This window comes from Triticum aestivum, chromosome 3A, assembly GCF_018294505.1.
Source record: "Triticum aestivum cultivar Chinese Spring chromosome 3A, IWGSC CS RefSeq v2.1, whole genome shotgun sequence".
Taxonomy (NCBI): Eukaryota; Viridiplantae; Streptophyta; class Magnoliopsida; order Poales; family Poaceae; genus Triticum; species Triticum aestivum.
The window spans coordinates 653,193,942-653,266,030 of NC_057800.1; positions in this window are offsets into that span (position 1 = coordinate 653,193,942).

Below are 72,089 nucleotides of genomic sequence, written 5' to 3' on the forward strand. Positions count from 1 at the left end.
ACGGCGTGTGTGGTCGGGCTCGTCGGATGCGCGCGGGACGGGCGGGACACACTGGTGCCGTCGGGCTCGTCGGGTTCGTTGGGCGCGTCGGTGGTGCGCGGGGCAGACGGGACGTGCGGGACGTAGCAACGTGGCGTATGTGCGTAGTGTGTGTGTGTGCGTGTGTGGCACATGTGTGCAGTAGCCAGCTAGTTAGGTGCTTGCCGAGTCACTTGGGTCAAGGAATGAGTTTAGGCCGTAGCTAGTAGTGCATGCGTGGGTTGTTGCGTGCATGTAGTTGGCTAGCGGGTGCATGCATTGGTAGTTAGCTGGTTAGCCGGCCTGGAGTAGTGGCCGGTAGTGGTGGCCGTGTGGTGCGTGCGTGGGAGTCATGCATGCTTGGCCGCTGTGTCACCTCGAGTATAAAGGCCAGGCGATGAAGTACGAGAGTCTTGGCACTCTGGAATAGAAAAACGGGGCTGTGTGTGCAGCCGGGTGAAACTCCAGTGTATCCGTCTCCTTCTACCTCTAGTCTTGAATGAGAGAGAGGGCTGCGGTTCCAACAATTGGTATACAGAGCCAGATTCGAGGGGCGGCCGTGGCGTCCGCGGTGCCCGCGGTGCGCGGCAGACATGAATGTCTTGGCAACGGCGCGCGGCGAGCGCATTGCGTCGGCAACGAGCGGCGAGTCCACGACGGTGTGGCGTGATGCCGGGCGCGCGGCGAGCGCGTGGCGTCGGCAACGTGCGGCGAGTCCACAGCGGTGTGGCGTGATGCCATGCGCGCGACGAGCAGCGGCGGTCGCGGAGATGAGGAGGTCGCGGAGGACCTGCATGGTGTCGCAGAGGCTGCGGCGGCTCGGCGCGACGACCGTGGAGGCGCGGCGCTGCGGTTGACGGACGACGACGACGACGACGACGGACTCCTCTAGGTCGTGGCTTAGGAGGTGTGTTGGAATAAGCCACGACGTGTGTGGTCGGGCGCGTCGGATGCACGTGGGACGGGCGGGACACACTGATGCCGTCGGGCTCGTCGGGTTCGTCGGGCACGTCGGTGGCGCGCGGGACGAACGGGACGTGCGGGACGCAGCAACGTGGCGTATGTGTGTAGCGTGTGTGCGTGTGTGGCACATGTGTGCAGTAGCCAGCTAGTTAGGTGCTTGCCGAGTCACTTGGGTCAAGGAGTGAGTTTAGGCCATAGCTAGTAGTGCATGCGTGGGTTGTTGCGTGCATGTAGTTGGCTAGCGGGTGCATGCATTGGTAGTTAGCTGGTTAGCCGGCCTGGAGTTAGTGGCCGGTAGTGGTGGCCGTGTGATGTGTGCGTGGGAGTCATGCATGCTTGGCCGCTGTGTCACCTCGAGTATAAAGGCCAGGCGATGAAGTACGAGAGTCTTGGCACTCTGGAATAGAAAAACGGGGCTGTGTGTGCAGCCGGGTGAAACTCCAGTGTATCCGTCTCCTTCTACCTCTAGTCTTGAATGAGATAGAGGGCTGCGGTTCCAACATGGGGCTCTCCGGGGAGATAATACCCCTACTGCTGCTCTGCGGGGTCTTCGCATAATCACTATGGTCAAGTGTTTGCACGATTGCTCCTTGAGCTGTATCTGGTGGCGGGAGAGGGCAAGGCTAGATCTCTCTATCTAGTATGGTATAGAACTACTGGGATCCAACCCTGTGCATGGGTTCCCTGGGAGGTTTATATAGGCCTACCCCCCAGGGGTACAATGGTAATTTGACTGGGCGCGGGCCCAGCCGTCAGTGCCTCCGACCTCCGACTTCTCCGCCGACTGCTGGGGCCCACCGACTGGTGGGCCCCGCCGACTGGTCTGGTACGGAGCAGACAGGCTGCGTCCGCCGCGGGCGGGTCTTGCCGGCTGCTGATTACTGTAGCCGTGCTCCTGATGACGCAAGCTTGGTCATGGGGTCATGGCAACAGCCCCGCCGCCTGGCGGGCGATCACTATGGCCACTCCCCATCTCTTCTTGATTAATGGCGCGTGGGCCCTAGGGGAGGGCTCGACCGACTCCCGACGGGTCTGACTGGCGGTTCTCCCGCCGTCTCCCGAGGTCTCGCTGACTGGTGGGCCCCGCTACCTCCAGGCCGTACAGACAAGCCGTCGTGGGCGCAGGACCCGGTACAGTGGTGCTGATGTCAGGGCCGGCCGGGCAACAGTGCCACGCCGCGGGGAGATCTTCCCAAGTACGGCGTGCTATAGCCATGCCTGCCCTTGGTAAGGGGCGGGGAGTGGGCTTCATTGTAGCCACGCCCCTGCCCCGTCCCCTTCGATGAGGTCACGGTTTGTTGGAGTCGCCGGCCGACTCCCCAAAGCCGGCTTCTCTGGAAGTCGCCCTTGGGACTCGGCCGTGAGCGGGCAGTCGGCCGCCTTGCCGTTGACTCCCCAGGAGGCGGCTCTTCGCCCCGTGGTCTTGAGGGGCGCAGCCTGTCCCGATGTCTTGAAAGGTTATGGGGCTCGGGTTGGCCTACCCGTGGCCCATTACTCCGACACTCGGTGGCACCGGAGTGCCATCGGGAGGGGAATCATCGCCGCGGTGATCGTCTTCATCAACATCACCATCATCATCACCATCCTCATCTCTTTTATGCGGTCCACTCTCCCGCACCCCGCTGTAATCCCTACTTGAACATGGTGCTTTGTGCCACATATTATGATCCAATGATGTGTTGCCATCCTATGATGTTTTGAGTAGATATCCTTTGTCTTTGGGTTGATTGATGATCTAGATTGGTATGAGTTGTATGTTTTACTTTGGTGCTCTCCTATGGTGCCCTCCGTGTCGCGCAAGCGTGAGAGATTACCGCTGTAGGTTGTTGCAATACGTTCATGATTCGCTTATAGTGGGTTGGTGAGTGACTGAAACACAAACTCGAGTGAGGGAGTCCTGGATTAGGGGGTCTCCGGACAGCCGGACTATATCCTTTGGCCGGACTATCGGACTATGAAGATACAAGATTGAAGAATTCATCTCGTGTACGGATGGGACTCTACTTGGCGTGGAAGGCAAGCTAGGCACTACGGATATGTATATCTCCTCCTTTGTAACCGACCTTGTGTAACCCTAGCCCCCTCCGGTGTCTATATAAACCGGAGGGTTTTTAGTCCCTAGGACAACAAACAATCATACCATAGGCTAGATTCTAGGGTTTAGCCTCTTTGACCTCGTGGTAGATCAACTCTTGTAATACTCATATCATCAAGAACAATCAAGCAGGACGTAGGGTATTACCTCCATCAAGAGGTCCCGAACCTGGGTAAACCTCGTGTCCCCTGCCTCCTGTTACCATCCACCTTAGGTGCATAGTTCGGGACCCCCTACCTGAGATCCGCCGGTTTTGACACTGACATTGGTGCTTTCATTGAGAGTTCCACTGTGTCGTCATCATAAGGAGGATGGCTTGCCTCGTTGTCAAGGACAGCATCACCTCTGGGGGAGCCCTGGCTGTAGGCCAAACTCTCCGACTAGGCGGCTTCGTCATGACCGCCCGCTCGGCCACAGCGCCGACGATGACTTCTCGGGTCATCGAAAATAGCCTCCACATCGGCTCGAAATTTGCCGAGCAGATGAATCTGATGGAGCTCTCCTCTTTGAATGAGCTCTTGGATCGCATCGCCGCTCTGGGAGTCACTACGGACTACGATCGGATCGGGCTTAAACCCGGCCAAAGGGAGATTAACTCTCCGCCGCTCACCCATCAGATAGCGGTGGTGGAGGAGCAATGCGGCGATTCTGCCTCTGTCCTGAGGACGAACTATGTCCGGATTCCCAAGCTCTCCGAGCCGGATACTCTCTCACGGGAGGACACCGCCCTAACCCTGAATCCAAAATCAGGCTGCATACCGAACCCACAAAGCAACATCCCGGAGCCCAAATTTCCAAGATCGGAAACTCCCCTGCCCCGGGATCACAGATTGGGTCAAGGTTTGGACTTAAATCCACCCACCCACCCAGATACAAACGATCTTTCCCACATTAGGCAAGCGCCCCAAGAGACAGTACATCACTATTGGGCCAGATTCCTCCTTGTAATGAACAAGGTCAAGGACTGTCGCGAGGAAGACGCAATTTCGTTCTTTTGCAACAATTGCATGGACAAGGGAGTCCTCAATGCCATAAGTCACCGTGACATAACACACTTCGCTGACTTGGCAGCCATAGTACGGAAATACTGTGCGATGGAAAGTGCCTGGAAAACCCAAACGCAATTTTGGGATAATCCGGCTCTGAGAAAACCCCCAGTCCGGACTAAAAGGGTGCACTCTCATAAGTCGCCCGACTCAATTACAAAGAAGCAAAATCCCACTATAGGGTGTGGAACCGTATTGGAGGGATGGCTTAATGGGCCGTGCAAAATCCATAGTACAACGCATATCATATCAACACACAACTTAGAGCATGTTGGGTACTCCAGTAGGTGGCCAAAAGCGGTGAGGATGTCCTCACCCAAAATACCTCAGAGCACCTTCCCACGGATAACTATATAGTATTGACGGTCTTCGAGACCTTCGCCTCAAATAATAGGCGCAAGCGAGCACTCCACAGCCTTGCCGGAGTCTGCCATGTGGCAGCAATAAATCCATGGAGCGACACGGTTATCACCTTCAATGCCAGTGACGAACCTAAATTCCGAACAGCCCGAACACCAGCCGCTTTGGTCCTCAGTCCAATTTTGGACGGCTTTCGGCTCACTGAGGTGCTCATGGACGGCGGCAGCGGATTAAACCTCATTTATGAGGAAACTCTCCAAAAAATGGAAATAGACAGCAACCGTATTGAGAAAAGTAGTACGACCTTCCGAGGAATCATCCCTAGTCGAGAGGCACGTTGCGCTGGGAAAATCACACTTGATGTGGTATTCGGCACTCCGGAGAATTACAGGTCCGAAGAAATTACATTCCAAGTGGCCCCGTTCAGTAGCGGATACCACGCCCTTCTAGGGCAGGAGGCATTCACGATTTTTCAAGCCATACCCCATTACGGGTACATGAAGCTCAAAATGCCCGAACCCAATGGAATCATCACTCTAGTTAGTGATCCGGACATAGCACTCCGTGTCAAAGACAAAACAGCCGCATTAGCCCTCGAGGCATTATCCGAAGCCCTTGTGGCGGAGGAGTTAACCGCGCTGTGCTCCACGGTGGACAGGGACGACGTGATACTAGACAAAAGATCCAAGTCCACCTCCTTTAAAACAGCGGACGAGATAGTTAAATTCCAAGTCCATCCAACTGACCCCACAAAAACAGCATCCATCAGGGCATAGTTAGACCCCGCTGTAGACGCTGCACTACGGGAGTTTCTGCGCGAGAATTGGGATATATTCGCCTGGCATCCTTCAGACATGCCAGGAATCCCATGCAGATTGGCCGAGCATAGCCTTAATATTCTAAAAGGATTCAAGCCGGTCAAGCAGACTCGGCGTTTATCTGAGCCTAAGCGACAAGCCATGGGAGAGGAGCTGGCCAAGCTACTGGAGGCTGGATTTATTAAAGAAATAAAACATCCGGACTGGCTAGCAAACCTGGTGATGGTACCAAAGAAGGACAAATCCTGGCGCCTATGTGTCGACTTCAAAGACCTTAATAAGGCTTGCCCAAAGGATCCCTTCCCACTCCCTCGCATTGATCAAATCATCGATGCTACCACAGGACACAAATCATTGTGCTTCCTCGACGCATACTCCGGTTACCACCAGATTAAGATGGCGGAGTCTGATCAAGCTGCAACGACATTTATCACGCCATACGGCCCCTTCTGTTTTAACACAATGCCCTTCGGGCTCAAAAACACCGGCGCAACATATCAACGCATGATCCAGACATGTGTGGAAAAGCATATCGGTAAGACTGTGGAGGCATATGTAGATGATGTTGTCATTAAAACTAGACACGTCGACTCTTTAATAGATGACTTGAGGCTCACGTTCACCAATCTCCGAACATACGACATTAAGCTCAATCTGGAAAAATGCGTTTTCGGCGTTCCCGTCGGAAAGCTCCTGGGCTTCATCGTCTCCAGTAGAGGAATTGAAGCAAATCCGGCTAAAATCCAAGCCCTGTCGCAATTGGCTATCCCAACTGACCTCAAGCAAATCCAGAAATTAACTGGATGTGTGGCGGCTTTAAGCTGCTTTATCTCCCGATTAGGAGAAAAGGCACTTCCCCTCTATCGCCTTCTTCGGTGTACCGAACACTTCGAGTGGACGGACGCAGCCACGGCCGGACTGGAAGAAATAAAAGGCATACTGGCCACCAACCCAATCTTGGCCGCGCCAACTGTTGGCAAACCAATGCTATTATATATAGCGGCAACTCACCAAGTTGTAAGCGCAGTGCTCGTCGTCGAACGAGAGATGGACGGACGTAAATTCCCACTTCAAAAGCCGGTATATTATGTATCCATCGTCCTCACTCCGTACAAATCACGGTACCCACATTATCAAAAGATAGCATACGCGGTATTCATGGCATCCCGGAAATTACGACACTACTTTCAAGAGTGTTCAATCACGGTGGCCTCCGAAGTACCACTCAATGACATAATAAACAATCATGATGCCACGGACTGGATTGCCAAATGGGCCATCGAGCTCCTCCCGTTCGACATAACATACAAACCACAGTGAGCCATTAAGTCGCAAGTATTGGCCGATTTCGTCGCCGAGTGGATGGAAGCCGAACTCCCTAAAGAGTACGGCGCATACTCCAATTGGATCATGCACTTCAACGGCTCTAAAATGTTGGTTGGTCTGGGGGTTGGCGTCATCCTGACGTCCCCCACCAGAGATACAGTACAATACATACTCCAAATACTATACAGGGACTCCAATGACGCAGCCGAATACGAGGCCCTATTACACGGTCTTCGGATGGCAGTCTCCATGGGCATCCAACGCCTAGAGGTACATGGGGACTCAAACCTCGCAATATCCCAAATAAATGGAGACTTCGATGCCAAGGATCCGAAAAAGGCGGCATATCGCAATGTCGTTCTCAAAATGTCAACTCGGTTCAAGGGGCTTGAATTCCACCATGTGGCTCGGGAAAACAACCAGGCGGCGGACATCGTCGCCCGTATCGGCACTAAACGCGAACCTGTCCCACCGAACATCTTCCTGGAAAGACTGTTTAAACCATCCGTGGTATGGGAAGGGGACACCGGCAAAAATAGTCCGGACCCGGCCACAACCCCATATACGGAACACTCCGACACAATCGGAGGCTCTGCCACCGAAATAACACCTTCAACCCACGTGATAATGGCCGTCATCGCCCCGTGGACAGAACCATTCCTGGCCTACCTAACTAGGGAGGAACTACCCGAGGACCAAAATGAGGCACGTTGCATAGTGCGGCGATCTAAAGCCTACAAGGTCCACGAGGGAGAGCTTTATAAGAAAAGCACAACCGGAGTCCTTCAAAGGTGCATCTCGAGGAAGGGCAGAAACTTTTGGCGGAAATCCATGCCGGACTCGGCGGCCACCACGCCACAGCCCGGGCCCTTGTAAGCAAGGCCTTCCATGCAGGTTTTTATTGGCTGACGGCCCGGGCAGATGCATAGCATCTGGTACAACATTGTGTCGGTTGCTAGCTTTTTGCAAACCAAAGCCACATGCCACCTACCGCCCTCCAAACAATCCCCATAACTTGGCCCTTTGCGGTCTGGGGGCTTGATATGGTCGGACCCCTTAAAGGGGGAACCCATAAGAAAAAATACTTACTGGTCATGGTGGATAAATTCACCAAATGGATAGAAGCCAAACCTCTCAAAACAGCTGAATCCGGACCGGTGATAGACTTCATATACGGGGTTGTACACCGTTATGGCATCCCCCACAGCATCATCACTGACAATGGCACGAACTTTACAGCCGACGAGGTGAAACTTTGGTGCAGCAACATGGGCATCAAGCTCGATTATGCTTCTTTCTATCATCTGCAAACTAACGGTCAAGTCAAACGAGCAAATGGTCTTATCATGAGCGGCATTATACCCAGATTAGTCCGATACTTAAAGGAATCAAACACTCATTGGGTAGAGGAGCTCTCCGTTCTATGGGGGCTGCGGACCACGCTGAATCACACTACCGGATACACACTGTTCTTTATGGTGTACGACGTTGAGGCGGTGCTGCCTTGCGACATAATTCATGACTCACCTCGAGTGCGCATGTACGAAGAAAGAGAGGCCGAGCTCGATCGACAAGATAGTTTGGATGCCCTGGAGGAGGAGCGCGACGTGGCAAAAGCCTGTTCCGCATTCTATGAGCAACAGGCTCGAAGGTATCAAAGTAGAGAAGTGCAGGCCAAAACCTATAATGTTGGCGAATTTGTTCTACGCCTGCCGGAGAAGAAAAAGAACAAGCTCAATCCCAAATGGGAAGGTCCCTTCATTATCGACCAGGTTCTGACCGGTGGAGTGTACCATTTGCGGGATGCATCGGATAATCGACTCGAGCCAAACCCATGGAACGCAGGCAGACTCCGAAGATTCTACGCCTAGTGCCCGACTCTATGTTCGTCTCCTTACCTCCATCAATTTTTCACACATCTGTTTTTTCTCTCTTTCTTTCTCCTTTTTCTCTTCAAGGCCCTAAAGGGCTACACTTGTGTCTTGGTTACATAATCTTGACACGCTAACTGCGCTCAATATACCTGGGGGCTTCTTATACAGAAGCTCAATCTAATTACCCTTCCGAGCTGTATACCCCGCACATGTGTTATTCTTCCGCATGTAGCTTTTTTCACCATTATATGCATCGATATGACTTAAGTTTTGGCCAAGCTGGGTTTCCTGGCTCTTGTATTTATGCCCTATGTTCCCGTTAATTCGGCTAGGGCATAAGGGGAGCACCTCTGCGATTGTTACTACCGGGCCAGCCGGATGTGTACCTCAGACTGGGTGAAGCCGAAAGCTAGCGTTCTTAAGGGAATATTCGGTCGGTGAATAAAAGATGATTTTAATTTAAATTACTACACACCCCCAGATGTTTTTAGCCTTCGTCTCACAATCCGGACATGCACATTCGGGCATGCGTACCCAGGGAAAGGAACCCTTAACGGAACTATTCTCCCTGGAGGATGTTTCTTACTATCCATGTAATATAACATAGCTAGTTGGGTACTTGTCTGTTCAAGCACTTATGACCCCTACGCCTGGTTTCCACGCATACCCTGGTTTTTACATAACCGAGTGGGTATTCGGATACACTCCGGACTATCGGGTCCAGAGGTCGAAGCTAAAAGGTCTGCCATGAAAAATGATTTACAATCCGGCTAGGGACATTACATATGTCACTTGAAGTACACAGTCACTAAGACTGATTAAATTCTTCTTCTATACCGTCCAACAGACTGTCTAGCCTACACTCCTGTTGGGAATACTTTGTGGCTAATTCTACTTGATCATACACTAAACTGACAGGGATCTCTTTCCCATCGGGCCCCACAGGTCCGACTTTGGCCATGTGGTTTGGGTCCGCCTTGGTATATCGTGTCTTCACCATAGCCCACGCTTCCCTTGCACCTTGTCAGCAGGCCGATATCTTCCATAATCAGAAGCGTCGTCGCGCTCCCTTGAGCTTCTCTATAAGCTCCCCCATGCCTCCTGGCGGGGACGCGGATGGCCACAAGGCTTGAGCAATAACCTGCATCACCTGCCGAACTTGTTCGTGCAGTTGTGAGAGCTCTGGTAGAAGATCACCCAAAGACCCACGCATCTCCTCCGCGGGACGAACCGTCAGCATACCTGCAGACATAACGCTGTTAGCAGGCTTCCTCACCGAACTCCTTTATAAAGTTCGTTTAAGCACTTACTAAAAATGCCGCGCTAAAGCCGTTTATTCTCCTTTACGGAGTCCGCAAGTTGGGCTCGGACATCCTTCAGTTCCACGCCCAGCCGGATATTGGCGTCTTGGAGATCATTTTTCTCCTGCCTGACTCGTGTCAGCATGCGCTTGCCAGCATTTCACCGTCGATCATCACGTGTCGTATCCGCCTCCATAGCCTCCGGATTCACTCCGGGGCCACTTACAACATCTATTGTTAGGTGTGCATACATGCCGCATACTATCTGGTACCCATATTCTTTGCAATAGACAAAGGAGTTACTAGGGGGCCCTTCTTGACTCATTCAATGCGGCAACAGCGGCTTCCAGCTGGGTCTTGCACTCATCCAGCTCTTGAGACAATTGGGAATTCTTCTCCGTAAGAACCTGCACAAATAATGATCCTTAAATCAGTTGCGTCAACTGTTTCAAGTCTCAGGGGCTACTGATACATATGATCGTCAGATTTTCTTACCCGTATATCCCTTACATACTGGTCTATGGCTCTGGCTAGACCATTTTGAGCAGCACGGATGTACGCGTCTCCGCAATTTAAGGCATCAAATGCCTCTGGTGAGGAACAAGCGTCACGGAGTACGGCCCGGCGACGCCTGTGATTCATGGCGCTCTCCACTTTTGAATTTGTAGCGGATAGTCTATCTGCATCCTCTGTAGGAGGAGCATCCGGCATCTGCCCCATGTTGGCTTCCACCTCTATGTACGGCCCTGGAGCCCGACTGGTGGAGGCATGATCGGCAACCTCTCCGGATATAGTCCGGTGAGCATTTTTTCTATTAAAGAAACATGGACATTATTGCATTTTGAGAAAGACGACAACCATTGAGCGAGGTTTTGTGTCATACCTCTGCGCCGGCGTCTCCGTCCTGACCGCCTTCCCTTTTGGCCTACCCGGCTTCGGTGCCTCTTGTTGGTGAGTTGTTGTGGGTTCGGCACGGCGTCCCGAATGCCTTCCCTGTGAAACACCATATGTGTACGGTAGGTGAAGTGTCTAAAAGGGGATCCTATTTTTGGAGCTGGGATTTCGGTTTTTCTTACGTGCGAGGCAGGGAGCAGTCCGGGATACTCGGCCGTTATGGCCACCATGGCGTCATCGCAGCTCAATTGATAGAATTGCCTGTCTATCAGCTCCACGAATATGTCTGGATCCTCTTTGAGTCCGGGACCGAGGGCCCGGCCAGGGTCCTCTGGTTATGGAGATGGGATGTTGATCTCCCTTACAGCTTTTCATAGTTCCTGCCGTAAAATGGCAAGGTGAGTACCTACGACGAAGAATGCGGGAAGAATGGGAGTAAAGAGGTACAACTCACCCATCTTGGAGGGTTGTACATGGAGAATCCATCCCGTGGCTTGATACGGATGAACTCCTCTTCCTCTCCCTTGAAAAACTCGGACAGAATTTTTGCTAAAGCAGCAGCAGAGTCCGGTCCCTTACTCCTGCAGCGGGTGGCATCATCTTCCCCGTTAAAACACCACAGGGGGTGCCCTCGATATTGAAGTGGTTGCACTCCCCGCATTATGCATATTGACATAACCTCGACTATTGTCAATCCTGATTGAGCCAGCGCTTTAATCTGGTTCATCAGGTAAAGGACTTCTCCGTTGTCTTCCTCCTGGGGGCTCCATGGGTGCCAGCTTTGGCGTTTCTTCAGAGGAGCATTGTTGAACTCAGGAAGACCCCGCCGAACAGGGTCTGGAAGGGGAACGTCCTCCATATAAAACCACTCCGAAGGCCAGTCTTCGGACGTCTTCTTTGGAGTGCCGGATAGGTATCCGGTCTCAGCGATGCGCCATATTTAGGCTCCGCCCACCTGATAAAGTGACCCCTTCTGTGTGCGGGGCACAAGGCAAAATAACCTCCTCCACAGCTCGAAATGAGCCTCGCAGCCCAGAAACAGCTCACAAAGGGCAACATAACCGGCGATTTGTAGTATGGAAGACGGGGTGAAATTATGCAGTTGGAGGCCGTAGAACTCCAGGAGCCCGCGGAGGAATGGATGGATGGGAAATCCGAGTCCCCTTAGTAAGTAAGGGACGAGGCATACCCACTCCCCCTTAGAGGGGCTGCGGAAGCTCTCTGCTTGCTCCCCACCATTATAAGTGGCGAGACCGGCTCGGATAGGGACCATATACGCTGGAGGGAGAAATCCCTGAGTCTGCAGCTCTACTAATCGAATGTGCAGGATGGAACACCTCTCCCAATCACCGGGCTTAAGGCTACGGGAGCGGGAGGAGGAGCTGCGGTGATCGGCCATGTTGGAATGGATTTTTTCCGAGCATGCTCCGATGGATTCTAGCTGTGGGAGGATGGTATGGATTGGATCTAATAATACCCATCCCTTTAATAGACCATTTATTTACCTGGCTAGGGGGCGAATGTAAAAAATGCCCTGGCTCCTCGCATTCGCTCAACGCGTGGAAGATGGCCCTTATTGGGCACAAAGCCAAGAAGTCCAACATTTATGGGAGTCGGACACTACTTTACAGATATTCAAGATTTGGAGAAGAACCCGCCTTGCAATGCCGAAGACAATACTGCGCGCTGGACTCATCGTCATTGAAGCCTGGTTCAGGGGCTACTGAGGGAGTCTTGGATTAGGGGGTCTCCGGACAGCCGGGCAATATCCTTTGGCCGGACTGTCGGACTATGAAGATACAAGATTGAAGACTTCGTCTCGTGTCCGGATGGGACTCTACTTGGCGTGCAAGGCAAGCTAGGCAATACGGATATGTATATCTCCTCCTTTGTAACCGACCTTGTGTAACCCTAGCCCCCTCCGGTGTCTATATAAACCGGAGGGTTTTAGTCCGTAGGACAATAGACAATCATACCATAGGCTAGCTTCTAGGCTTTAGCCTCTTTGATCTCGTGGTATATCAACTCTTGTAATACTCATATCATCAAGAACAATCAAGCAGGATGTAGGGTATTACCTCCATCAAGAGGGCCCGAACCTGGGTAAACATCGTGTCCCCTGCCTCCTGTTACCATCCGCCTTAGATGCACAGTTCAGGACCCCCTACCCGAGATCCGCCGGTTTTGACACCGACACCGAGTAAGGGGGTTGTTGCGTATAGGAATAAAGAGGACTTGATGCGTTAATGCTATGGTTGGGTTTTACCTTAATGATCTTTAGTAGTTGCGGATGCTTGCTAGAGTTCCAATCATAAGTGCATATGATCCAAGTAGAGAAAGTATGTTAGCTTATGCCTCTCCCTCATATGAAACTGTAATAGTGATTACCGGTCTGGTTAACGATTGCCTAGGACAATTCCGCACACCGATCCACCATTATTCCACACTCGCTATTTATAATATTTAGTAATATATTCTAACTTTATGATAACAGCACCTACTTTTATATTTTAGCTCTTTGATATCATAGAAAGTTATCCTCTTCATACCCACAACATAGTTTTATTTCTCGTTGCTAGTTGGAAGCAAACGTTCGGTATACGTAGAGTCGTATCAGTGGCAGATAGGGCTTGAGAGAATATTGGTCTTACCTTTAGCTCCTTGTGGGTTCGACACTCCATACTTATCACTTCCACCTTTGGAAATTGCTACGATGATTCTTGCACTTGGGGATTATCAAGCTCTTTTCTGGCGCCGTTGCCGGCGAGCAATAGAGTGGGGTTGATATTCTCGTGTATGCTTGTTTGCTTTCTTCACTAAGTAGATTTTATTTTTTATTTTTTGTTTCTGTTTAGTTGTGGGTGAAACATAAAAAAATTAAAAGAATGAAAATACCAAAAAAAATACTTGCCTCTCATGCCTAAAAAGTTTTTCAAAAAGAGAAGTGATTGGAAAGTTATGCATTGAAGAAGTGAGGGTCGACCTTGAGCACTTGTGTTCATGCTCATGGAAACAATGTAGAATTTTTCATGGAAGTTTCTCTGTAAATATTTATCCCCTTATATATGTATATATTGTAATATAAAAATAATGTGCCAAGCTTTAGTTTTAGGATGATTAGATTGCTTGTTTACTATGTGCAGAACAAAAACAGAAACTTTGGCTGTAGCGCGTGATTTTACATTTTTTTACTGGAAAGTCAAATGGGTCTGAAACTTTTTGAACATTACTTCTGTATAAATTTTTCAAATTTTCAAATTTATTTCATAATTTTTGAAGTTACAGAAGTTTACTAAACCTTCAGATTTCTACAGACTGTCCTGTTTTAGACAGATTCTGTTTTTCGTGTGTTGTTTGCTTATTTTGATGAATCTATGGGTAGTATCGGGGGGTATGAACCATGGTGAATTTGGAATACAGTAGATATAGTTCTAACATGAAATTTAAATGAGTTTGCAACAGTACCTAAAGGTAGTGCTTTTCTGTATTATACTAACGGATCTCACAAAGTTTTTGTTAAAAAAATTTGTGGATGAAGTGTTCGAAGAACGAGGAGTTACCGATGTGAGAAGAATAAAGAGAGGCAAGAGCTCAAGCTTGGGGATGCCCAAGGCACCCCAAGTAAATATTCTAAGGATACTCAAGCATCTAAGCTTGGGGATGCCCAGGTTGGCATCCCATCTTTCTTCTTCAACAATTATCGGTATACCTTGGTTTTTGTTTCGTTCACATGATTTGTGTCCTTTGTGTTTTTTGTTCTTACTTTATGAACCATGCTAGTATGAGATATCCCTTCATTGATTTATAGAATGCTTCATGTGCTTCACTTATATCTTTTAAGTATGATCTTATAGAATTGCTCTTTGTGCTTCACTTAAATATTTTGAGTATGGTTTTATAGAATGCTTCGTGTGCTTCACTCATACATTTGGAGCGTGGACATTGGTTAGTTTATATTAATTGTAGAATGCTCCATGAACTTCACTTATATCTTTTGGAGTATGAATAATACTATCATCTAAAGCGGGTTTGGAAGAGTGTCAACTTTAGGAACTAGTGATCCCGCCATTCCGAATGAGGAGAATTTTGCTTATGTGGAGAGTAGTAAAATTTCTATGCTCATAGATCATGAAAAGAATGCTTTATGTGATGGTAATATTGTTGAAATCATTCATTATGCTACTGAAATTTATGATGGAGGAATACATGCTTGTAGGAGTGCAATAATATCAAGTTTTCCTCTCTATGTGCTTAAAGTTTTGAAGTTATACTTGTTTGACCTACCTATGCTAGTTAATTCTTGTTACCATAAATTGTGTGCTCACAAAATCCCTAGTCATAGGAATTGGGTTAGGTTTAAATGTGCTAATCATATTCATCATGATGCTCTCTTTATGTTCAAGTCTTATCTTTCATGTGAGCATCATTGAAATCATCATGCCTAGCTAAAAGGCAGTAAAGAAAAGCGCTTGTTGGGAGACGACCCAATATTTACCCTTACTGTTTTTGTGTGTTTACATGATTAAGATACTTTAGTAATCATGTTTTATAGATTTTGTTTCAATTAAGTGACAAGTAAGACCTTTGGGAAGACTTGGGTGAAAGTTAATGTGATCTTGCTGTAAAAAAACAGAAACTTTTTGCTCACGAGACTAGTTGCCAATTTTTACAGAAGAGTTCTTTGGTGCTGATTCTTTTTGCGGAATATTAATAGACAAATTCCTCACGTCCAACAATTTATTTCATAATTTTTTGAGTAGCGGAAGTATGGTTAGTTCTCAGATCATTACAGACTATTCTGTTTCTGACAGATTCTGTTTTCATTGCATAGTTTGCTTGTTTTCTAGTTTCTATGGCTTATATTCCTCAATATAAATTCTAGAAATGATATGGTACAGTAGACATTGTGTGAGAACAATTATTATCCTTGTCTTTGACAGCACCAAAGTAAATGGTTTACTGTTTATCATACTAACTTATCTCACAAAGTTTCGTTAAGTTTTGTGTGATTGAAGTTTTCAAGCTTTGGGTGAGATATCGATATAAGGAGAATAACGAGTGGAAAGACCCTAAGCTTGGGGATTCCCAAGGCACCCCAAGGTAATATTCAAGGAATACTCAAGCGCCTAAGCTTGGGGATGCCCCGGAAGGCATCCCCTCTTTCGTCTTCAAAACTATCGGTATACCTTACCCGGAGCTATATTTTTATTCGTCACATGGTATGTGTTTTGCTTAGAGCGTATTTTCAATTTTACTTGCTATTTGAATAAAATCATTGGATCTGAAATATTAAATGAAAAAGAATCCTCCCATGGCTAGTTAATTATTTGACTACTCAGTGTCCTTCACTATTTTCTTTTGGAGTAGTTTGTCATTTACTCACGTGCTTCACGTATATCCTATGAGTAAATGGTTGAATAATTGAATATCATAAATCTGAATTTATATGTTTCATATGCTTATACCATGTGGAGTAATGACTTCACATAGAATAAGTATAGGTAGTAAACTTATTGAAAGTTAGCAAACGTAGAATTGGTCACTTGAACAATTCATGAAAGAATATTGAAGGAAGAGAGATTTGACATATAAATATACTATCTTGGATATCTTTTGTAATTTTGAGCACTCATTAAAATATGACATGCTAAAAGGTTGATGTCAGACAAGGAAGACAACGTAATGGGATATGTTTTCTTATATCCGAAATAAAGTATATTGTTTTGGATCATCCAACATGTTGAGCTTGCTTCTCACCCTCATGCTAGCCAAATTCTTTGCACCAAGTAGAGATACTACTTGTGCTTCCAAACATTCCTTAAACTTTGCCATGAGAGTCCACTATACCTACCTATGGATTAAGTAAGATCCTTCAAGTAAGTTGTCATCGGTGCATGCAATAAAAAATTGCCCTCTAAATATGTATGATCTATTAATGTGGAGAAAATAAGCTTTATACGATCTTGTGATGTGGAAGAAATAAAAGCGACGGACTGCATAATAAAGGTCCATATCACAAGTGGCAATATAAAGTGATGTTCTTTTGCATTAATATTTTGTGCATCCAACCATAAAAGCGCATGACAACCTCTGCTTCCCTCTGTGAAGGGCCTATCTTTTACTTTTATCTTCTACCTTATGCAAGAGTCATGGTGATCTTCACCTTTCCTTTTTACATTTTATCCTTTGGCAAGCACATTGTGTTGGAAAGATCCTGATATATATAATGAGTAGGATTTTCTACAAGTGCTTGCCACAGAACTAGTTAAGGGTTTCAACGGTGCAAAAGTTCTCAAAAATTCTGAAAAAAATACTGAACCAACACACCTATAATATAACATGATCCAACGGAGGGATTAAAAAATACGACTGTATGTGTCCTGGACAAAAAAAACAAATAGTTCAGTATATATTTATGTCGTAGTGAGCTGAAATGCTTATTATTTTTGCTGAGGACACATAGATGCATATTTTGACAATCCCTCCATTGGATCATGTTATTACATTAGAGAGATGCTCCCATATTTATTTCATATTTTTTGATAACTTTTGAACCGTTAAAAGTTTAGGGACACTTAACTAGTTCTATGGCAAGCTATGGTAGACACACTTTTACCTATATATATATATATATATATATATATCCAATTTGATGTAAGTTATCATGAACTATTATTGTTGACATTACCGTTGAGGTAAAAGGTTGCGAGGAGAATCTATAAGCCCATATCTTTCTCTGTGTCCAAATTAAACTTTGAACCCATAAATATCACGTGAGTGTTAGCAATTGTGAAAGACTAAATGATAGTTGAGTATGTGGAGTTTGCTAAATGAAAGCTGGGACATAGACCCTTCCTAAAAATAAGATGAATTGCAATTGTTTGATGACTGAGAATATAGTTTGTTAGTTTCAAGAAAGTTTATGATCTATACTTTAACATGTGAATAGCTTGTTACTTGATCATGAAAGGTTTTATGAAGATGCGCTACTGTTATGATATATAATGATGCTATAAAAAGTGATTGAAACTATCATTGATGAAACTTATGCACTTGCTCGCATTCACACTTCATAAATTATTTCTTTTATCATTTACCTACTCGAGGACGAGCAGGAATTAAGCTTGGGGATGCTGATACGTCTCCAATGTATCTATAATTTATGAAGTATTCGTGCTATTATATTATCAACCTTGGATGTTTTATATGCTATTTTATATGATTTTTGGGAATAACCTACTAACCTAGTGCCCAGTGCAAGTTTCTGTTTTTTCCTTGTTTTTGAGTTTTATAGAAAAGGAATATCAAACGAAGTCCAATTGATGTGCCAATTTTTGATGATTTTCTATGGACCAAAAGAAGACCCCGGAGTAAAAGAGTTGGGCCAGGAGAGTCTCGAAGCATGCACGAGGGTGGGGGCGCCCCCCCCCCCCAGGCGCGTGGGCCTGCCTCGTGGACGCCTCGGGCACCTCCTTGACGTGAGACCGACGTCCAAAATTCCTATAAATACAGAAACCTCGGAAAATTAACCTAGATCGGGAGTTACGCCGCCAGAAGCCTATGTAGCCATCGAAAACCAATCTAGGCCCTCTCTGGCACCCTGCCATAGGGGGCCATCATCACCGGAGGGCATGGAGGAGGATCTCGGAGGTGCTATCATCACCATGAAGGCCAAGGACTAGAGGGAGAACCTCTCCCCATCCAGGGGGTGATACGTCTCCAACATATCTATAATTTTTTATTGCTCCATGCTATATTATCTACTATTTTGGACATTATTGGGCTTTATTATCCACTTTTATATTATTTTTGGGACAAACCTATTAACCGAAGGCGCAACCCAGAATTGCTGTTTTTTGCCTGTTTTAGGGTTTCGAAGAAAAGGAATATCAAACGGAGTCCAAACGGAATGAAACCTCCGGGAACGTGATTTTCTCACCGAACAAGACCCGGGAGACTTGGACCCTACGTCAAGAAAGAAAAGAGGAGGCCAGGAGGTAGGGGGCGCGCCTACCCCCCCCCCCCCCCAGGCGCGCCCTCCACCCTCGTGGGCCCCCTGTTGCTCCACCGGCGTACTCCTTCCTCCTATATCTACCTACGTACCCCCAAATGATCAGATACGGAGCCAAAACCCTAATTCCACCACCATAACTTTCTGTATCCACGAGATCCCATCTTGGGGCCTGTTCCAGAGCTCCGCCGGAGGGGGCATCAATCACAGAGGGCTTCTACATCAAAACCATAGCCCCTCCGATGAAGTGTGAGTAGTTTACCTCAGACCTACGGGTCCATAGTTAGTAGCTAGATGGCTTCTTCTCTCTTTTTGGATCTCAATACAATGTTCTCCCCCTCTCTTGTGGAGATCTATTCGATGTAATCTTCTTTTTGCGGTGTGTTTGTTGAGATCGATAAATTGTGGGTTTATGATCAAGTCTATCTATGAACAATATTTGAATCTTCTCTGAATTCTTTTATGTATGATTGGTTATCTTTGCAAGTCTCTTCGAATTATCAGTTTGGTTTGGCCTACTAGATTGATCTTTCTTGCAATGGGAGAAGTGCTTAGCTTTGGGTTCAATCTTGCGTTGTCCTTTCCCAATGACAGTAGGGGCAGCAAGGCACGTATTGTATTGTTGCCATCGAGGATAACAAGATGGGGTTTTCTTCATATTGCATGAGTCTATCCCTCTACATCATGTCATCTTGCGTAAGGCGTTACTCTTTTTTTAACATAATACTCAAGATGCATGCGGATAGCGGTCGATGAGTGGAGTAATAGTAGTAGATGCAGGCAGGAGTCGGTCTACTTGTCTCGGACGTGATGCCTATATACATGATCATACCTAGATATTCTCATAACTATGCTCAATTCTGTCAATTGCTCAACAGTAATTTGTTTACCCACCGTAGAATACTTATGCTCTCGAGAGAAGCCACTAGTGAAACCTATGGCCCCCGGGTCTATACTTATCATATTAATCTCCTACTACTTAATTATTTCCTTTGCTATTTACTTTGCCTTTATTTTACTTTGCATCTTTATCACAAAAATACCAAAAATATTATCTTATCATATCTATCAGATCTCACTCTTGTAAGTGGCCTTATAGGGATTGACAACCCCTATTTTGCGTTGGTTGCGAGGATTTTTTTTGTTTTGTGCAGGTATGAGGGACTCACACATAGCCTCCTACTGGATTGATACCTTGGTTCTCAAAAACTGAGGGAAATACTTACGCTACTTTGCTGCATCATCCCTTCCTCTTCGGGGAAAACCAACGCAGTGCTCAAGAGGTAGTAGGGGGAGGCCATGGAGGATGAAGCACAAGGGGGAGAACCTCTCCTTCTCTCTCTCGGTGGCACCAGAGTGCCATCGGGAGGGGAATCATCGTCGTAGTGATCGTCTTCATCAACATCACCATCATCATCACCATCCTCATCTCTTTTACATGGTCCACTTTCCCGCACCCCGCTGTAATCCCTACTTGAACATGGTGCTTTATGCCACATATTATGATCAAATGGTGTGTTGCCATCCTATGATGTTTTGAGTAGATATCCTTTGTCTTTGGGTTGATTGATGATCTAGATTGGTATGAGTTGTATGTTTTACTTTGGTGATGTCCTATGGTGCCCTCCGTGTCACGCAAGCGTGAGGGATTCCCGCTGTAGGGTGTTGCAATACGTTCATGATTCGCTTATAGTGGGTTGGTGAGTGACTGAAACACAAACCCGAGTAAGGGGGTTGTTGCGTATGGGAATAAAGAGGACTTGATGCTTTAATGATATGGTTGGGTTTTACCTTAATGATCTTTAGTAGTTGTGGATGCTTGCTAGAGTTCCAATCATAAGTGCATATGATCCAAGTAAAGAAAGTATGTTAGCTTATGCCTCTCCCTCATATGAAACTGTAATAGTGATTACCAGTCTTGTTAACAATTGCCTAGGACAATTCCGCACACCGATCCACCATTATTCCACACTCGCTATTTATGATATTTAGTAATATATTCTAACTTTATGATAATAGCGCCTACTTTTATATTTTAGCTCTCCGATGTCATACAAAGTTATCCTCTTCATACCCACAACATAGTTTTATTTCTCGTTGCTAGTTGGAAGCAAACGTTCGGTATACGTAGAGTCGTATCAGTGGCAGATAGGGCGTGAGAGAATATTGATCTTACCTTTAGCTCCTTGTGGGTTCGATACTCCATACTTATCACTTCCACCTTTGGAAATTTCTATGATGATTCCTTGCACTTGGGGATTATCAAGCTCTTTTCTGGCGCCGTTGCCGGCGAGCAATAGCGTGGGGTTCATATTCTCGTGTATGCTTCTTTGCTTTATTCACTAAGTAGATTTTGTTTTTTTCCTTTTTTCTTTCTGTTTAGTTGTGGGTGAAACATAAAAAAATTTAAAAGAATGAAAATAACAAAAAAAATACTTGCCTGTCATGCCTAAAAAGTTTTTCAAAAAGAGAAGTGATTGGAAAGTTACGCATTGAAGAAGTGAGGGTCGACCTTGAGCACTTGTGTTCATGCTCATGGAAACAATGTAGAATTTTTCATGGAAGTTTATCTGTAAATAACTATCCCCTTATATAAATCCATTATATTATATAAATAATGTGCCAAGCTTTGGTTTTAGGATGATTAGATTGCTTGTTTACTATGTGCAGAACAAAAACAGAAACTTTGGCTGTAGCGCGTGATTTTACATTTTTTTACTGGAAAGTCAAATGGGTCTGAAACTTTTTGCACATTACTTCCGTATAAATTGTTCAAATTTTCAAATTTATTTCATAATTTTTGGAGTTACAGAAGTTTACTAAACCTTCAGATTTCTACAGACTATCCTGTTTTAGACAGATTCTGTTTTTCGTGTGTTGTTTGCTTATTTTGATGAATCTATGGGTAGTATCGAGGGGTATGAACCATGGTGAATTTGGAATACAGTAGATATAGTTCTAATATGAAATTTAAATGAGTTTGCAACAATACCTAAAGGTAGTGATTTTCTGTATTATACTAACGAATCTCACAAAGTTTTTGTTAAAAAATTTTGTGGATGAAGTGTTCGAAGAACGAGGAGTTACCGAAGTGAGAAGAATAAAGAGAGGCAAGAGCTCAAGCTTGGGGATTCCCAAGGCACCCCAAGTAAATATTCTAAGGATACTCAAGCATCTAAGCTTGGGGATGCCCAGGTTGGCATCCCATCTTTCTTCTTCAACAATTATCGGTATACCTCGGTTTTTGATTTGTTCACATGATTTGTGTCCTTTGTGTTTTCTGTTCTTCCTTTATGAACCATGATAGTATGAGATAGCCCTTCATTGATTTATAGAATGCTTCATGTGCTTCACTTATATCTTTTAAGTATGATCTTATAGAATTGCTCTTTGTGCTTCACTTAAATCTTTTGAGTATGGTTTTATAGAATGCTTTGTGTGCTTCACTCATACATTTTGAGCTTGGACATTGGTTAGTTTATATTAATTGTAGAATTCTCCATGAACTTCACTTATATCTTTTGGAGTATGAATAATACTATCATCTAAAGCGGGTTTGGAAGAGTGTCAACTTTAGGAACTAGTGATCCCGCCATTCGGAATGAGGGGAATTTTGCTTATGTGGAGAGTAGTAAAATTTCTAATCTCGTAGATCATGAAAAGAATGCTTTATGTGATGGTAATATTGTTGAAATAATTCATGATGCTACTGAAAATTATTATGAGGGAGGAATACATGTTGTAGGAGTGCAATAATATCAAGTTTTCCTCTCTATGTGCTTAAAGTTTTGAAGTTATACTTGTTTTGCCTTCCTATGCTAGTTAATTCTTGTTACCATAAATTTTGTGCTCACGAAATCCCTAGTCATAGGAATTGGGTTAGGTTTAAATGTGCTAATCATATTCTTCATGATGCTATCTTTATGTTCAAGTCTTATCTTTCATGTGAGCATCATTGGAATCATCATGCCTAGCTAAAAGGCAGTAAAGAAAAGCGCTTGTTGGGAGACAACCCAATATTTACCCTTACTGTTTTTGTGTGTTTACGTGATTAAGATACTGTAGTAATCATGTTTTATAGCTTTTGTTTCAATTAAGTGCCAAGTAAGACCTTTGGGAAGACTTGGGTGAAAGTTGATGTGATATTACTGTAAAAAAAACAGAAACTTTGCGCTCACGAGATTAGCTGCCATTTTTCTACAGAGGAGTGCTTTGGTGCTGATTCTTTTGCAGAAGATTAATAGACAAATTCCTCACGTCCACCAATTTATTTCATAATTGTTTGAGTAGCAGAAGTATGGTTAGTTTTCAGATCATTACGAACTGTTCTGTTTCTGACAGATTCTGTTTTCATTGCATAGTTTGCTTGTTTTGTAGTTTCTATGGCGTATATTCCTCAATATAAATTGTAGAAATGATATGGTACAGTAGGCATTGTGTGAGAACAATTATGATCCTTGTCTTTGACAGCACCAAAGTAAATGGTTTACTCTTTATCATACTAACCTATCTCACGAAGTTCCATTAAGTTTTGTGTGATTGAAGTTTTCAAGCTTTGGGTGAGGGAGAGGAAAAGAGGGGCCGCGCCCCCCTCCCCTAGTCCTATTCAGACTCCCCATGGGGGGCGCGCACTACCTCCTGGCTGATGACCTCTCTCTCCACTAAGGCCCACTAAGGCCCATTACTTCCCCGGGGGGTTCCGGTAACCCCTCCAGCACTCCGGTTTTGTTCGAAACCACCCGGAACACTTCCGGTGTACGAATGTAACCTTCCAATATAATATATCAATCTCTATGTCTCGTCCATTTAGAGACTCCTTGTCATGTCCTGATCTCATCCGGGACTCCAAACAACCTTCGGTACATCAAATCACATAACTCATAATACAAATCATCATCGAACGTTAAGCGTGCAGACCCTACGGGTTCGAGAACTATGTAGACATGACGGAGACACTTCTCCGGTCAATAACCAATAGCAGAACCTTGATGCTCATATTGGTTCCTACATATTCTACGAAGATCTTTATCGGTCAAACCGCATAACGACATACGTTGTTCCCTTTGTCATCGGTATGTTACTTGCCCGAGATTCGGTCGTCGGTATCATCATACCTAGTTCAATCTCGTTACCGGCAAGTCTCTTTACTTGTTTTGTAATGCATCATCCTGCAACTAACACATTTGTCACTTTGCTTGCAAGGCTTATAGTGATGAGCATTACCGAGAGGTCCCAGAGATACCTCTCCGAAACACGGAGTGACAAATCCTAATCTCGATCTATGCCAACTCAACAAACACCATCGGAGACACCTATAGAGCATCTTTATAATCACCTTGTTACATTGTGACGTTTGATAGCACACTAAGTGTTCCTCTGGTATTCAGGAGTTGCATAATCTCATAGTTATAGGAACATGTATAAGTCTTGAAGAAAGCAATAGCAATAAACTAAACAATCATAGTGCTAAGCTAACGGATGGGTCTTGTCCATCACATCAATCTCTAATGATGTGATCTCGTTCATCAAATGACAACACATGTCTATGGCTAGGAAACTTAACCATCTTTGATTAACGAGCTAGTCTAGTAGAGGCATACTAGGGACACTCTGTTTGTCTATGTATTCACACATGTACTAAGTTTCCGGTTAATACAATTCTAGCATAAATCATAAATATTTATCATGATATAAGGAAATATAAATAACAACTTTATTATTGCCTCTAGGGCATATTTCCTGCACGTATATCATGTTCACCATTTTGAGCTCGGGGGGAAATTTCTTTTGTCCCCCTGTATTCGGTGGGTGAGGCTCCTTGTCGTCGTCCTCGCTGGGTGACCCCTTCTCCTTATGTTTGGTGTTCAGCTTACCGTCCTGTTTGAAGACCCAACAACTTCTGTTGGTATGGTTGGCAGGCTTGTCGGGGGTGCCGTGAATCTGGCAGGGTCGATCTAGTATTCGGTCCAGGCTAGATGAGCCGTCTTTATTTCTTTTAAATGGATTCTTCCGCTGACCAGATTTGGAGCCACTGAATCCGGCGTTGACCGCCGTGTCTTCAGTATTGTTATTGTTTCTTCGACGCTTGTGTTTGTTGCGTCGGGGCCTGTCGTTGCCATTTATGGTTTCGGAAGTACCAGGGTCGCTGGCACCGTTGTTGTTACAGGCTAACCAGCTATCCTCTCCCGCGCCAAAATGGGTCATGAGTGCTGTAAGGGCTGCCATGGACTTTGGCTTCTCTTGGCCAAGGTGTCTGGCGAGCCATTTGTCGTAGATGCTGTGTTTAAAGGCCGCTAGGGCTTCGGCGTCTGGGCAGTCGACAATCTAGTTCTTTTTAATTAGGAACCTGGTCCAGAATTTTCTGGCTGACTCTCCGGGCTGTTGGACTATGTGACTGAGCTCATCGGCGTCCGGGGGCCATACATAGGTACCTCGGAAGTTGTCTCTAAAGGCATCTTCCAAATCTTCCCAGCTGCCAATAGAATTTTCTGGGAGGCTATTTAACCAGTGTCGTGCTGGCCCCTTAAGTTTCAAGGGGAGATATTTGATGGCATGTAGGTCATCACCGCGAGCCATGTGTATGTGGAGAAGAAAATCTTCAATCAGACTGAGGGATCCGTCGTGTCGTCGTATGAGTCGATGTTCACAGGTTTCAACCCTTCTGGGAACTGGTGCTCCATTACCTCATCGGTGAAGCATAGAGGGTGTGCGGCGCCTCTGTATCGGGCAATGTCGCGATGCAGTCCGGATGAAGTCCTTATATGATTTTCGGCCCGAGTGAGGTTGTGCTTGTCGCGCCAGGCCTGACGACCGTCCTCTCACACTGGGGCACATTCCCTTGATCCATATATTGATCTGGTTTGACCGGCTCTATTGACCTAGTTCAATCTCATTACGGGCAAGTCTCTTTACTCATTCTGTAGTGCATCATCCCGCAACTAACTCATTAGTCACTATGCTTGCAAGGCTGTAGTGATGAGCAATACCGAGAGGGCCCAGAGATAACTCTCCGAAACACGGAGTGACAAATCCTAATCTCGATCTATGCCAACTCAACAAACACCATCGGAGACACCTATAGAGCATCTTTATAATCACCCAGTTACGCTGTGACGTATGATAACACACTAAGTGTTCCTCCGGTATTCAGGAGTTGCATAATCTCATAGTTATAGGAACATGTATAAGTCATGAAAAAGCAATAGCAATAAACTAAACAATTATAGTGCTAAGCTAACAGATGGGTCTTGTCCATCACATCATTCTCTAATGATGTGATCCCGTTCATCAAATGACAACACTTGTCTATGGCTAGGAAACTTAACCATCTTTGATTAACGAGCTAGTCTAGTAGAGGCATACTAGGGACACTCGGTTTGTCTTTGTATTCACACATGTACTAAGTTTCCGGTTAATACAATTCTAGCATAAATAATAAATATTTATCATGATATAAGGAATTATAAATAACAACTTTATTATTGCCTCTAGGGCATATTTCCTTCAGTCTCCCACTTGCATTAGAGTCAATAATATAGATTACATAGTAATGATTCTAACACCCATGGAGTCTTGGTGCTGATCATGTTTTGCTCGTGAGAGAGGCTTAGTCAACGGGTCTGTAACATTCAGATTCGTCTGTATCTTGCAAATCTCTATGTCTCCCTCCTTGACTTGATCGCGGATGGAATTGAAGCGTCTCTTGATGTACTTGGTTCTCTTGTGAAATCTAGATTCCTTTGCCAAGGCAATTGCACCAATATTGTCACAAAAGATTTTCATTGGACCCGATGCACTAGGTATTACACCTAGATCGGATATGAACTCCTTCATCTAGACTCCTTCATTTGATACTTCCGAAGCATCTATGTATTCCGCTTCACACATAGATCCCACCACGACACTCTGCTTAGAACTGCACCCACTGACAGCTCCACCATTTAATAAAAATATGTACCCGGTTTGTGACTTAGAGTCATCCGGATCAGTGTCAAAGCTTGCATTGACGTAACCGTTTACGATGAGCTCTTTGTCACCTCCATAAACGAGAAACATATCCTTAGTCCTTTTCAGGTATTTCAGGATGTTCTTGACCGCTGTCCAGTGATCCACTCCTGGATTACTTTGGTACCTCCCTGCTAAACTAATAGCAAGGCACACATCAGGTCTGGTACATGGCATTGCATACATGATAGACCCTATTGCTGAAGCATAGGGAATGACTTTCATTTTCTCTCTATCTTCTGCAGTGGTCGGGCATTGAGTCTGACTCAACTTCGCACCTTGTAACACAGGCAAGAACCCGTTCTTTGCATGATCCACTTTGAACTTCTTCAAAACTTTATCAAGGTATGTGCTTTCTGAAAGTCTAATTAAGCGTCTTGATCTATCTCTATGGATCTTGATGCCCAATATATAAGCAGCTTCATCGAGGTCTTTCATTGAAAAATTCTTATTCAAGTATCCTTTTATGCTATTCAGAAATTCAGTATCATTTCCGATTAACAATATGTCATCCCCATACAATATCAGAAATGCTACAGAGCTCCCACTCACTTTCTTGTAAATACAGGCTTCTCCAAAAGTCTGTATAATCCATATGCTTTGATCACACTATCAAAGCGTATATTCCAACTCCGAGATGCTTGCACCAGTCCATAAATGGAACGCTGCAGCTTGCACACTTTGTTAGCACCTTTTGGATCGACAAAACCTTTTGGTTGCAGCATATACAACTCGTCTTTAAGATATCCACTAAGGAATGCAGTTTTGACATCCATTTTCCTAATTTCATAATCATAAAATGCGGCAATTGCTAACATGATTCGGACGGACTTAAGCATCGCTACGGGTGAGAAGGTCTCATCGTAGTTAACTCCTTAAACTTGTCAAAAACCTTTTGGAACAAGTCGAGCTTTTTAGACAGTAACATTACCGTCAGCGTCAGTCTTCTTCCTGAAGATCCATTTATTCTCTATGGCTTGCCGATCATCGGGCAAGTCAACCAAAGTCTATACAAGTGATGGGCATATATGAAGTATATTTTCAAGCTGGATGTTGAAAGGATCGATATGGTTGACTAGAGGGGGGGTGAATAGGCAACTAACAATTTTTAGCTTTTCTTTAACAAGTTAAACTTTACATCAAAATAGGTTGTCTAGAAATGCAACTAGGTGAGCAACCTATATGATGCAACGAGGATAGGTACACAAGCAAGAAAGAGATATGAAACAAGTAAGCTTGCTTAAATAAAGGCACGAGATAACCAAGAGTGGAGACGGTGGAGACGAGGATGTGTTGCCGAAGTTCCTTCCCTTTGAGAGGAAGTACGTCTCGAGCGGTGTGGAGGCACAATGCTTCCCAAGAAGCCACTAGGGCCACTGTATTCTCCTCACGCCCTCACACAATGCGAGATGCCGTGATTCCACTATTGGTGCCCTTGAAGGCGGCTACCGAACCTTTACAAACAAGGTTGGGGCTCTCTCCACAACTTAATTGGAGGCTCCCAACAAAACCACGAAGCTTCACCACAATGGAATATGGCTCCGAGGTGACCTCAACCGTCTAGGGTGCTCAAACACCCAAGAGTAACAAAATCCACACAAGAAAGTATGGGGGAACCAAATATCCTTTGGTGGAAGTGTAGACCTAGGTCTCCTCCTTCAATCCCTAGCAAATCAACAAGTTTGAGTGGCTAGAGAGAGAGAGATCGGGCAAGAGAGCTTGAAGGGCATCAATGGTGGAGTGAGAGAGGTCAAAGGTGGGAGTGGTAGGTGGGAGAAGCTCCCTTATATAGTCACGCTCAGTTTCCAACCGTTACTACGTTTTTGCACTGCAGCGGTACAACCGGTCCTCGTCCCGGTACAACCGGGACTCACGGTGTAACAGCAGAACCCTACCAAGCGGTACAACCGGACAGGCGGGCGGTAGACCGGCTAAGAAAGATAACCGGACTAACCGCCTGGCTACCGCACAACCACCGCATCAAAACAGGAGCTTGACCGGTACTTGGGCGGTGCCTGGCCGGAACAACCACATGGCCTTGAGCTCTTGGGCGGCTAAGTTCTGAGCGGAAGAACCGCTCGGACCACCGGTGGTACCGGTCATCGTGGAATGACCGGACCAACCGGGCCACTACCGCCCAAGAACAGCATCAAACCAGAGGCGAGAGCGGTACTTGAGAGGTACATGGACAGGACCACCGCCCTAGCTGTTGCAGAGCATGGTGGCGGTACCACCGCTCGGAGGCAGCGGTACAACCGCTCGAGCAAAAGCTGGTGAGCGACAAGACCCAGCGGTACAACCGCTCCAGAGAGCGGTACAACCGCTGGGCAGAAACAATGAGCAGGAAAGAGGGGAAGAGGCAAGGAAAACTCTCTCTCTCTCACACACACCTAAGGAAGGCAAAGAGAGGGTGTTGGGGATATTACTACTGGGAATAAACTGGCCTACCTGGGCCGGATTAACTCCATCAGTAGTTCAAAGGTGTTATAGCCCAAAGAGGCAGATAAAGGCCCAGGGCCCGTAGTCGGTTTACAACCTGTAGCCGTACATCAGCTTTGTGCATATACTTGTAATATAAGTTAGGAACAAGGAGAGACCAACCCAGATACGAGTATGAACCGGTGTTGGGACTCTCTGAACCGGCAGGCGTCACCCATGTATATAAGGGGACGACCCGGCGGTTCAAGGACAACAGACAACAACTCGAGACATAGGCGAAGCTTGTTTGCTCCCTAGTCATCAAAACCCCATCAATTCCATCACAACTAGACGTAGGCTTTACCTTCCTCGAAGGGGCCGAACTAGTATAAACTCTCTTGCGTCCTTGTGTCCGCTTTAACCCCTTCAAGCTAACCTGCCGCGATGGCTCCACGACTAAGTCCTTTCTCTAGGACATCTGCCGTGACAAACCCACGACAGTTGGCGCCCACCGTGGGGCTATCGCATGATGGTTTCCGGTTCTTGGAGGGCTGCTTTGAAGGACTCAAGGGCTAAGCTGTAGGCCGGATGACTAAAAGTCGTCGTGGCAAACTCTACATCGACGACGCAGGCTGCGGCCCCGAAGCTGGCTCAATTGAGTACGGGTACCGGGTCCCCTTTGGTAGCATTCACGTTTTCATTGGCAAGATCGGTGAACCGGGCCCTGAGCCGGACATCTGTGCCAACCTCGTCGAGATGGCTCAGCGTGTGCGATCTGCACGGGTTAAACCGGCCATGAAGCGTGCCTTCGTGGGAATGATCCATGGAGGGAGTTATGAGGATGTATCGGAGCTTTGCGGGGCAGCTACCATTTGTTCCGGTGACGACTCTTCGACCGGAGAAACCGAATCTCTTTATCAGCTACAAGATAGCCGGATTGAGAGCTGTTCCGATGGTGACAGTATTCCGGACCCCTCTGATCTGCCTAACCGGGTTGGAATATTTATGACCGGAACACAAGCAGTGCTTCACTCTTCGACAGCCGCGATAGCGATCTCCGGTTCAGCAGCGGCAACGGCTGCCGGGGCAGGAGGCCCTGTGCACCCGCCGGCTCAGGTTCTATCAGAACTGTTTGATGCGTTGGCTGTGCTTATGGCAGAAGTTAATCCGCCAGATCAGGACGCTCACAACACGGAGATTGCAAAGGTAAAGGAACAAATCACCCAGTCCAAAATGGATCTGGCGGCTGAGGACACCAGGATGGCCGCAGAGCGGGCCGCTTTAGATGCACAGGCCTACAGGCTTATGTTGGACCAGAGCGCGTCGCATGAAGTCATGAGGAGGAAGCACCGATCCCTCTTACCTCCGGTTTTCGAGGCCAGGGACCTTTTCAACACTCGAGGACCAAGAGCCAACAATCCGCTGGAGGAGAACTAGGCAGAAGCCCCTGGGACCGGTGCGCCGGTTCAGCCCCGTCAGATGAACCCGCCTTGTAAAAACACCGTTATACCTCGGGATGCTTTAACACCTCCGGGTCATTACTCCAACCCAATGGACAACCTTGTTGCCGCTGCTGCACGGCTAGAGGCCATTCCAGTTGAAGGTGACTCGCCACAGGCAGTAGAGACGCGATGGGTCAAGGAACTTCTGAGGACAGCTTTGGCCCAACAGGAAGCGTACTCATACAGCCACGACCGGATCCACTCGACCCCCCGTCCAATCCGGAGTTATAGCAGACATATGGATGAACCAGCAGTATCGAGTAATGAACGACGTGGAGCACCCCGTGGTAACAATCTGACGGGTGGTGTTGATGACGCTCAGGAAGTGGTGAACCGGGCCCGAGCGCGCAGGGAGGCCGAGTTAGCCGCACAACATCAGGCTCGGCAGCTCACGCTGGTTTGTCCAACCATTTCGATCGAACCTGGTGTTACTTCTAGTTCTTTGGGGGTGCCTTGCCTCGTCCCCGCTTTACGCAACGTGCGCCTGCCCAAGGATTTCAAAGGCCCACGCAAGGTACCAAATTATACGGCGGATCAACCACCAGAGACATGGGTAGATAGCTATGAGATGGCCATGGAGATGCTTGATGTGGATGACATGGCGTGTGCGAAATACTTCACCATGATGCTTGAAGGAATGGCCCGTACTTGGCTAAAAAGCTTGCCCGCTAATTCTATCAGCTCGTGGGCCCAATTACAAGCCCGGTTTATCAACAATTTCAAGGATACCTGTAAACAGCCTATGTCGATAGTGGACTTAGCTGCATGCGTCCAGGAGGAAGGAGAGTCAACGACTCATTGGGTGCGCCGGGTGTCACAAGTGTTGCTCTCCTCAGACCGCATCAACGCTGACACCGCATTATTAACCCTAGAAGGCAACTGCCGGTTTGGGCCCCTGAAGTTGAAATTGGGACGGATGAAGCGTCATTGCACCGACATGGGAACCCTCATGGCCACTTTGGTAAAATATGCTGATTCTGATAGTACCAAGGATCCCGAGTCTGATGATGACAAGACAGGGAAGGGGAAGAAGAACAGCAGCTCCAAAGGTTAGCAGCGTCACTGGGTAGGCAATGGCGGAGGAGGCAAGCGTAAAGCGGATGGCAACATGGATTTTGTGGCTAATACCAACGTACAGGACAATGGCCAGCGGCGCAAGGGCAGGCCGAAAAATCGTAGTGGAGCGCCCAACCCCAACCCAAACCGCCTGAACTATTTGCTAAACCAGCCCTGTCCAAAACATGGTACAAAGGAGGAGCCAGCAAACCACCTTTGGAAGGATTGTTTTATTATGCAGGAGTTCAAGAATTCTAATAATTTTCGTTATGATCACGGATCTGGCGGTGGCTCAGGATCCGGGCCGGGTTAGGGTGGAGGAAGTTTCGGTTCAGGATTTAATGGTAATCCGGGCGGGCATAATGGTCAAAATAGTCAGAGCAACCAGGGTGGTTACAACCAACAGCAGCAACAGTCAAGTTACCAAAGCAACCCAAAGTAGTTGAGCAGTGGGCAGTACCATGTCTTTACCACTATCTTGGACAAGCGAGACTGGAAGGTTTAGAGGCAGGCAGTCAACTCTGTTGAACCGGCCACACCCCGTTATCTATGTTGGTCTGAACAGCCAATCATATGGAGCAGAGAGGATCATCCACTCCAGGTCGATAATCCGGGTCAGTTGGCTCTGGTGGTGGCGCCTCAGGTGGGAGGTTACAAGTTCACCAAGGTGCTCATGGATGGAGGGAGCAGTATTAACATCCTGTACTATGAGACCTTCCGACGTATGGGGCTAACAGATAAGAATCTCAAACCGTCTAATACAGTATTCCACGGTGTAGTCCCTGGCAGATCAGCATATCCCGTTGGTAAGATAGCTCTTGAAGTGGCCTTTGGGGATGATCATGATTCCAGATCGGAGACATTAATGTTTGAAGTGGTGAAAATCCAAAGTCCATATCATGCCCTGTTTGGGCGTGTGGCATACGCCAAGTTTATGGCTCGGCCCTATTATGTGTATTTGCAGCTCAAGATGCCGGGTCACAAGGGGACAATAATAGTTCATGGAAGCCGCAAAATCGCTTTGGAATGCGAGGAAGGAGATGCGGCTTATGCAGAGTCGGTTTGTGCCACCGAGGAGTTGAAGTACTATAAAGACAATGTTGATCTGACGGACATGACTCCGTTGAAGAAGCCAACTACGGAGCATGATCCGGCCCTGAAGTTCAAATCGGCAGCAAAAACTAAGCTTGTTGACTTCGTGCCTGGCGATTCGTACAAGCAATTCAGCATTAGTGCCAACTTGGATCCGAAATAGGAAAGCGCGCTCATCGAGTTCATCCGTGAGAATCGGGACATTTTTGCATGGAAGCCCTCTGACATGTCAGGTGTACCGAGGCAACTCGCTGAGCACACACTTAATGTGGATCCTAAATACAAACCGGTGAAACAGTTCCTCCGCCGGTTTAACGAAGAAAGACGCAAGGCAATTGGGGAAGAGGTAGCTAGGCTCTTGGCAGCTGGCTTTATTGTTGAAGTTTTTCACCCTGAGTGGCTTGCCAATCCGGTGCTAGTCCTTAAGAAAAACGGCACCTAGCGTATGTGTGTGGATTACACAGATCTTATTAAAGCTTATCCAGCAGATCCTTTTGCCCTCCCCCGTGTTGATCAGATCATTGATGCTACGGCGGGTTGTGAGCGTTTAAGTTTTTTGGATGCATATTCTGGCTATCGTCAGATCAAAATGGCAGTTAAGGGCCAGGAGAAGACGGCATTCATAACTCCCTTTGGAGCCTTCTGCTATGTGTCTATGCCTGTTGGGCTCAAAAGTGCCCAGGCAACTTATCAACGGTGTGTACAAAATTGTCTTCACAAGCAGATTGGCCGTAATGTACATGCTTACGTGGATGATATCGTGGTTAAATCCAGGGAGAAGGAGACTCTGGTTGATGATTTGAAGGAAATCTTTGATAACCTAAGGACGTACAAGATGATGCTTAATCCGGACAAGTGTGTCTTTGGGGTACCGGTGGGCAAGTTATTGGGTTTTCTGGTGTCCAACAGGGGAATTGAAGCTAATCCGGAGAAGATCACAGCCATCACCTCCCTGGCTAAACCGAAGTGTATCAATGATGTTCAACGCCTGGCAGGCCGGATTGCCGCGTTAAGCCGGTTTATCAGCCGCCTGGGTGAGAAGGCGATCCCTTTGTATCAGATGTTGAAGAAGACGGATCAGTTCGTCTGGAGTTCTGCTGCGGATGAAGCATTTGAGGACTTAAAGCGGCAATTGGCCAATCCGCCTGTGCTCGCCGCTCCCATTGACAAGGAGCCGTTACTGCTATATGTTGCTGCTAATGCTCGTGCGGTCAGCGTGGCTATTGTGGTGGAGCGAAAGGAGGCAGGTAAGGAGCATCCGGTTCAACGTCCGGTCTATTATATCAGCGAGGTACTCATTGAGTCCAAGCAAAGGTATCCGCATTGGCAGAAGCTGGTGTACGGAGTTTTTATGGCAAGCCGGAAGCTTAAGCAATACTTCCAAGGGCACCCAATTACAGTGGTCAGTTCTGCTCCTTTGGGGATATCATCCAGAACCGGGAAGCAACTGGCCGGATTGCAAAGTGGGCTATAGAGCTGGGGACCGTACGGTTTGAAGTATGTGCCTCGAACAGCGGTTAAGTCTCAAGCACTTGTTGATTTCATCAATGATTGGACGGAAATGCAAGCACCTGAAGAAAAGCCGGATCATACGTATTGGACCATCCATTTTGACGGATCCAGGCAGTTGGAAGGCTCGGGGGCTGGAGTCGTATTAACTTCCCCACGAGGTGATAAGTTTTGTTATGTTCTCCGTTTAATGTTCCCTTGTACTAACAATGCAGCTGAGTATGAAGCCTTGCTCCATGGTCTCCGAATGGCTAAAGAGATGAATCTAAGTTGAGTTAAGTGCTTCGGTGACTCGGACCTTGTGGCTCAGCAAGTGTCTGGCAATTGGGATTCCAAGGACCCACTCATGGCAGCATATCGTCGGGAGGTGGATATTGTTGCAGGTTATTTCCGAGGCTATCAGGTGGACCACGTGGACCGGCGGAAAAATGAAGCGGCGGACGCTTTAAGCCGGCTGGGCTCTCAGCGCAAACCGGTCCCGCCCAATGTTTTTCTGGATGTGCTGCACAATCCGTCGGTGAAGATCCCTGGTGAAGAGGATTTGGCTATTCCTGATCCGGAGGCTCAATTGGTGGCAGTTCTTCATGTTATTCCGGATTGGACGCTTCCTTACCTGGCGTACAAGAACCGGGGCGAGTTGCCAGAAGATGAGATTCTGGCCCGGCAGATAATCCGGCGATCCAAGTCCATGGCTATCATCAACGGTGAGTTGCATCATTGCAGTGTGTCAGGAGCTTTTCAACGTTGCGTGTCTCCTGAAGAAGGCCGTGAAATTTTGCGTGAGATCCACGAAGGAGATTGTGGTCACCATGCCGGTTCAAAGTCTCTGGTGGCTAAAGCGTTTCGCCATGGTTTCTATTGGTTAACTGCTCATGCTGATGCGAAGGATCTGGTCAGACGATGTGATGGTTGCCAAAGGTTTTCAAGACGTGCTCATGTACCGGCTCAAGAATTGAGGATGATTCCAATTACTTGGCCGTTTGCGACTTGGGGGCTGGATATGGTTGGGCCTTTCAAAAGGTCCAAAGATAAGAAGACCCACCTCCTGGTGGCGGTGGACAAGTTTACAAAGTGGGTGGAGGCAGAACCTGTTAGCAAGTGTGATGCGGCCACGGCGGTTCAGTTCATCAAAAAGGTGATTTTCCGGTTTGGCTTTCCGCACAGTATTATCACAGATAATGGTACCAATTTATCCAAAGGTGCTATGAAGGAGTTCTGCGAACGGGAGCACATCCGGCTCGACGTTTCATCAGTGGCACATCCACAGTCCAATGGTCAAGCAGAAAGAGCTAATCAAGAGATCTTGAGAGGCATCAAGCCCCGGCTCATGGTTCCTTTGCAGAGAATGCCGGGTTGTTGGGTAGAAGAATTACCATCTGTGTTATGGAGCATCAATACAACACCCAACAGATCAACAGGATACACACCGTTCTTCATGGTTTATGGAGCGGAGGCGGTTCTCCCCAGTGATATCCGTCATGACTCACCTCGTGTCACGGCTTATGTTGAAGCGGACAACGAGACAGCACGGCAAGATGCTTTGGACCGGTTGGATGAAGAGCGTGACATCGCAGCCGCCCGATCGGCGATTTACCAGCAGGATCTTCGTCGTTATCACAGTCGCCGAGTCAGAACCAGAGCTTTTCAGGAAGGAGATTTGGTGCTTTGGCTCATCCAAGATCAGACTGGTATGCATAAGCTATCCCCACCTTGGGAGGGGCCTTTCGTGGTCAGCAAGAATCTGCACAACGGGTCGTACTATCTGATTGATATTCGAGAGCATAAGGACTCACGTACATCAGAGGAGGAGACTAGCAGGCCATGGAATATAGCTCATCTTCGGCCTTACTATACCTGAGCCATTGGCCATACTTATGTACATATTATGACAATGTATATATTATGATAATAAACCGGAACCTCAGCTAAAGCGGGGTATCTGTTCTTTTACATCATGTGAGGTTACACGGAGTTGCTCTAAAGCGGCCTCCGGTTTACCCCTTGAGTTCGCTTTGCTAAAAGCATCGTGTTATATCACTTGGAGGATTGGTCGTGTCCGAACCAATACCATGCCTCTTGATAGGCGAAAGCCACCAGATCACTTGGGGACTTGGTCATGTCTGAACCAGTCACGCCTCTTGATCGGCCTAAGGCCACAGAATCACTTGGGGGCTTGGTCGAACCCGAACCATGACCACGCCATTTGGTCGGCATAAATGCCACAAGAATCACTTGGGGACCTGGCTAACTAGAACCATAGTTACACCTAACGGGAGCTTGGTCGTGTTTGACCATGGTTACGCCATTTGATCACCTTAAATAAATCTTTTTTGGCAAACATTTTTGTCGTTGCTTTTGCTTCATACTTTTCTTTGAAGGGGGGTTTTTGCTTTCTATTGTGTTCTTTAAACCAGCAAAGTTTTTTAACCAATCAATTGACGGAACACAGTTCACGTCAATCGGGAGACTATTTGCCCGGTTTGATCCTTGTTGTTAACATCCTCTTACGGAGTAACACGGTGTTTATCACAACCCGGCACGGTTTTATTATAAACCGGCACAATATGGAAGGAATTATCAGTACTCAAATTTTGGGTTATCACCCTTACTACAAAAAGTTGGTAAAACCAACGATGTGATTCAATGTCACAGGTATGATATATTTCATATTTGATTATACATATATACAGGAGTCGTTATTTCCTCCAACAGTGTGGGTTTACAAAACTCCGCTTCAAGGTTGGCCAAGCCAACTTCACACTCAACGGTGGCAGGTATTATGTATCGCAAATTTTTTTGATCATATATACTTAAATTTTTGTTTTGGATGTTTTGACTTTATACGTACAGACATCATATTCCGCCTGACGGTACAACCGCGGTGGCACTTAACGAATTTCTTATTTCAGAAAGTATTTTGGAAAGTTCATTACCACAGGAAGAACACGTTATGCACGAAGGCATATCAACGTCAAAGGTATCAGCTAGCCTATTACAAGGCAACATGGTGCCCATAATAACATAATTGTTTTTCACAAAGGAGAGACAGTTTTAAAACCGGCTTCCGGTTTAAGATTGGCCACCAGCCTGGCCTGATGGTTGTGGGTCATCCTGCGCCGCTTCAGCTTCCGTTTCTCTACCCAGTGGCTGGAAATCCACAGTTGTCCAGTCGATTCCCATTAATGCTTGAAAAACAGCTTCGTCATGGATTAGCGAAGACGGATCAATATCGGGAGCGTAAGTATGCTTACGGATTGGAGGGATCAGGTTTTCCGATTCATGGATTGGTGCAGCTATTCGCTTGTTCTGGCTGTCATATTTGGCTTGATAATGAGACAAATCTGCCTCCTCAGCCAGTTGACAAGCTAGCGGACGTACCTCCCGGTTTATGGCTCGCAAATCCGCTTCACCAAATTCTGACCCGTCTTCCTTCAAGCTGGGATAACCCTGAGCCGCTTCAATAGGATCAAAATCCGGCACCCAGGCTTTTGCCCGGATTAAAGCATTGATTGCACCGGTTCGAGCAGCAGATTTCTTCAGCTCTTCAACCCGGGCAGGAAGCACTGACAGTTTCATCAGAGTATCTTGAATCAAATTGGGCGCCGGTTTGTTATGAGATGCGGTGCAGATGATCCGCTGGGCACCAGTGTACAATTGTTCAACTAAGGTATAGGCGGCTTTCAGTTTCCTCCGCACATCTGACCCCAAGTGACCAATGCGTGTCCCTGAAATACCATAAAGGGTTAATAAACCGGCGACCCTGTAAAGAAGGCAGAACCAATTCAGAAGGCAAGATGGCTTACCAAAGATAGCAGTGGTCATGGCATGAACGTGCCGCTTTATGCTGGTCAGTTCATCTGTCACTGGTTTTAATGCAGCCTCGGCATCCTCTGCTCGTTTGGTCAAAGCGGACTTTTCAGTGGCCCAATCCGCCCGTTTCTTCTTGAAGTTCTCCTTAAGTTGTTCCATGGCGCTTAAGGCACTGGCCAATTCCTCTTTTGCTTTGGAGGTTTCAGCTTGTTGGGTTTTCAAGTTTTCTTGAAGATCGACGACTTGGTTTTCTTTCGCCTTCAGCTCCGCCTGCAGGCAGACAGATATATGTTTCAACAAATCGGTAGAAGGATTCAAGTGCCAACCACATAACAAGTTATGTGCTTAACACTTGGGGGCTAATGCATATTCGATCTTCATCTTTCAATGGTTTACAAAGTCCCAAGCTCAATACAAGTATTCAACTTGGCACTTGGGGGCTAATGCATATTCGATCTTCATCTTTCAATTGTTTACAAAGTCCCAAGCTCAATACAAGTATTCAACTTGGCACTTGGGGGCTAATGGCTATTTGATCATATGTATTCTGATGCGGCAGTTTCATTTACTTAAAGTACCGGTTTAACTACGCTAAGTTGAACCGGCCCTTGGGGACTACATCAGCAAATTTCAAAGCATCAAGATTCATATTATTAAGTCCCGGTTTGAAAGAATATTTCAAATCGGCCCTTAGGGGCTAGGAGAGTCAACAAGAATGAAAGCATACAAGCAAGAAGGAGCATATGGAAGTTACCTCATATTTATCCTTCATCATATTAACCAGACCGACTTCATAGTCACGGCTGGTATACAGCCGGTTCAGATAGCCGGAATGGATATCTCGGGCGTTCAGAGCAGCGTAAGCCGTCAGATCAGCATTCCACTTGCCTTTGCCAAAAGCAGCTAATTCCTCCTTGGCAGAATGTTTGGATAAAGCGACAGGGTTGCTTGGCTCAGTATGGCCAGTGCCAGTAATGACAACTTCATCATCATTCGTACCGCCGGTTTGCACTGGAGCTGTTGGCTTGTCAGTAGGTTTCGCGAGACCGGTGGAGCTTTCAACCCGGAGGGAACCTGTGGGCTGATGGATAGGACCTGAGGTATCAGTAGGTCTTTCCTCAGCAGTAAGATCATCATCTGGCTGCGGTGGATCATTGGGAATATCCTCAGGAATAGCCGCTTCAAGATTGGGTGTTGTGCCTGGTTCAAGAATGACATCTTCTTCGGCCGCTTTATCCAGGCGGGCCTTCTTGCTCGGCCTAGGTTTGGCCCTGAGAAAAATAACAAAATTAAATACAGCATATGTTCTAAGGCAATATACTGCAAACATCACAATAAATATAGCTTACCCAAGCACCGTTTTGAGCGGTGGGAGCTGAGTAGCCGACGACTCGCCAGAAGATGAGTGGGAAATAGCCTGATAATCGGAGTCAGACGGATTAAGAGGTTGACGAAAGCAGCCCGCTTTAGGACAAGTACTGACAAGCGAATTAGAGACCTCGGAATGACGTTTCCGAACCGGACTGTTCGGTAAACCGGCAGAGGTAACTACCTGGCCGCTGTGCCGGGTGGTGCGGCGAGCTTCGTGTTGTTGAGTCTTCATAAGAAGTTTAGGATCCAAATAAGCAAGAGGATGAGAAAATTTAACTTTCCGGTTTGCCTGACGGATTTTTTGTGAAGGCAAAGTTTCTGAATCGGAAGAGAGAATAATTACCTCTGCAACATCCGCATGGCTGGCTTCGGCATCATCCTGACAAATATCATCATCAATAAGATGCATGAAAAATAAACCAAGTGAGTCAAGCTCTACCTCAAAGTCCGGATTATCCACCTCGTCATCAGGGGCCGGATTAGAAGATGCAGTGGTTCTTTTCCGGTGGGCAGTCTTCTTCACAGCTTTAGTTTTTTGCCGGGTTGCTCTTTCCGGTTTATCTGTTTTCTCTGGTTTCTCCTGCGGCAGCTTTTTGCTCCAAAACGGATCATCACCCTGATTATGCAGACACTGATATTAGAAACAATGGCCAGACATATCGATAACAGATTCAGCAAAGAGAAAAATCAAAGTCTTACAGCTGGCGGTTTGTTGGTGGCGCAGAAGGGAAGCAGGCCGGTTCTAGCGCAGATGTGCTCCGGTTCATTCAGTATCTTACGCACAGCCTCCGTGATTTCTTCACCGGACAGCTGGAGTCTTGAATGTCGCAGTGGGTCATCCACACTATCAGTATATTCGCACATCAAACCGGAGCGCTGACTAAGGGGCAGTATGCTCCATGATATCCAACAGCGAGCAAGGTCAACCCCTGTTAAACCGTTGGCCATAAAGGCTCTGAGCTTTGACAGCTGGGGAGCATATTTGCTTCTCTCCTGGGCAGTCAATCGTTGAGGAAAAGGATGGGTATTGCTGAGCCGCTCCGGACGAAAACCAGGCAAGGGATTCTCACCAGCAGGGGAGGTGTCTTTGCAGTAGAACCATGTCTGATTCCACTCCTTGGGGTGACTGTGCAGCTTGGCGTGAGGGTATGTGACCTCTTTCCTTTTTTGAATCGCCATGCCACCCAACTCCGTATTAGAGCCATCAGTAAACTCAGTACGGCGGTTTAGATGGAAAAGATCTCTGAATAATTCCACTGTGGGCTCCTCTTGAAAGAACACCTCACAGAGCACTTGGAAGTGGCACATATTTGTAACAGAGTTGGGGCCAGTGTCTTGCGGATGGAGTTGGAAATCAGCTAGAACATCCCGGTAAAATTTAGAACCGGGCGGTTTAAAACCCCGGGCTAAGTGGTCTACGAAGACAACAACCTCTCCTTCTCGAGGTGTGGGGGGCATTCTTTGCCAGGAGCCCTCCAATGGATGGTGTCTTTGCTGCCCAAGGCGCCAATCAGGACTAAATCGTCCAGTTGATCCTCTGTGACGCGAGAAGGGACCCAGTTGCACTCATACACTTGCTTGGCCATGATGAAATCTACAAGGTACATTGATATGTGCAACGTTAAACCGGAAGCAGATCTATCTAAACCGGAGTTTTATGAAGCAACAACATATGGCGGTTCAACAAGGGGACTAATGGCATATACCGGTTTGGAAAATTTTCTATCAGGTTAAACCGCCTGATCTAAACATTGAAGCAATTGAGATTGCGGATGGTTAAGTATGCAGAAACAGGTTTCACAAGGTCTTGTTACGGCGTTGGATCTGAAGCAAGTTCAGAAAATAAGAAAAATAGTCGAAGATCAAAGCAGAACAGTATTGAATCAATGGGCAGAAGTATATGTGAGATCTACGGTTTTGGGCAGGAAACTAACGGCGCATACTAAAAGTTACCGCTACACAAAGCAAGGGTTCACATGTGCATCCAGGAGCTAGTACATGAGTATGAACAGGTGATGAACACCACAAGAACACGAAGCCCTAGATCAGATCTATGTTGAGAAGAACAGAAGACCTACCAGAGCTGAGGAAAACGCGGAAGGTCGCCGCGGCTTTCTGGCGCGTTCAAGTTGATGCAGCGGCCAAGGGTGATGCAGAAGACGACGGCGGCGGCGGAGCTCTGAGACTGGCGACGCGAGGAATACGAAGAGGAAGGGCACAAAGGGAAGAAAAGAAATGACCCTTGGGGCCTATTTATAAGGCAAAGGACATGTGTCAGGCGCGGGAATCAAGGGACCGCAGATTTTGGAAGTAGGGCGGTCACCTCGGTCATTGCGAATCTATTAAACAAGAAGATATCATGGATGTTTTCTTTATGACAGATGATGTCACGCCGGTTTACAGCGAACAGAGAAGATGACGTCACGGCGGTTCAACAACTACAAGAAGATGTTGAAGATGAAGATTTTTGCTAAGGATTGACATAAACCTGTTCAAATCAATCTGGGGCCTAATGTTGGGGATATTACTACTGGGCATAAACCGGCCTACCTGGGCCGGATTAACTCCATCAGTAGTTCAAAGGTGTTAAAGCCCAAAGAGGCAGATAAAGGCCCAGGGCCCGTAGTCGGTTTACAACCTGTAGCTGTACATCAGCTTTGTGCATATACTTGTAATATAAGTTAGGAACAAGGAGAGACCAACCCAGATACGAGTATGAACCGGTGTTGGGACTCTCTGAATAGGCAGGCGTCACCCATGTATATAAGGGGACGACCCGGGGGCGGTTGAAGGACAACAGACAACAACTCGAGACATAGGCGAAGCTTGTTTGCTCCCTAGTCATCGAAACCCCATCAATTCCATCACAACTAGACGTAGGCTTTACCTTCCTCGAAGGGGCCGAACTAGTATAAACTCTCTTGCGTCCTTGTGTCTGCTTTAACCCCTTCAAGCTAACCCGTCGCGATGGCTCCACGACTAAGTCCTTTCTCTAGGACATCTGCCGTGACAAACCCACGACAGAGGGTGAGAAAAGTGTACGTGAACTGATTCCCCCAGAGCTTCCTAATGAGGATTCCCTCTTGATAGTACGGGTACTCTACGACCAAAGAAAATAAAAACGTAGAGGACACGTCTTCGATCTTTTCCTTCGAGAGGTAATAGCAATCCGATGTAAGCCTAAGCATCGAGAACCTGAAACATATAGCACACGTTTAGACCACAAAGGGTTGTCATCATCATCCAAAATATAAAGTAGGGAAATGCCCTTTCAATCTCCCCCTTTTTGGTGGATGATGACAACAACATGATTTCCAAGAGATAAGTCAATGAAATCTAGACGGAACTCCCCCTGAATGTGTGCCCCAACAAGTACTAGCTGTTAGAAAGCATGGGCACACTTTCAGGACTAGACTCCCCCTAGATTTTATAGACTCATCACTCTGAGCTCAAAAGGATAGACAATATAATACTTAGAGGCAATAATAATGATAAAGACCTACGAATAAACGGAGTAGCAAGTCTAGCAAGTCTCACACACAGCACGGAACGAAACAAGTCCACAAACAAACACAAAAACAAGAGAACAAGAGAAACAACCCAAGCAAATCCCCGAGACCTATAGAACCCTCTCCCCCTTTAGCATCAAGACACCAAAAAGGAAAAGAGCGAAGCTAGCGAACCAAAGCTCAGGCGTCCTCCTCTGACTCCTCAGTCGCATCTGGATCTTCATCATCAGAGTCGTCATCGTTGTCGTGATCAGATTCTTCCATGGCATTGTCAGCTACTGCAAACGAGGATGATGGTTGGGGAGGGGCTTCATCATCAGTCCAGGTGCTATGGGTAGAGATCCAACGCTCCTCTGGGGTGATGCTCTTCTCAGAGCCACTCTGAACCTGCATGTTGAGGTGCTTCATCATTGCAATTTGGCGACGCCGTGCGAGCTTCTCATTGACATGTGCCTCATACATCTTCTTCTGGATGTCAGCCTAGAGACAAAAGGTCTTCTTTACCTTGGCAGTAAGTTTGGCCACCCATGAAGGCTTGGCCCCTGGCTCCAGCTCAAAGTCCTCATTGTCAGAAGTAGCATAGACATCCTCAGGAGCATGTTCAGGGAAGCGAGGCTCGGCATGCTTCTTCTTCTTAAGGAGCTTGACCTCATGAATAGTGAGGTTGTCTGGAGAAGTGAGGAGCTCTCCAGGACGACGAACAGCCCACACAGAGTTCAGAAAGCACATGACAAATGGAGCGTAGATTGGGACTTTATGGTAGATGACCATGTTGTACATCTCATGCCACAGCCAATTGGACACATCAAACTTTACCCCTGTCCCCACCATGGTCTTCATAGCAACCATCAAATCAACCAGATAGCCATGAATCTCATCTTGATTGCCCACCTTGGGCAAGAGCACATTGCGGAACACTCGGTGCATGATGTCATAGACCTTCTCCAAATCCTTGGATTCTCCAATAATCCCACGGCCCCTAATGTACAAAGGGGCAAGCTTCTCCTTAGGCATGGACTCAGGAAAATCATGAGGGCGAATGCCACCCCTTCCTTGCAGACTGGTATCCTCGTACCCAATAGCATTGCAGAAAGCCCTCCAGGGAACGTGAAACAATTCATCGCGACACATGAAGGTGAGAGTGCGCGCATCATATTCTCCAAAATGAACCGTGGCATAGAACTGATGGATAAGTTGAACATCAAAGTCACAGTTGACTGACATGATCTTGACAAGATCAAACTCCTCGCAGAGAGCTAGTGCCTCACCAAAATACTCCATGTTGTTTCTCCAATGATCAAAATCAATTGTCCACTGCTTGGCATATCTGTTCTTGTTGTGCTCAAAGAGTTCATGAACAATCTGCGCTTGCATCTCATTCCGGAACTGAACAGTGGTCCAACGGGGAGCAATGGGAACGTCATATGGATTCTTTGAGCGGTAGGCTTCCCAATCCTTGGCTTTCCAATGATGCAACGGCATGACAACATGTTGCTTAGCAGCTGCAGACTTTTCACGGCGAGTGGGCTTGGTGGGAATCACAACTTCTTCATCATCTGACACAACCGGTCGCAAGGTCCTTCGTGCCCTCTTCTTGGCCTTGCGAGGAGCAGAGCGAGAACTAGAGCCACCTAAACACACACACGAAAAGAACACACAAAAAACCCAACAAGGATGAGAGGATTGCAACCACTAGCAGAAAAGGAACAAGTTGCAACAACAGAGAAGATAGAATAGTGCTTAGTGGTTGATATACTCTGGTTGTACCGGATCTTCCGCCGGTAGTACCGCTCCAGTGGTTGTACCGCCCGTAGGGGCGGCAGAACCGCTGACAGTGGCACTACCAGGGAAGATAGATCTAACCGAGTCATACGGATCACACAAGTAATATTCCGAATTCTAAGTGCTGCAAACAAGACAGGAGGCTAACAAAGAACTCTTCTAAGCCATAGAACGAACACTAAACGCGGAAAGAAAGGAAAAGCCCTAGGCAAGGAATAACCCTAAACAAAAAACTAGAGGCAAAGAGCACGAGGCGATACCACCATCCATGGGAAGAGATCGGAAGGCCTCCACGGAGAGAATCCATGGAGAGCCAAGGATCCAAAGCGCGAGACGCACTCCGGGGCAGGGGTAGAGATGGTCGGCGGCTAGGGCAAGAAAAATAGGAACGAGGACGAAGGGAAAAAAAGACAGCCCTTCAGCCCCGTCGAGTATATATAGGCCCGTACGCACGCCCCGGTAGAACCGCTTAGGGGAGCGGTTGTACCAATCGTCTGGTACAGACCGGTGGATGGAGGCGGTGCTTCCGGTGCCTGGAAGGCAGCGGTAGTACCGCACGGCAACAACCGGTAGTACCGGACGTGGGTTACCATGGGAGTGTGCGGTGGAACCGCCCAGCCACCAAACGGAAACCCTTGGGACAGCACAACCCGGTACCAGCGGTAGAACCGCTCGTGGTACCGGTTGTACTGCCCGACCACCTAAGCCCAAGCCAAGATCAAATGAGTGCAATCCGAAGGGAGGAAGAAGGGGCACAAAAACAGGAGAGAAACAACACCTTAGGAGAACCTAACACAAAGAGCAAAGAGAGAAAGAGAGAAAACAACACGAGAGCAGCAAGGCTAACTTCAACTCCCCGAAGAGAGTACGGTGGCCGAGGCCACCTATGTTTGAGTCAATTGGTATCGCACCGCGAAGAATTATCCTTGGGTCCATGACCAAAACTCGTCTTTGAAGCACAAGTAGCATCAAATATGGCTAATGTGAAAGACACAATCAATTTATGCATAATGGGGGGAGGGAGAGTTCATTGAGAGAACAACACTCCCCCTATGTCCATGCCTACACCTAAACTAGACAACAAGTTGAGCGTGGTAGGGTGTGCAAGGGTTCAAGCCACATTGCTTGAATCAATGATATTTAGCTCATGCCTTAACTCGCGAAATCTTGCTTCATCCAAGGGCTTCGTGAAAATATCTGCAAGGTTGTCATGAGTGTTGACATAGTTGAGCTCGATCTCTCCTCGTCTAATGTGATCCCGGATGAAGTGATACCGGATCTCAATATGCTTCGTCTTGAAATGTTGCACCGGATTGAGAGAGATCTTGATGGCACTTTCATTGTCACACCAAAGAGGCACTTTGTCACAAGTGACACCGTAATCCTTTAAAGTTTGCCTCATCCATAGGAGTTGAGCACAACAACTACCGGCGGCAACATACTCCGCCTCAGTGGACGAGAGAGACACACAACTTTGCTTTTTGGAAGACCAACTTACCAAAGAGCAACCAAGGAATTGGCACCCTCCGGAAGTGGACTTCCTATCCACTTTGTCTCCCGCCCAATCGGAATCCGAGTACCCTACAAGCTTGAAGTTTGATCCTCTAGGGTACCATAGGCCAAAGTTTGGGGTATGAGCCAAATATCGAAAGATTCGTTTGACCGCCACATAGTGACTTTCCTTAGGTGCGGCTTGAAACCGTGCACAAATTCCCACACTCAACATGATGTCCGGTCTAGATGCACAAAGGTAAAGCAAGGATCCAATCATGGAACGATATACCTTTTGATCCACCACTTTACCATTGGGATCTAAGTCAAGTTGGCACTTGGTGGGCATTGGAGTGGAAGCCGGCTTGACGTCACTTAGCTTGAATCTCTTGAGCATGTCTTGAGTGTATTTGGATTGATTGATGAAGGTTCCTTCTCTTCTTTGCTTCACTTCGAACCCTAGAAAGAACTTCAACTCTCCCATGGAGGACATCTCGAACTTTGAGGTCATGAGAGCGGCAAATTCCTCATTGAAAGCTTTGTTAGGAGAACCAAAGATAATATCATCAACATATAATTGGCACACAAACAACTCCCCTTTGACCTTCTTAGTAAAAAGAGTGGGGTCGATTAGCCCAACTTCAAAACCACGGTCTTGTAACAACTCGGTAAGGTGGTCATACCACGCACGTGGGGCTTGTTTAAGGCCATAGAGCGCCTTATCGAGTTGATACACATGATCGGGAAAGTAGGGATCCTCGAACCCGGGGGGTTGCTTGACGTAAACCAATTCATTAATGGGACCATTAAGAAAAGCACTCTTCACATCCATTTGTTGTAACTTAAAATTATGATGAGAAGCATATGCAATTAACAAGCGAATGGATTCAAGACGAGCAACGGGAGCAAAGGTTTCACCGTAGTCGATACCCTCGACTTGGGAGTAGCCTTGTGCTACCAAACGAGCCTTGTTGCGAATGATAATCCCATGGGCATCTTGCTTGTTCTTGAATATCCACTTGGTTCCAATGACATTGTGGTTCCCCGTTGGCCTTGGCACCAATCTCCACACTTTGTTGCGCTCGAAGTTGTTGAGTTCTTCGTGCATGGCATTGAGCCAATCCGGATCTTCTAGCGCCTCATAGACCTTGTGGGGTTCCACACAAGAGACAAACGCGTGATGCTCACAATAATTTGCTAATTGTCTACGAGTGCTTACCCCCTTTCTTAAGCTTCCAAGCACATTCGTCATGAGATGATCCTTGGTGGAGAGCTTGGATGCAATCTTGGCGGCACGACGCTCTAATTCCTCCTCGGTGGTGAGTTGAGGAGCGGTTACTTGATCATCTTGAGCGCCGTCATGAACTTGTTCTTGATCTTGAACTTGCTCGGGGGAGAGAACTTGACCTTGGGCATCACTTGGTGTGTCAACACCGTCTTGAGTATGATCTTGCCCTTGGTCTTGTTCATGAGGTTGAGGGCCTTCACTTTGTTCTTCGGAAGCGTGTGGGCCTTGGGTTGGTGATGGCTCCACTTGAGTGGAGCATTGTCCTTCTCCTTCGGCCACAAGGGGTTCCTCAATGGGTAGGATAAAACCAACACCCATTCTTCTTATGGCTTGAGGAGGAATTTCATCACCTACATCACAAGTGCCACTTTGCTCCACTTGGGAGCCGTTATTCTCATCAAACTCCACGTTACACGTCTCCTCAATAAGTCCCGTGGATTTATTGAGGACACGGTAAGCATGAGAGTTTGTAGCATAACCAACAAATATGCCCTCATGAGCTCTAGCCTCAAATTTAGACAACCGAACACCTTTCTTGAGAATGAAACACTTACACCCGAACACCCGGAAGTACTTGAGGTTGGGCTTGTTACCGGTGAGTATCTCATATGGAGTCTTGTTCAAGCCCTTGCGGAGGTAGAGCCGATTGGATGCATGACACGCGGTGTTGATGGCTTCGGCCCAAAAGTTGTACGGAGACTTGAACTCCGCCATCATGGTCCTTGCCGCATCCATCAACGTCCGGTTCTTCCTTTCCGCAACACCGTTTTGTTGAGGGGTGTATGGTGCGGAATATTGATGCTTGATTCCCTCATCACTAAGAAATTCATCCAAGGTGTAGTTCTTGAACTCGGTGCCGTTGTCACTTCTTATTGTCAAGATCTTTGCATTGTGTTGACGTTGTGCTTCATTTGCAAAGTCAATGACGGTTTGTTGGGTCTCGCTCTTCCTCTTGAAGAAATACACCCACGTGTACCTTGAGTAGTCATCCACAATCACCAAGCAATACTTCCTACCTCCAAGACTATCGAAGGATGGAGGCCCAAAGAGATCCATGTGAAGGAGCTCCAAAGGCCTCTTTGAATAAATGATAGTCGTGGGAGGGTGAGCCTTCTCATGTAGCTTTCCTTCGATACAGGCACTGCAAGCACAATCTTTAGCAAAACTAACATTCGTTAGTCCACGGACATGGTCCCCCTTGAGGAGACTTTGCAAAGATCTCATATTGACATGGGATAAACGGCGATGCCAAAGCCATCCCACATCAACTTTAGCCATTAGGCATGTCGCGGTCTTAGTGGGTCGCTCCGAAAAGTTAATCACATATAGACCGTTCTCGACATGCCCAACAAAGGCTACTTTAAGAGTCTTGCTCCACAAGAGGGCCACGGTATCGATATCAAAGAAAGTGGCAAAGCCCATGATTGCAAGTTGACGAACGGAAAGTAAATTGTATGCAAGGGACTCAACAAGCATGACCTTCTCGATCGTGAGATCATGAGAGATGACCACCTTGCCAAGTCCCAATACCTTAGAAGATGAGGCGTCACCCCACTCGACATTGGTGGGCATAGATGGAACCTTGTGCACGTCCACCACCAAGTCCTTGCTTCTGGTCATATGATTTGTAGCTCCGCTATCAAGCAACCATGATCCACCACCGGAAGCAAACACCTACAAGAGATCAATGCTTGGTTTTAGGTACCCATTTTGTAATGGGTCCTTTGATGTTAGTAACAAGGGTCTTAGGAACCCAAATAGACCATTCAATGTATTCATGAAGAGAACCAACAAATTTGGCATAAACATGCCCATCACTAGCACGGCATAACACATAAGAAGGATTAAAATCGCCGGCTTTGTTGGGAGGGGTGACATTGCCCTTCTTGACATTATTCTTCTTCTTCTCCTCGGGGCACTCTCTCCCTCCCTCACAAAGGTTTGCATGAGAGGAGGAGGCCGTTTGGTCTTGTCATTCTTCTTCTTGTTCTTGGAGTCGGGGACGTACCCAACCCCTTCCTTGGCCACACCTCCCTTTTGGTTGGTCAAGAGATCGTTGAGGTTCTTCTTGCCTTGTATGCAAGTCGCAAGACCTCTCTCAAGTTGCTCCTTCAACTTAGCATTTTCCTCAACAAGATGTATATGCTCACAACACGAGTTAGTAGAATTTGCATTATCAATTAAAACCATATGAGGAAAAGTTGATTTCTCCTTAGTTAGCTTCACTTGGAGTTGATCATGAGACTCCTTGAGACTAGCGTGAATACCCTTCAAGGCCTTGTGGGCCTTGTCAAGTATATCAAACTCCTCTTTGAGTCTAGCAAGATCAACCCCGAGTTTGGCCTTCTCGGAATTTAGCACACGAGAAACAACGAGGGCATGATCATAATCTTTCTCTAACTTAGCATGATCTACGTTGTGTGACTCCTCAAGAGCCAAACGAAGACCACGCTCTTCCTCAAGAGCATTGGAAAGATCCGAAATCTCATCGGCATAGTCATGACTATGTCCTTCCATCTTAGAGATGGTGTCTTCGTGAGCCTCGATCATGTCATTGGCCTCACCAAGTTGTTCCAAGAGAGCAATAAAGTGCTTCTTGGATTTTCCCTTGAGTTTGCCCATAAAGGCCTCAAACTCGTTAGCCTCCACATTAGCTCCCTCAAATTCATTAATGCTATCCATTGGGAAGGATGATTAATGATGGTAGTTTTGATGTTGGAGGTTACCTTGTTGGTGGGTTTAGCCATGAGGAACTTGGCGGTGATGCTCACGTTGGGTGAGTCGAAGAGAGACACCCGTGACGTTGTTGCAATGGCAACGGAGGCCATGGCAACCGACTCATCATCTTCATCATCGTCATCGTCCTCATTGTACTCTTCTTGCACAACCAAGGCCTTGGGATGAGTCTTCTTGGTGAAGTTGTTCTTGTTGGGGAACGACTTGGCCTTGTCCTTTCAGATGAGTTTGCCACCATTGTCTTCCCTCTTCTCATACGGGCATTCCGCAACGAAATGACTCACGTTGCCGCAATTGTAGCAAGTCCTTACACGTTGCTTGCCCCTTGTACCACTCGAGTTGTTTTTGCTAAAGTTTGGCCTTGAGTTTTTCTTGCTCCAAAATTGCCTTGAAGCAAGTGCCATGTGTTCATGATATGCATACTTCGTATCTTCGGGGTTGCTCTCCTCTTCTTCCTCTTCTTCGTCTTCCACTATGAGCTTGGCCTTCAATGCAAGGTTAGGCTTCTTTGCCCGTTGAGAACGGAGCACCGCATTGTCGGCGGTCTTGTCCAAAATGTTCATGGCCACAAACTCATCCAACACTTCGCTTGAGGTCAAAGTGTGGAAGTCCGGTCTTTGACGAATGACGGAGGACATGGCCTTGTGATAGGGCATCATTGCCTTGAGGAATTTGCGCTTGATCCAATTGTCATCCGTGTCCTTGCTCCCGTGATCTCGTAGTGAGACCGCGAGTTTGGTTACTCTCCGATAGAGCTCACGAGGTTCTTCATCTTCCTTCATTGCAAACTCATCGGCCTCATCTTGTACCACTTCATAGTTGGAGCGTTGAATGCTTGCGCTTCCCCGGTAGAGAGACACGACACAATGCCATGCATCTTTGGCCAAGGCGAAAGGACGAAGATGAGGTAGGTCTTCGGGTGGAATAGCATCTTGAATGATGAAGAGAGCATTCTCATTGAATTGATTGTCCGCGGCTTCTCGAGGAGTGAAGTTGCTTGGATCATGTGGATAGAAACCTTCTTCAATGATTCTCCAAAGGTTAGTGTTCACATGATTTAAATGACGTTTAAAGCGGTAAACCCAAGAATCAAAATCCTCATTTTTCACAATCTTAGGGGGAGGACCGGCATGATTCAAATGAGTGGAAGGAACCGGTCCACCATAAACAAGTGGTGGTTCCACATGGGCAAAGATGCCGGTGCCATTCTTGCCACTAGAAGAAGGAGCCTTTTCACTACTAGCTTCCCCCTTGTCGGGGATAGCATCCGTCACCTTGTTGGCGGGATCACCCACTTTCAACGGTGCGGTGGATAGTTTAAGCCCCTCAAGAAATTTAGTAAACATGCTTTCGACTTCGGTCGTCATGGAGGTTTTCAATGTCTCCAAGGCCACATTGAACTCCTCACGAGAGACCGAAGTTCCCCCATCTCCCGTAGACGAGATCGGATTCACACCGGAGTGTTCCTCCACACCGTCTACGGTATCAACCATACTCTTTGGACGGTAAAGTCCTTAATAAAGAGACGAGGCTCTGATACCAATTGAAAGGATCGATATGGTTGACTAGAGGGGGGGTGAATAGGCAACTAACAATTTTTAGCTTTTCTTTAACAAGTTAAAGTTTGCATCAAAATAGGTTGTCTAGAAATGCAACTAGGTGAGCAACCTATATGATGCAACGAGGATAGGTACACAAGCAAGCAAGAGATATAAAACAAGTAAGCTTGCTTAAATAAAGGCACGAGATAACCAAGAGTGGAGACGGTGGAGACGAGGATGTGTTGCCGAAGTTCCTTCCCTTTGAGAGGAAGTACGTCTCCGTTGGAGCGGTGTGGAGGCACAATGCTCCCCAAAAAGCCACTAGGGCCACCGTATTCTCCTCACGCCCTCACACAATGCGAGATGCCGTGATTCCACTATTGGTGCCCTTGAAGGCGGCTACCGAACCTTTACAAACAAGGTTGGGGCTCTCTCCACAACTTAATTGGAGGCTCCCAACAAAACCACGAAGCTTCACCACAATGGAATATGGCTCCGAGGTGACCTCAACCGTCTAGGGTGCTCAAACACCCAAGAGTAACAAAAATCCACACAAGAAAGTATGGGGGAACCAAATATACTTTGGTGGAAGTGTAGATCTAGGTCTCCTCCTTCAATCCCTAGCAAATCAACAAGTTTGAGTGGCTAGAGAGAGAGAGATCGGGCAAGAGATCATGAAGGGCATCAATGGTGGAGTGAGAGAGGTCAAAGGTGGGAGTGGTAGGTGGGAGAAGCTCCCTTATATAGTCACCCTTAGTTTCCAACCGTTACTGTGTTTTTGCACTGCAGCGGTACAACCGGTCCTCGTCCCGGTACAACCGGGACTCACGGTGTAACAGCAGAACCCTACCAAGCGGTACAACCGGACAGGTGGGCGGTAGTACCGGCTAAGAAAGATAACCGGACTAACCGCCTGGCTACCGCACAACCACCGCATCAAAACAGGAGCTTGACCGGTACTTGGGCGGTGCCTGGCCGGAACAACCGCATGGCCTTGAGCTCTTGGGCGGCTAAGTTCTGAGCGGAAGAACCACTCGGACCACCGGTGGTACCGATCATCGTGGAACGACCGGACCAACCGGGCCACTACCGCCCAAGAACAGCATCAAACCAGAGGCGAGAGCGGTACTTGAGCGGTACATGGATGGGACCACCGCCCTATCTATTGCAGAGCATGGTGGCGGTACCACCGCCCGGAGGCAGCGGTACAACCGCTCGAGCACAGCTGGTGAGCGACAAGACCCAGCGGTACAACCGCTCCAGAGAGCGGTACAACCGCTGGGCAGAAACAGTGAGCAGAAAGAAAAGAGGGGAAGAGGCAAGGAAAACTCTCTCTCACACACACACCTGAGGAAGGCAAAGAGAGGGTGAGAAAAGTGTACGTGAACTGATTCCCCCAATGCTTCCTAATGAGGATTCCCTCTTGATAGTACGGGTACTCTACGACCAAAGAAAATAAAAACGTAGAGGACACGTCTTCGATCTTTTCCTTTGAGAGGTAATAGCAATCCGATGTAAGCCTAAGCATCGAGTACCTGAAACATATAGGACACGTTTAGACCACAAAGGGTTGTCATCATCATCCAAAACATAAAGTAGGGAAATGCCCTTTCAGATGTTAACTACAATTATGACCCGGTGCCATCAATATTTGTAAACCGGCAATGATAAACCGGCAAGTTTAAGTCTTAAACCGGCAAAGTTCTACATTCTTAAACCGACAAGTTCTACATTCTTAAACCGGATGAAGATCAAATGAGTATTTCAAAGACCAATTTTCTTTAAGCATTGGGAGCTGAAGTTAAAGGAGTTATTCTTCACAATATTTCTCTGTGACAAACCAATGTCAGCAAATTGATTATGAAGCTGGTCTATTGACTCGGATTTTATAGCAGAAGGAAGTGACAAGGACTTAAGGATGATCATGATAAGTTTAACATGGATAAATCCAAATTAAACTGGGGGCTAATGTCGGGGATATACCCCGCGGTATGATCCGGCCGGAGTTATAACCTGGTTGGGACTTAGTAAACCGGTGGGTGTTAAAGCAGGTGGTAAACCGGTAGGTGTTAAGGCAGGTGGTAAACCGATTGGTGTTAAGTCAGACGGTAAACCAGCAGGTTGTTAAACTGGCTGATAGTTAAGACAGACAGGTAAAACAGGCAGTTAACCCAGACGGTAAACCGGCCGTTTGTTAAACCGGTTGACAGTTAAGACAGGGGTTAAGTCAGATGATAACTCAGCAGATATTCTTAAACCGGCTGACCATCTTAAACCGGCAGAAGTTAACTCCCGGCAGACAATCTTAAACCGGCACCAGTTAACTCCGAACAGACAATCTTAAACCGGCACCAGTTAACTCCCGGTAGGCAGTGGTAACTGGGTTGCTAGGAGTTATGAAGCCCGAGACCTTATGAAGCCCAAGATGTTAAGGAGCCCATGAAGAGAAGTCATAATAGTTAAGTCTTAAGTCCGAGTTGGACTCTACATGTAACCCGCCCCTTCAACATATATAAGGAGGGGCAGGGCTCCCAAAAGAGGGACAAGTAGGAAGAAACAATCTTAAAGGGTTAGGGTTAACTGGGAGAGCCGGTTTACATCGACTTCCTCGTGATCACAATGAGAGATAGCCTCAAACAGCACATAGGGTTGTTATCGGATGATGTTTCCCGGGGCCCGAAGCTGTCTAAACCCTTGTCTTGCGTTGCGTCTCTCGACTCCACTCAACCCCTCTCAAGCTACCACATAGATGTGTTGGCCTCACAACTAAGTCCTCACACTAGGACATTTGACGTGACAATTCCACAACAGTTGGCGCCCACCGTGGGGCTTCCGCACGGTGGTGTTGAGTTCTTGGAGGGACCTCTCATAGGGATCGAGAGGTCACAATTTTCCGGACGACGAAGAACCAGGTTTGAAAGAATCTGCGTCAGCTTCAAGTTTATCGGACCAGACTTATGATCGATGAAAGAAAAGATTAAAGAAAAAAGTTAGGACTATGTGACAAACTGACGCCTTTGTGAACCGGATCCGAGAAGAGATTAAATTTTGGTGCAGCTAAATCTCAGTCGACTGAGACTTCGCGAAGTCTCAGTCGACGAGATTAGCCGTTCAAATTGATTAATCTGTGTTTGTCGCTATTGTATAGTGTTTGTTCAAAGATGTATTGGGCTGAGGCTGGAAACGGGCAGGGTGTCTGTCTTCCGCTGTGTGGGCTTCTTAACTTTGTTTCCTTGTCTGGCCTGTGGCCTCTGCCTTGCAGTCCTTTCCATTTTTTTTATTTCTTCTATTATTTTTCCGATCTTACAGTGGAATCTTAGGGACGCAGCTCACTATGTGTGTGTACACAGGTACTTGTCTAGCTTTTCCCCTGTTCTAAAGAAAATCTACCTTTATCCCTTTTTTTCCTTTTCCTTTTAGTGTGTTTATTACTTTTTATTTTGTTCTATTCGGTCACCTTTATTTTTATTTCTATTTCTGTTTTATTTTTGTCTTACTTCTTTTGGAGATACATCTAAAATTCTGTAGCACATAATTTTGTGACACGCATGAATAATTTTTATTCTCACTCGTTGCTGTACTTTTCTACATGGATTTACTTATTTGATGCTGTCTCTCTATCATTTTTTTTTCTTTATTTATCACCAAAAAATTATCATGTTTATATGCCCTATTTATTTTCAACATCAGGTTGATAGAGAAGCATTTGCTTTTCCTTTTTTTGCATGAAATGGAGATGTAATTACCGAAGGGGATTGCTAATACTCATTCGACTAAGTTTTAACAAAGTCTCAGTCGATGTCCTCATCGTTGGATCATTTGATGCTTCAAGATTTGTGCAAACCCATTTTTTTTATTTAGTTTAGTTCTGCTTTCCTTTTTTGTTTAGTTTTGTTCTGCTTTCCGGTGTTTGTCAGTTATGTGCAATGCGCTGGGCTCAAGTTGGTTGGGCAGGGATTTTTCTTGTTTGGTTCGCCTTTTTATTTTTTAATTAACAATTTCGTCCATTTTTAATTTATGTATTTTTACTATTTCTTTATTTTCTTATAAGTGTCATTTAACATTTTTTTCTTCCTGTGTTGGTGTTCCTCGTGCCGTTATTTATTTGCCTTTTTCCACCTTTTCTTATTTTCTTATTTTATTCTTTATTTCACTTTTAATTGCTTTTAAAATATATTTTTGCTAAATACATGATACTAGCTACATTTTTATATTTTATTAAATCATAACTTCTATTTTCTCCATTTGGCTACACAATCGTCGTGACTGTAATTACATATCTTCCACACTACTGCAACACAATGTTGTTTTATCGAGGGACGAGGGCAGTTGCATGTCTACCATTAAGTACGTAACTGTAAGTGTCATGCCCTTACTGCAACTGCATGTTTTCAATGCGATTGCAACTCAGTGTTGTTTTGTCAGGGGAGGGGTAGTTGCATGTCTAGTACTAGGCACGCAACTGCAAGTGTCATGCCCAGATGCAATTGCATGTCTTCAACGCGCCTGCAACTCAGTGTTGTTTTGTTGGGCGAGGGGCAGTTGCATGTCTACTAGTAAGCACGCAACTAAAAGTGTCATGCCCAGGTGCGACTGCATGTGTTTCAAGGGGTCTGCAACTTTGTAGTGTGTTTTTGTCGGGAAGAGGGTTAGTTGCATGTCTACTACTAGGCACGCAATTGCAAGTGTCGCGCCCAGATGCAACTGCATGTCTTCAACGTGACTACAACTCAGTGTTGTTTTGTCGGGGGAGGGGCAGTTTCCTGTCTGCTACTAGGCACGCTCAATTGTAAGTGTCTCTCTCGAATGCAACTATTTGGTGTTTTGTTGGGGGAGTAAGCTAGTTGCATGTCTACCACTATACACGCAACTCAAGGTGTCACGCCCGACTACAACCGCATGTCTTCGATAAGATTGCAACTATGTGGTGTTTTTGTAGGGCGGGGGGAGGGGGGGTAGACCAGTTGCATGTCTACCTGTAGGCACACAACTTTAAGTGTGACCCTCGATTGTATTTGCATGCCTTTGATAGGACTGCAACTATGTGGTGCTTTGTTAAAAGGAGTAGGCTAGTTGCATGTCTAACACTAGGCATGCAATCGTCACCCCGGGCTTAAACTACATGTATTCGATAGAACCGTAATGATGTCATGTTTTGTCGGGGTAGGCCAGTTGCATGTCTACCACTAGGCACGCAACTGCAAGTGTCACGCATTTCTACAACCATGTGGTGTTCTGTTAGAGGGGGGTAGGCCAGTTGCATGTCTATCACTAGGCACGCAACTTCAAGTGTCACCCTCGATTGCAACTGCATGTCTTTGATAGGATTGCAACTATGTGTTGTTTTTGCCGGGGTGAGTAGGCTAGTTGCATGCCTACCACTAGGCACCCAGCTGCAAGTGTCACCCCTGACTGCAACTGCATGTCTGCGGTGGGACTACAACTCATTGATATTTTGCCGGGGCCAGGGGTAGTTGCATGTATGCCACTAGACACGCAACTATGAGTGTCACCCTCGATTTGCAACTACATGTCTTCAACGCGACTGCAACCGTGTGGTGTTTTGTCGGTAGGGAGTATCTTAGTTGTGTGTCAACTACTAGACACGCAACTACAAGTGTCACCCACCAATACAACCGCATGTCCTCGATACGACTTCAACTCATTGTTGTTTCTTTTCTTTTTCTTTTTTCATTCATTCTTCTTGTTTGGTTTTCTGTTTTTTCCATTTTTGTTTCTTTTAAAAAACTTATAAATATACTAAAATGAGCATTAGTAAAAAAAATCTTCGGAATTTTCAAAATATGTTAAAAAATTCAAATTTTGTTAGCACTACTTAAAATTTGTTCACATTTCCAAAAAAAAATTAATAAATTCAGAATTTTGTTTGCGATTAAAACAATTTTTCATGTTTTTAAAATATATGTTCTGAATATAAAAAGTGTTCTATTAGGAAATTTTTTGCAAAGAGTTAAAAATGTTCTCTTTCTAAAAACATGTTCTTGTTTCTCAAAAAGTGTTCATGTCTTTCAAAACAATTATTTGTGTTTTCATAAAATATTTGAATTTTCCAAAATTGTTCGTGTTTTATAAACTGTTTGGGATTTTAAAAATTGTTCAGATTTTAAAAAATTGCTCAGAATTATAAAAGTCGGTCATATTTTATTTATTTATTTGACAATTTGAAAAATTGTGTGTTTTAAAAAAATTGTTCATAATTGTTTTTTTTTTGGATTTTCTCAGAAGTGTTTCTGAATCTTAACCCTGTTGCGTGTTCCTATGTAGTTCACGCCTTGCATGATCACCAGTCACCACGAGGCCAACTAGCTAGCTGCACTCGTTTGAAGTGTGGGATCGCCTTACAAAAAAGGAGTTGCTTTCACGTGGACCTTTTTAGCAACCTTTCACATGGACCTGTGCGTCCGGCTGGGTGCACTCGTTTCCTTCACCACACGGGGTGAAGCCCAGCACGCGTTTCTCACCACAGCACATAACTTAAGCCCACACAAGAAAAAATACAACCCAGCAGCCCACATGACAAACAGGCCGAATCTAACATGGATGATGTCGACTGAGATTCAGTCGACTGAGACTAGACAAACCCATTAAATTTTACTGCTGCTGCCACACATCGCCAAGACCAACAAACACCGCCGGGTTGATTTTATGGTAAGACGCCAGAAACAAAGGTTAAGACAAAGGTTTATTCCGGTAGATCGCCAGAACACTCGGAAGCGACAAAAGGAATTTTTTAGGTGTACAGTGTTCAAGTGGAACACCATCACGATCCAAACATGGATTGTCCAAAGTCATTTCAATTTGGAGGAGATTTTTTGTCTTCAAACAATCGTAACTCGCCAAAGTCCGGGTCAAACTCTGCACCTTGACCAGAGGGAGGCCGATCGTTTTGAACCTGGTTACCTCAGCTGGCCACCTCAGCTGGCCACGCCTCGTCTTCATCATTGAGCCGGCCACCTCAGCTGCTCCGCCTAAACCGCCCTTTGGAGGTGACCGCCTGGGCTCCAAACGCACCTCCGTCGCCTCTGTTGATCCGCCACGCGCTGCCGGTTCGCTTCTTTGGGTAAACCGCTGCCATCTAAGGGCCGCTGTCGTTTTACCTCGTGCTACGACTCGGAAGCAACTTCCGCTGCGACCTCGCTTCGCGGGTGCCTCCGCCGCCGGGTTGAGCTGGCCCTGCCGCTTCAGGCCGTCCCTCGCTCAGGGTCAATGCCGAGCCACGACCGGCCTCGTCTCGAGCTGCCCTGCTCCGAGCTGCCCTCGAGACACCCCGCGCCCGCCGCCGGTTTATCACGCGGCCAGCCACTGTTGAATCGCCGGCCCCGAGCCGTCCGGATCACCCCCGTCTCCGCCGAGTTACCTTCCACCGCTGCTGCTTTCGCCTTGGAACCCGCCTCGCCCTGTGCTGAATCCCCGTTTGGCCCGCCGACTAGGCCTGCGCCCTCGAAGCGTAACCCGGATTCATCCATCGACTGGGCCTGCGCCCTCGAACCGCCCGCTTATTACGAGTCGCTACGGCCTCCCATCACCGCCGGGCCGGTCGTCGCCGTTGACTCACCGGCACTTCTCCTACCGCGTCGTGGCTCCCCCTCAGCCGCAGCAGAGCCGAGCTACCGTTTGCCTACACTGCCTCGTTGGGCTACCCGGTGCCTCGCGTCTTCGCCGCCGTCTTACCCCTCTGGTGAGCCGCCATGCTGCTGTGGCCGGGCCGTCCACCTCCGCGATGGCGACCTGGTTTCCGCTGCTTGTATTTGCTGTCACGGTTTCTGAGTTGTGCCAATCCGCCGAGACCGAGTCACCTCGCGCCGCTTCCGGTTTGTCTCTACTACACCTACAGACCGCTGCTGTCTTCGGTCAGAGCACTCTGCTCGCCGTCAAACCGGAAGAACTGCCCGACATGTGCTTCGAGCGACTTTGGCCACCGCAGCCTCACTTCCACCATCGTCCGCCGGTTCATCTCTGCATCTAAAGCTCCGCCACCGCGGATTCACCTCAGAGCATGGCCTCGTCTCTGCTGCGGCTCTGCATTAAACACCAAATCGCCTCGCTCCGCCGCCACTAGCGAATAACCACCTCCATGGTCCCATCAAGCACCATGTCCAACGGAAGCACTCCCGACCTGCTCCGCCCCTCCACCGGAGGCGTCAAATACGTTCCCAGCGTCTTCTCCAACGGAGAGTCCGACGACAATGAGTTCCCTACGTACGGAGAGTTCTCGCTGAGACCGCACCGCAATCTTCGCTATGGCGGCGTCGACGAAGAGAGCCCTTCCTCCCATGCCTTACTCCGGCATAGCAGGCCCAGCTGCTCCATCCTCCGGGGGTCTCGGCTGCGCACAGAATCTGTCTATCATCGCTCCTCCGACTCCCTCGAGGCTCCCTTGGTTAACCTGAAGCAGCAGAGGCGTCGCCACGTGGCCTCCAGTGCTTCTGCCCCAGCCCGCGGTGGAGTTGCTCCGGCGCACTTCGTGACCCCGACCATAGCGACGGCGAGCCCGATCGCCTTCTCGACCTCTCCGTCGCTGATCGATTTGGCAGCGGTAGCCGATGCTCCCGGCGGTCGTACCAGCGGGTCCGTGTATAAGCCACCCGTTGTGAAGACCCGCACCACATTGAACAGTTCTGCCGGAGGCCGGCGTGGTTCTCTCGTGGGCGCCACGCCCAAGGCAGCTCTGACTCCGAAGGAGACGGCTTTGAGCACGTACGGCCGGGATATGACGGTGGTGGCTAGCATGACTGATCCGGTGATCGGCCGAGACGACGAGATCGATCGTGTCGTCTGCATCCTGTGCCGCCGGACCAAGAACAGCGCCCTGGCCCTGCAGGCTGCTCCCTTTCTACGCCCATGCGCTGATGGAAACAACAGAAGAAAAGTCAAAGTGGTCAAGTGCTGAAAAAAAATCAGGTGTTACAACATAGGGTCACGTAGATATTATGCTCCATCACATCAGCGGAGCTTAACATGTGTATACTATTCAGTACCATATGGCATCAACATCTACGTTCATCCGACAAAAACAAAATCAGGTGTTATCTCTCTTATGTATATTTTATCAGTATATTTTAAATTCCTCTGAGGACCATTACACTCTCCTATTGGTGTTTTTATATACAGGAAAAATTATTGTTATACTGCGGGTATAAAGCACGCATTGGCAACGTTCTACAATGGCGTTTTCCTCCGTGTCACATTACCTGATGAACATACGACCGGTTCACACATCCGCACCGGTTTACAATGCGGAGGACAAATAGCCCGTCCGCACCGGCCTATAATATCGCGGTTGATCATCTGTCTGCTCCTACGGCGGATTCACCGATGATTGATTTCCGCTTCACCATGGTGATCATCAACTCCGCGGTGGATAATTATTGGCCTGGCGTATCAGGTGAAATCCATCCAGTATATTTTTATATTATGTCTTGCTTTCTTTAAAAGAGCAATTACTCCGGCTTGCAAAGTTATCTAATGCAGGACCCTAAATCGCCATATTGGTGAAAATTTAAAAGGCTGTCAGAAAATTTCCGGCTTAAGAAGAAGGATTCCGGTTTAAAAATTCGGCTCAAGGGAAAGTTGTCTCCCACAGAGCTTTGAAGCTCTCAATATCTGGTTTAAGAATTTCCGGTTCAAAGGAATAATCTCTCGCAAGTTCGAGTTCTCAGGAAAAAATTAAGGGGACCAAAGAGAGTCTGCTGCACAGCACAGCTCAAACATAGGTACCCCTTGAGCACAACTCACAGTATCATTTGGGGGCTTGGTCGTATTCGAACCATAGCTACACCTCTTGATCCGGCTATCAAGCAAATATTATCATAAGAGCACAACTCTGGTTATTTCGGTCATCCGGCTATCAAGCCAATATTATCATAAGAGCACGGTTTTGGTTATTTCGGTAAACCGGCTATCAAACCAATATTATCATAAGGGGCCAAAGCGAGTCTGCTGCACAACACAGCTCAAACATGGGTATCCCTTGAGCACAACTCACAATATCAGTTGGGGGCTATGTTCGAACCATAGTCACACCTCTTGATAGGCTTAAGGCCACCATGGAAATCACTTGGGGGATCTGGTCATATCCGAACCATAGCTTATACCCTCTTGATGATCATAAGGGCACCAGGAGAATCACTTGGGGGCTTGGTCGCATCCGAACCATAGCTACACCTCTTGATAGGCATAAGGCCACCAGGAAAATCACTTGGGGGCTATGGGTTCAACCATAGTTACACCTCTTTATAGGCAAAAGGGCACTAGGAAAATCACTTGTGGCTTGGTCGTATTCGAACCATAGCTACACCTTTTTGATCAGCGCAATGCCACAATTATGACTACATGGGGGCTCTGGTCGTATCCGAACCATAGCTTAAACCCTCTGGATCATACACATACATCATCATATTGCACCATACATTGCATCATCATTACATCATCATAACATGTATCATATGAGCACGAATATACCGGTTTATATGGCAGGAACCGGTTTGAAAGTGCGTTATATCGACTAGAGGGGGGTGAATAGGCGATTTTTATGAAATTCTTCACTGAGGAATTTGCTGGTGAGGAAATTCCTTAGCGAAGAACTACTAGCAGTGGAATAAGTACTCAAAAGTAAACATAACAGAATACAAGCATAGTCATCATGATGAAATGAAGACAGGCACAGAGTACAGGAAGCGCAAGCACAGGATAACACAGGATGAAGACAATCAGACTGAAGAAATTGAACTGAGAAAATTGAGAAAGTCTTCAGTCAAAGTCTTCAAACACAGATATGAACAAGTACACAACTCAATTACGAGGAAATGAAAGAGTTGAGGAAATGGAACCAGTAAGCTTGGTGAAGACAATGATTTGGTAGACCAGTTCCAACTGTTGTCTCAGTTGTACGTCTGGTTGGAGCGGCTGAGTATTTAAACTCGAGGACACACAGTCCCGGACACCCAGTTCCTCTTGGATGCTCTTGACCATGAGGCCTAACCGTCTGGAAGAAGCACAATCTTCAAAGTTAACAAGCGTCGGATCCACGCAGGATCAATCTCTTCATTGATGCTCAATCACTTGGGGTTTGTAGGTGTTTGGGTTTTGGGTTTTTCCTCACTTGATGATTTTCGCTCAAAGTCCTCAGAGGATGGGTTGCTCTCAAATGACAAGTGTCAGTTTCTCTCGGAGCAGCCAACCAACTAGTGGTTGTAGGGGGCGGCTATTTATAGCCTAGGCAGCAGCCCGACATGATAAGTCATAAATGCCCTTCAATGATATGACCGTTAGGTGGATAGATATTTTGGGACAGTTGGCGCATAGCACAACAACGGTCGGAATTTTGAGTAGCAAAATCCTCAGGGCTATCATGTTCCTCACTGTGTAGGCAATCCGCACTGGCAAATTCCTAACTCCTCAGTCAGGACAAATTCCTCAGAGACCAGAAGAACTTCGTCTCTGTCACTGAAGAAATTGACTGAACTGTATGAGATTTCCAATGGCTTCACTCGGAGGGATTGGTAGGTGTAGGATTTTGAGTTGAGCATCACATGGAAATTCTTCCTTAGTATTTCCTCGACCCTCTTTAACAGTACGGTGTTTCCTATGACTCAAGAAAGAGAAAATGAAACTACAAAAACAAAAGTCTTCACGCTTCATGTTCCTCGAGACCAAGTCTTCACGGTCACACCAATTTCTTCAATTTTGAAGTCTGCAGAAAGTCTTCAGAGATCCAAAGTCTTCAGTCGAAGAACTTCATTTTTAGGGGTCAACTTTCTCTGTAAATATCAAACTCCTCATAGACTTATAGTCCTGTGTACACTCACAAACGCATTAGTCCTTTAACATATAAGTCTTCAGTACACCAAAATCACTAAGGGGCACTAGATGCACTTACAATCTCCCCCTTTTTGGTGATTGATGACAATATAGGTTAAGTTTTCAACGGGGATAAACATATGAAGTGTAACTACTGATATTGAGGAATTTGATTACAAGATATAGAAGAACTCCCCCTGAAGATGTGCATAGTGAGGAATTTGCTTTTGAAGCAATGCACACTTGAAGAATTGAATCATGGAGATCTCCCCCTATATCTTGTAATTCATACACGCATTTGACATATAACAGTGAAGAATTTGAAATGCATGATGAAATATGGTGACTGATGTAATTCAGCATGCGTGCAATAATATTTAACGAGGAATAAGCATGCAGAAAAACGTCTCAAAAGTATCAGAGCACCATCGGGTTTAAGATTACAACTCGGTCCAATAAAGTCTCAGAAGAACGAGAGTTGTAACTTAACAAAAAAATGCCCATATAGAAAGACCCGCTTGAAGACTAACTCAAAATTTTCCCCCTTTGTCATCAAATGACCAAAAGGATCGAATATGAGACTAACGCCCCTGAAGAAATTCAAGTTGATGAAGGAGCGCCAGCGTTGTTGGGGTCGTTTGTTGTAGTAGGGCCTGCCGCAGTGTCGTCCAAGTCTTCATGTTCATCAGTGTCGCGCGATGAAGAATATGAGCTGGCCACCAGAGAAGGAACCTTGACCTTCTTTAATTTCTTCAGTGGAGGTGCAGACCAGTCAAAATATTCATTGAGACCCATTTTATTCAGATCTTCTTCACCGTACAGATGTGACAGGATTGCCCAGGTGCGACCGAAGACTTGATGGAGGTAGTAATGGTTTTTCTTCACTGCATTGTGTGTCGCAGTCATGTTGTGAAGAAGTGAACCAAACTGACGCTTAACCCATTTGTGATTTCGATCCACCTTCTGGTGCAGACTAAGCAGAAGTTCACGGTCAGTCATCACACGCGGAGCAGTGGCTTGAGGAGTGGACTTGGGTGCATTGGCAGAGTCATGTGTGGCAGAGTCATCATTGGTGGAATAAGATGCAGCTTTGTGAAACTGACCATCCAATGGACGAATGCCTTCATCTATTACAGCTGGTGCCTTGCCCTTTCCATCAACTAAGGAATATGTCTGCTTGAGGACTTCAATTGGGGGCAAGTAGCTGAGGTGATTCTGGAAATCAGCTTTGTAGTTGAGTGAAGACCTTGTCCTGAGGAATCTCATAATCCAAGGTGCATAAGGCTTCAGCTCAAACGGAGGCAGTGCAACATTTGCCATAGTCCTCATGAAGAAATCGTGATAATTGACAGGAATGCCATGAACGATGTTGAATACCAGATTCTTCATGATGCCAACAATTTCCTCATCAGATGAGTCGTGGCCTTTGATAGGACTGATTGTCCTCGTAAGAATATGATAGACAGTTCTGGGCACGTACATCAATTCCTTCACGAGGAATTTGGTTCTTGGTGCTTGACCTGGCTTCAAAGGTTTCATCAGCACCTGCATGTAATGATGTGTGAGCTCATCAGGTTCACTGTAGATGCAGCGAGCTTCTTCAAGGGGAGGACTGAGTGGTAGAGCACGAAGCAATTCAGAGGCTGGTGCAGTGTAGTGTGTGTTTTCAGACATCCAGTCCAGCACCCATGAATTCACATCTTCAGCATCTCTGGTGATGTGCAGCGTTGCATAGAATTGAAGAATCAGTTCTTCATTCCAATCGCAGATGTCAGAGCAAAAGTTTAGCAGTCCAGCATCGTGAAGAACACTGAGGACTAGTGCGAAGCACGGCAGAGATTCCATATCCACGTGAGGAATATGCTCATGGTAGAAGATTTTCTCCTTGTTGAACAGCACTAAGGAATAGAAATTGGCTTGACTAGTAGTCCAGAAACGCCTCTTCCTAATGCGAGCAGAGTTATATGGGTTGTAATCTTCGAAGAATACGTGCTCGCCGAAGAAATCATCAGCCTTGAACTTTTGCTTGCATGAGAATGGATCCTTTGGCTTCGGCAGAGGAGTGTCAGTGAGTTGCATCACGACCTCAGGAATCTCAATCACAGGTTCTTTAGGCTGAGGAATTTCTGGTTCCTCCTCAATGGTAGTCTACGTCGTTGGTTGTTCACCAGCAGCAGTTTCTTCAACGCTAGTGGCTGGAATTTCCTCATGGACAGATGCAGTGGGATGAGTTTCTTTAGAGCCCATTTGAACAGTTGGTGCATGCGACTGAGGTATTTGCTGCATCTATGTGAACATTGCAGAGTTTGGATGTTGACTGTCCCAGAATTCATCACTGATTACGGGTGTGGAGCAGCCAACGTCCACATCTTCATCTTCCATTGCTTCAACGCCAACCTCTTCAGCTATGAACTGAGGCATGGGCGAGGAGATGACAAGTGTTGAAGGGATCGCGTCCACTTCAATTTCTTGATGAATCTGTTCTGACGAAGCAGCAGAAGGAGTTTCTTCATCTGATCCGCTGGGGATCACATATTCTTCATCAAAAGGAACAAGGTCCTTTGATGGCCTGGTTAAGATGGGAACATCATCAATCGGATTAGCAAATGAACTTGTCATAGGCTTCATCTTCTTCGGAGCTGAAGAATCTGAAGCAGCTGATGCTTTCCTTTTCTTCACTGCAGCACGCTCTGCAGCCTTGGTCTTCTTCACATCTGATGCAGATGGAAGGATTGGAGTTGAAGTTGGTGCAGGAGCAGCTGAGGAATCTGGTTGATTTTCTTCAGGTGCAACTGATGCAGTTGCCCTGAGTTCTTCATTTTCTTCAGGCGCACCACTAGTGGGTGCCCTGGCAATTTCTTCAGTGGCTAGAATGCAGTCATCAGCCCTGGAACTCACATTTTCTTCAGCAGCTTGATTGTCATCAACGGTGATGGCATTTTCTTCAGTAGGCTGAGCAGATGCTTTAGCCTGAGGAATTTCCTGTTGTGTTGGGGCTGCAACATTGGAATTGAAGTTATCCGCAAGTTTCACAAAACGAACCTTGGCTCCAAGCCAATCAGCGTGATATGCGTCAAGTCATCACTGAGTTTCTTGATCTCAGTCTGAATAGTGACAAGTTCTTCAGTTGTCATAGAGATAACATTTCTCTTCAGATAGTGCTCTTTCTTGTACTGCGCTTTCTTGATCTGCCTGGCCTTCTCAAATTTCCACTTTTCTTCTTGAATGAAGTGGGTCACCATGTGACTTTGGCCAGGAGTCAGCTTGAAGTCAGGCATGGTAGTGTTGGGGTCCTTGTGCCAAACATCAATGTAGTCGAGGATCAACTTGGGTTCCAAAAGCAGTGGCACCCCTGTTCCTTTGTCTCTAGCGGCCCTGACTTGCCTGTCTCTGATGATTTCTGCAAGTTCATCATCATCAGCTTCGTCTTCTTCAGACAGCACTTGGAAAGCGACTTGTTTCTTCTGAGGACTTGGGCGAGGACCTTGTCCAGCAGTGGCCTTTGTCTTCAGCAGTGAGGGGCTAGCTGAGGAACTTGGTGCAGCTGAGGAACTAGCTGAGACACCTGAGGCAATGGAGATGCCTGCAGTCCTTTGGCACGAGGCGAGATGCACAGGTGCTGAGGATTTAGTCGGAACAGCTGAGGGCTTTGGCGGAGGAGCTGAGGACTTTGGAGGAACAGGAGCAGCATGAGGAATTGGCCGTGAGGGCTTTGAGGATTCTGGCCGTGAGGCCATTGCTGAGGAACTTGGCCTTGAGGGCATTGTTGGTGAAGCACTTGGCTTGCGCGCAGGCTTCTTTGACATAGCCTTCTTTGGCTTGATAGCAAAGGCCTCAGCAGAGGCAGGAGCAGTAGCAGAGTCTTCATTGAATTTCCTCACTGCTTCTTTTGCTTGCTTAGCCAACTTGGCTTGGCGCTTGGCCCATTCATCAGGATAGTCCTCACCGCGCTTGAGGCTGGTGGGATCAGCGATTTGGCCAGGTGCCAATGGAGCTCTTGGGCATAAAGGATTGAGTGTGAATTTCTTCATGTACTTTGGAGTTACATACCTGTACTCCCTCCACTCTCTTGCCCATCTCCTTTCTATTTTCTGAATGCGCACCTTGCGCTCATTCTTGGTTTCCTCGGTAGGTGTGTAGTACCCAGCATATATTTCATCAGGGATCTGAAATGCTGTATTGACCTCGGGCCTCTTTCCTCCCTTCCGTGGTTTCTTACCGTCAGCCATTTTCTTAAGTTGAGGAATTTGGACAATTGAATTCTCTGAAGAAGTATGCATGTGTACCTGTGATTCAGCAGCTGACATGTGTACATGTGAACAGAGTATAGTTGCGAGGAATTTGGAGAGGTCATATGCGTTCTTAGAGGGTTTTTCAAAAAGAACAAGTTTGAGGAATTTGACCAGATGAGTCTTGAAGAATTTCACTAAGCGTTCTTTGTCTTAGGTTCCAGAGTTGTATAGATCTAAGATCCACACAATTGAGGAATCTTGAAGAAAAATGATGCTTAGATAAACGAATCAAGAACAGATGACTTGTGAGGTGTTTAGTGTGTGAAGCTTATGAAGAAAAACACCTTTGAAGATTTTTAAGATAATCATTCGAATCAACGAGGGCAGTAAAAGTAACTTTTAATTACCCTGGACGAAGAACACGACGAACAGTGAGGTGTAGAGATGAAGTTCGTCTATGTAGATCTTCCACGCCCTAACTCAGCGGAGGAAGACGGCTACGGCGGTGGCAGAGTGAAGATTTCCGCGGTCGGCGCGAGTACGTCGACGACGAGGTCGAGGCCGTGAAGCTCTTCCTCACCGGCGGCGATGAAGTAGCGGCGGCGCTAGGGTTTGAGAAGCTCGAGCTGGAGAGAGAGGTCGATCAGAGTAAAAGAAGTGAGTAAGGGACGGAGGGGTATTTATAGCCACGGTGAAACACTGCTTGCCCGAAGAAATTGGACGAACATGCCCCTAACCCTTCTCATTCGCTTGACATGTGTCACCCACGTACTGAGAGGTGGAGATCGTGTGCGATCGTGGGTGAGTGGATAAGTATAACGTGGGATGCGGAACGGTTTGAGCAGCAAAGCCGAAAATTTCGATAAGATAGGTTTTAAAGTTCCGTTCGCAATTTCTTCAGCTGACAAGGACATAGTGAAGATTTTGAACGAGTTTCAAATAGAACGCACATGAAGAATTTGTGAATAGATTGGGTTGAGTATAGCATAGAGGGGAAGGGTCTGATCACATTCACTTAGTAGAAAAACCAACTTGAAGAATTAGCAATAAGTGAATGTTGTAGAGGACATAAACTTATATATATAGCCAATGAAGAAAAACGACGGAAGCAGTGAAGACAATGCAAAGTTGAAGAATATGAATACTTGAGGAATTTCAACTTTTGGTGGTGGCGTGACCCACCGTATAAGAATGATGATTTCAGACACCGCGTACAATTATCGTAGGGTTCTGAGAATCAAATTCTTCATTAATTTCTTCACACTAAGAGTGTTGTTCTTCATTGAATTGAAGAAAAACGTTTCTTCATGTGTTGCACATTTAAGTCATCAATTTTGCATAAGTGTTAGGATGAGTGTCCTTTTCAAAGAACATTCGAAGATTCTAGGATATTTAGCTCACACCGCAACTTGCTAAATCTCTTCTCATCCAAGGGCTTTGTGAAGATATCGGCTAGCTGTTTTTCAGTCTTCACATGCTCAATAGAAATGTCGCCCTTCAACACATGATCAAGAAGAAAATGATGATGAATCTGAATGTGCTTTGTCTTCGAGTGCTGAACTGGGTTGTGAGCAATCTTGATGGCACTCTCATTGTCATAGTAGAGAGGCACATTCTTCATGTTGACGCCGTAGTCCTTGAGAGTTTGCTTCATCCATAGCAATTGGGCACAGCAAGAACCAGCGGCAATATACTCAGCTTCAGCAATAGATAGTGATACGCAGTTCTGTTTCTTCGAGGACCAACAGACCAAAGATCGTCCGATGAAATGACATGTACCAGATGTTGACTTGCGGTCCACACGATCACCAGCATAGTTAGATTCAGAATATCTAATGAGATCAAAAGCCGAGCCCTTGGGGTACCATAATCCAAGTGTTGGTGTGTGAGATAGATATCGAAGAATATGCTTCATAGCCTTATGGTGTGATTCCTTCGGTGTAGCTTGAAATCGGGCACACATGCAAACACTAAGCATTATATCTGGCCTAGATGCACATAAGTATAATAAAGAACCAATCATGGAGCGGTATACCTTATGATCGAAGTCAATACCATTTTCATCAGTGCACAGATGGCCATTTGTGGGCATAGGAATTTTGATGCCTTTGCAATCTTGCATGCCGAATTTCCTCAGTACATCCTTGAGGTATTTCTCCTGAGATATGAATATGACATTGCGTTGTTGACGAATTTGAAGACCTAAGAAGAATTTCAACTCTCCCATCATAGACATTTGGTATTCTTCACTCATCATATAGGCAAATTCATCACTATAACGTTGGTCACTACAGCCAAAGATAATATCATCAACATATATTTGGCACACAAACAATTCACCATCATAAGATTTAATGAAAAGAGTAGGGTTGAGTGAACCGGGTTTGAAGCCTTTCGTCATGAGGAAATCCTTCAAAGTATCATACCACGCCCGTGGGGCCTGCTTGAGGCCATAGAGGGCCTTGTTGAGTCTGAAGACTTTGTCAGGATTCTTTGGATCTTCAAAACCTGGGGGTTGAGCAACATATACTTCTTCCTCAAGCTTACCATTGAGGAATGCACTTTTCACATCCATTTGATATAAAGTGATATCATGATGGTTAGCATAAGCAAGTAATATGCGAATAGCCTCAAGCCTAGCAACAGGTGCAAAAGTTTCATCGAAATCAATTCCTTCAACCTGTGTGTAGCCTTGAGCTACAAGCCGTGCCTTATTCCTCACCGCAAGGCCATTTTCATCTTGCTTGTTGCGGTAGATCCACTTTGTGCCGATGATATTGTGCTTGCGAGGATCTGGACGTTTGACTAGTTCCCAGACATTGTTGAGCTCGAACTGATGTAATTCTTCTTGCATGGCCTGAATCCACTCAGGCTCCAAAAATGCTTCATCTACCTTAGTGGGCTCTGTAATAGAGACAAAAGCATAGTGCCCACAAAAGTTAGACAAATGTGAAGCTTTTGAGCGTGTGAGAGGACCTGGCGCTTTGATGTCATTGATGATCTTTTCAACTTGCACTTCTTTTGCAATGCGAGGATGAGCTGGTTGCCGTTGAAGAATTTGATCAGCATTTTCTTCAGCACCATTTTCTTCAGCATTTTCTTCAGGTGCATTAGCTCGACGTTCTTCATGTTCTGGAATGAATTCTTCAGCAGATTCTTTAGTAAGAATGACATCCTCAGTAGCCTTGAACTTGATAGTTTCCTTAGGTGCTGGTTCATCTATCACAGTAGATAGGTGCTCTCTTTGCGAGCCATTAGTTTCATCGAACCGCACATCTACAGTTTCAACAACCTTGTGAAGAACGTTGTTGAAGACTCTGTAGGTGTGCTAGTCCTTTCCTTAACCAAGCATAAAACCTTCATGTGCTTTCGGTGCAAATTTTGAGTTGTGATGAGGATCTCTAATCCAACATTTAGCACCGAAGACTTTGAAATAAATTACATTGGGTTTCTTATCAGTGAGGAGTTCATAGGCAGTCTTCTTGAAGAATTTGTGAAGATATACTATGTTGATGATGTGGCACGCAGTATCAATTGCCTCAGTCCAGAACCGACGAGGCGTTTTGTATTCATCAAGCATAGTGCGAGCCATCTCAGCAAGAGTCCTGTTCTTACGCTCCACGACGCCATTCTGCTAAGGAGTATAAGGAGCAGATAACTCATGAGTAATACTAAGTTCATCAAGATAGTCATTGAGACCAGAATTCTTGAACTCGGTGCCATTGTCACTTCTGATGTGCTTGATCTTCACACCAAAGTTGGTTGAAGCCCTCGAGGAAAATCGTTTGAAGACTTCCTGCACTTCATGTTTGTAAGTAACAAGGTGTACCCATGTGTAACGAGAATAATCATCAACAATAAAAAAGCCATATTGAGATGCTTCATTTGAAATAGCAGAATAATGATTAGGACCAAAGAGATCCATGTGAAGCAATTCAAATGGGCGAGTGGTGGTCATGATAGTCTTCGCTGGATGCTTCGCCTTGGTCATCTTCCCAGCTTCACAGGCTCCGCATAGGTGATCCTTGAGGAATTTGACATTCTCGATGCCAATGACATGCTTCTTCTTCGCAAGCGTGTGCAAATTCCTCATGCCTGCATGACCAAGTCATCGATTCCAGAGCCAGCCTTCTGAAGCTTTTGCAAGTAAGCACACGGCTGGTTTTGGTCCTGCAGAGAAATCAACAATATACAGGTCTCCTCTTCTAAAGCCTTCGAAGAC